The 72089-nt window shown below is 37.4% G+C and overlaps 4 protein-coding genes across 5 annotated transcripts; all 4 read left to right on the top strand.

Moving 5' to 3' along the window:
- Window positions 1–19589: 19589 nt before the first annotated feature.
- Window positions 19590–28740, top strand: rmi2 (RecQ mediated genome instability 2). The gene is made up of 3 exons (XM_088936743.1): window positions 19590–19894; window positions 21542–21696; window positions 27247–28740. The coding sequence occupies exons 1-2, from the start codon at window positions 19594–19596 to the stop codon at window positions 21688–21690; spliced, it is 450 nt and encodes a 149-aa protein (XP_088792869.1). The 5' UTR covers window positions 19590–19593; the 3' UTR covers window positions 21691–21696; window positions 27247–28740.
- On the top strand, window positions 27357–48547 carry litaf (lipopolysaccharide-induced TNF factor). Of its 2 annotated transcripts, none has more exons than XM_088936742.1 (4): window positions 27357–27425; window positions 41007–41214; window positions 41825–41981; window positions 46822–48547. In XM_088936742.1, exons 2-4 carry the CDS (start codon window positions 41019–41021, stop codon window positions 46928–46930), a joined length of 462 nt encoding a protein of 153 aa, XP_088792868.1. In that variant the 5' UTR covers window positions 27357–27425; window positions 41007–41018; the 3' UTR covers window positions 46931–48547. The 2 variants fall into 2 exon arrangements, with proteins under 2 accessions (XP_088792868.1, XP_088792867.1); XM_088936741.1 differs by lacking the exon at window positions 27357–27425 and adding an exon at window positions 34925–35175.
- Window positions 48548–55107: 6560 nt separating this feature from the next.
- Window positions 55108–64172, top strand: grifin (galectin-related inter-fiber protein). Its single transcript, XM_088936877.1, has 4 exons — window positions 55108–55119; window positions 61302–61381; window positions 63394–63556; window positions 63885–64172. The coding sequence occupies exons 1-4, from the start codon at window positions 55108–55110 to the stop codon at window positions 64047–64049; spliced, it is 420 nt and encodes a 139-aa protein (XP_088793003.1). The 3' UTR covers window positions 64050–64172.
- A 4720-nt stretch (window positions 64173–68892) lies between these two features.
- LOC148818545 (QRFP-like peptide receptor) lies at window positions 68893–70236 on the top strand. The gene has a single exon (XM_088936876.1). The coding sequence runs from the start codon at window positions 68893–68895 to the stop codon at window positions 70234–70236; it is 1344 nt and encodes a 447-aa protein (XP_088793002.1).
- The last annotated feature ends 1853 nt before the right edge of the window (window positions 70237–72089 follow it).

Here is a 72089-nt window from a genome sequence, read left to right as displayed (position 1 = left end):
ACATACCGCTGTGACTGCCTTGTCCAGGACTGCGCTCTGAGTCAGCTCTCTACACAAGTCTTCAGACTTTGTCAAAACGTCATTTTCAGCTCAGAGAAAAGCATTCCTGCAAACTTGAACATCACACTGTGAGTGCTCTAGCCAGAGGTGCACTCTGAGCCAGCTCTCTGCACCAGTCTTCAGACTTTTCAAAACGTCATTTTCAGGTAAAAAAAACGCGTTTCTGCAATTTTGAACATCCCCCTATGACTGCTCAGTCCAGAAGTGCGATCTCAGCCAGCTCTCTACACCAGAGCTAAAACTATGTCAAAACATCATTTTCACCTCAGAGAAACGCGTTTCTGCAATCTTGGACATACCACTGTGACTACTCTGTCCAGGACTGCGCTCTGAGTCAGCTCTCTACACAAGTCTTCAGACTTTGTCAAAACGTCATTTTCAGCTCAGAGAAAAGCATTCCTGCAAACTTGAACACCACACTGTGACTGCTCTAGCCAGAGGTGCACTCTGAGCCAGCTCTCTACACCAGTCTTCAGACTTTGTCAAAAAGTCATTTTCAGCTCAGAGAAACGCGTTTCTGCGACCTTGGACATCACACTGTGACTGCTCTGTCAAGGAGTGCGCACTGAGTCAGCTCGCTACACAAGTCTTCAGACTTTGTCAAAACGTCGTTATCAGCTCAGAGAAACACGTTCCTGCAACCTTGGACTTCCCCCTGTGACTGCTCTGTCCAGAAATGCACTCTGAGCCAGCTCTCTGCACAAGCCCTAAGACTTTCTCAAAACGTCATTTTCATCTCAGAGAAACACGTTTCTACAATTCTTGGCATCCCCCTTTGACTACTCTGTCCAGAAGTGCGCTCTGAGCCAGCTCTCTACACCAGACCTTAGACTTTGTCAAAACGTCATTTTCAGCTCAGAGAAAAGCGTTCCATCAACTTTGGACATCCCACTGTGACTGCTCTGTCCAGAAGCTTGATCTCAGCCAGCTCTCTACACCAGACCTTAGACTTTGTCAAAACTTCATTTTCAGCTCAGAGAAACGCGTTTCTGCAACCTTGGACATAACACTGCGACAGCTCTGTCCAGAAGTACGATCTCATCCAGCTCTCTACACCGGACCTTAGACTTTGTCAAAACGTTATTTTCAGCACAGAAAAACGCGTTCCTGCAATCTTGGACATCACAGTGTGACTGCTCTGTCCAGAAGTGCGCTGTGAGCCAGCACTCTACACCATTCCCCAGACTTTGTCATAACGTTATTTTCAGCACAGAGAAACACGTTCCTGCAATCTTGGACATCACAGTGTGACTGCTCTGTCCAGAAGTGCGCTGTGAGCCAGCTCTCTACACCAGACCTTAGACTTGGTCAAAACGTCATTTTCAGCTCAGAGAAACGCGTTTCTGCGACCTTGGACATCACACTGTGACTGCTCTGTCCAGAAGTACGATCTCATCCAGCTCTCTACACCAGACCTTAGACTTTGTCAAAACGTTATTTTCAGCACAGAAAAAAGCGTTCCTGCAATCTTGGACATCACACTGTGACTGCTGTGTCCAGAAGTGCGCTGTGAGCCAGCTCTCTACACCAGATATTAGACTTTGTCAAAACGTCATTTTCAGCTCAGAGAAACGCGTTTCTGCAAACTTAGGCATCCCCTTGTGAATGCTCAGTCCAGAAGTGCGATCTCAGCCAGCTCTCTACACCAGACCTTAGACTTTGTCAAAACGTCATTTTCAGCTCAGAGAATCGCGTTTCTGCAATCTTGGGCATCAAACTGTGACTGCTCTAGCCAGAGGTATGCTCTGAGCCAGCACTCTGCACCATTCCTCAGACTTTGTCAAAACGTCATTTTCAGCTCAGAGAGACGTGTTTCTGCAATCTTAGGCATCCCCTTGTGACTGCTCTGTCCAGAATTTCGATCTGAGCCAGCTCTCTACACCAGACCTCAGACTTTGTCAAAACATTATTTTCAGCACAGAGAAACGCGTTCCTGCAATCTTTAACATCACACTGTGACTGCTCTGTCCAGAAGTGCGCTGTGAGCCAGCTCTCTACACCAGACATTAGACTTTATCAAAATGTCATTTTCAGCTCAGAGAAACGCGTATCTACAATCTAAGGCATCCCCTTGTGACTGCTCAGTCCAGAAGTGCGATCTCAGCCAGCACTCTACACCATTCCTCAGACTTTGTCAAAACGTTATTTTCAGCACAGAGAAAAGCGTTTCTGCAATCTTGGACATAACACTGTTACTGTTATGTCCAGAAGTGCGCTATGAGCCAGCTCTCTACACCAGTCTTCAGACTTTGTCAAAACATCATTTTCAGCCCAGAAAAACGCTTTTCTGCGACCTTGGACATCAGACTGTGACTGCTCAATCCAGAAGTGCGCTCTGAGTCAGCTCTCTACACATGTCTTCATACTTTGTCAAAACGTCGTTTTGAGCTCAGAGAAACGCGTTCCTGCAACCTTGGACTTCCCCCTGTGACTGCTCTGTCCAGAAATGCACTCTGAGCCAGTTCTCTGCACAAGACCTTAGACTTTCTCAAAACGTCATTTTCATCTCAGAGAAACACGTTTCTACAATTCTTGGCATCCCCCTTTCACTGCTCTGTCCAGAAATGCGCTCTGAGCCAGCTCTCTACACCAGAACTTAGACTTTGTCAAAACGTCATTTTCAGCTCAGAGAAAAGCGTTCCTTCAACTTTGGACATCCCACAGTGACTGCTCTGTCCAGAAGCTTGATCTCAGCCAGCTCTCTACACCAGACCTTAGACTTTGTCAAAACGTCATTTTCAACTCAGAGAAACGCGTTTCTGCAAACTTAGGCATCCCCCTGTGAGACTGCTCAGTCCAGAAGTGCGATCTCAGCCAGCTCTCTACACCAGACCTTAGACTTTGTCAAAACGTCATTTTCAGCTCAGAGAAACGCGTTTCTGCAACCTTGGACATAACACTGTGACTGCTCTGTCCAGATGTGCACTCTGAGCCAGCACTCTGCACCATTCCTCAGACTTTGTCATAACATTATTTTCAGCACACAGAAACGCGTTCCTGCAATCTTGGACATCAATGTGTGACTGCTCTGTCCAGAAGTGCGCTGTGAGCCAGCTCTCTACACCAGACCTTAGATGTTGTCAAAACGTCATTTTCACCTCAGAGAAACACATTTCTGCAATTTTGGGCATCCCCCTGTGACTGCACAGTCCAGAAGTGCGATCTCAGCTGGCTCTCTACACCAGACCTTAGACTTTGTCAAAACGTCATTTTCAGCTCAGAAAAACGCGTTTCTGCGACCTTGGACATCACACTGTGACTGCTCTGTCCAGAAGTGCGCTCTGACTCAGCTCTCTACACATGTCTTCATACTTTGTCAAAACGTCGTTTTCAGCTCTGAGAAACGCTTTCCTGCAACCTTCGACTTCCCACTGTGGCTGCTCTAGCCAGAAGTGTACTCTCAGCCAGCTCTCTGCACCAGTCTTCAGACTTGTCAAAACGTCATTTTCAGCTCAAAGAAATGCGTTTCTGCTATCTTGGACATCCTCCTCTGACCACTCTGTCCAGAAGAGCACTGTGAGCCAGCTCTCTACACCAGACCTTAGACTTTGTCAAAACGTCATTTTCAGCTCAAAAAAACGCGTTTCTGTGACCTTGGACATCACACTGTGACTGCTCTGTCCAGAAGTGCGATCTCGGCCAGCTCTCTACACCAGACCTTAGACTTTGTCAAAACGTCATTTTCAGTTCAGAGAAACGCGTTTCTGCAATCTTGGGAATCAAACTGTGACTGCTCTAGCCAGAGGTACGCTCTGAGCCAGCACTCTGCACCATTCCTTAGACTTTGTCAAAACGTTATTTTCAGCACAGAGAAACGCGTTCCTGCAATCTTGGACATCACACTGTGACTGCTGTGTCCAGAAGTGCGCTGTGAGCCAGCTCTCTACACATGTCTTCAGACTTTGTCAAAACGTCGTTTTCAGCTCAGAGAAACGCTTTCCTGCAACCTTGGACTTCCCACTGTGACTGCTCTAGCCAGAAGTGCACTCTCAGCCAGCTCTCTGCACCAGTCTTCAGACTTTGTCAAAACGTCGTTTTCAGGTCAAAAAAACGCGTTTCTGCAGTTTTGGACATCCCCCTGTGACTGCTCTGTCCAGAATTGCGATCTGTGCCAGCTCTCTACACCAGACCTCAGACTTTGTCAAAACGTCATTATCAGCTCAGATAAACGCGTTTCTGCGACCTTGGACATCAAACTGTGACTGCTCTGTCCAGAAATGCACTCTGAGCCAGCTCTCTGCACAACACCTTAGACTTTCTCAAAACGTCATTTTCAGCTCAGAGAAACACGTTTCTACAATTCTTGGCATCCCCCTGTGACTGCTCTGTCCAGAATTGCGATCTGTGCCAGCTCTCTACACCAGACCTCAGACTTTGTCAAAACGTCATTATCAGCTCAGATAAACGCGTTTCTGCGACCTTGGACATCAAACTGTGACTGCTCTGTCCAGAAGTGCGCTCTGAGCCAGCTCTCTACACAAGTCTTCAGACTTTGTCAAAACGTCATTTTCAGCACAGAGAAACGCGTTCCTGCAACTTTGGACATACCAGTGTGACTGCTCTAGCCGTTGGTGCACTCTGAGCCAGCTATCTGCTCCAGTCTTCAAACTTTTGTCAAAACGTCATTTTCAGGTCAGAGAAACGCGTTTCTGCAATCTTGGACATACCACTGTGACTGCTCTGGCTATAGGTGCACTCTGAGCCAGCTCTCTGCACCAGTCTTCAGACTTTACAAAACGTTGTTTTCAGGTAAAAAAAAAATGCGTTTCTGCAATTTTGAACATCCCCCTGTGACTGCTCAGTCCAGAAGTGCGATCTCAGCCAGCTCTCTACACCAGAGCTTAAACTTTGTAAAAACGTCATTTTCACCTCAGAGAAACGCGTTTCTGCAATCTTGGACATACGACTGTGACTGGTCTGTCCAGGACTGTGCTCTGAGTCAGCTCTCTACACAAGTCTTCAGACTTTGTCAATACGTCATTTTCAGCTCAGAGAAAAGCAGTCCTGCAAACTTGAACATCACACTGTGACTGCTCTAGCCAGAGGTGCACTCTGAGCCAGCTCTCTACACCAGTCTTCAGACTTTGTCAAAACGTCATTTTCAGCTCAGAGAAACGTGTTTCTGCGACCTTAGACATCACACTGTGACTGCTCTGTCCAGGAGTGCGCTCTGAGTCAGCTCTCTACACAAGTCTTCAGACTTTGTCAAAACGTCGTTTTCAGCTCAGAGAAACGCATTCCTGCAACCTTGGAATTCCCCCTGTGACTGCTCTGTCCAGAAATGCACCCTGAGCCAGCTCTCTACACCATTCCTCAGACCTTGTCAAAACATCAATTTCAGCTCAGAAAGACGCGTTTCTGCGACCTTGGGAATCCAACTATGTAGTCATTGTCCAGAAGTGCGCTCTGAGCCAACACTCTACACCAGACCTCAGACTTTGTCAAAACGTCCTTTTCTGCACAGAGAAATGCGTTTCAGCAACCTTAGACATCACACTGTGACTGCTCTGTCCAGAAGTGCGCTGTGAGCCAACACTCTACACCAGACCTCAGACTTTGTCAAAACGTCCTTTTCTGCACAGAGAAATGCATTTCTGCGACCTTAGACATCACACTGTCTGCTCTGTCCAGAAGTGCGCTCTGAGCCAGCTCTCTACACCAGACCTTACAGTTTGTCAAAACGTCATTTTCATCTCAGAGAAACGCATTTCTGCATCTTGGGCATCCCACTGTGAGTGCTCTTGCCAGAGGTGCACTCTGAGCCAGCACTCTACACCAGTCTTCAGACTTTGTCAAAACGTCATTTTTAACTCAGAGAAACGCGTTTCTTCGACCTTGGACATCACACTAGCCAGAGGTGCACTCTGAACCAGCTCTTTACAGTAGTCTTCAGACTTTGTCTAAACATCATTTTCAGCTCAGATAAATGCATTTCTGCGACCTTGGACATCACACTGTGACTGCTCTGTCCAGAAGTGCGCTCTGAGCCAGCAGTCTGCACCATTCCTCAGACTTTGTCAAAACGTCATTTTCAGCACAGAGAAACGCCTTCCTGCAATCTTGGGCATCACCCTTTGTCTGCTCTGTCCAGAAGTGCGCTCTGAGCCAGCTCTCTACACCAGACCTTAGACTTTGTCAAGACGTAATTTTCAGCTTTGAGAAACGCATTTCTGCAACCTTGGGGATCCCACTGTGACTGCTCTGTCCAGAAATGTGTTCTGAGCCAGCAGTCTGCACCATTCCTCAGACTTTGTCAAAACGTCATTTTCAGCACAGAGAAACGACTTCCTGCAATCTTGGGCATCACCCTTTGTCTGCTCTGTCCAGAAGTGCGTTCTGAGCCAGCTCTCTACACCAGACCTTAGACTTTGTCAAAATGTCGTTTTTCAGGTCAAAGAAATGGGTTTCTGCAATCTTTGACATCCCACTATGACGTCCTTGTCCAGAAGTGGGGTGTGAGCCAGCTCTCTACACCAGACCTTAGACTTTGTCAAAACGTCAGTTTCAGTTCCGAAAAACTCGTTTCTGCAGTCTTGGGCATCCTCCTGTGACTGCTATGTCCAGAAGTGCGATCTGAGCCAGCTCTCTACACCAGACCTTAGATTTTGTCAAAAAGTCATTTTCAGCTCAGAGTAACGCTTTTCTGCGACCTTGGACATCCCCCTGTGACTGATCTGTCCAGAAGTGCGCTGTGAGCCCGCTCTCTACACCAGACCTTAGATTTTGTCAAAACGTCATTTTCAGCTCAGAGAAACGCGTTTCTGCAATCTTTTGGATCCCACTGTAACTGCTCTGTCTAGAAGTGCGCTCTGAGCCTGCTCTCTGCACCATTCCTCAGACCTTGTCAGAATGTAAATTTCAGCTCAGAGGAATGCGTTTCTGCAATCTTGGACATCACACTGTCTGCTCTGTCCAGAAGTCCGCTCTGAGCCAGCTCTCTACACCAGACCTTAGACTTTGTCAAAACGTCATTTTCAGCTCAGAGAAACGCGTTTCTGTAACCATGGGCATCCCAGTGTGACTGCTCTGGCCAGAACTATGTTCTGAGCCAGCTCTCAGCAGAACTCTTAAGCCTTTGTCAAATAGTTGTTTTTAGGTCAGAGAAACGCGTTTCTGCATTCTTGGGCATCCCACTGTTATTGCTCTGGCCAGAAGTGCATTCTGAGCCAGCTCTCTGCACCAGTCTTCAGACTGGTAACAGTAACAGTTGTTACCAGAACTTTATACACTGTCATCTATTATCAGAGACGTTCAGAATGCTACAAAACGTCATTTTCAGCTTAAATAAATGCGTTTGAGCAACCTCTTCCATCCAACTGTAACTAGTTTGGTCAGAACTTCATTAAGAGTTAGCCAAGATCAACAATGTTCAGAATATTACAAAAAAAAAAATTCTCAATTAAATGCTCCTGAGCACCATTTTACATCCAGCTGTAACTACTTTTACCAGAACTTCATGCAGAGTCAGCTATTATCAACAATGTTCAAACTGCTACAAAAAGTCATTTTCTGCTCAAATAAATGCCATTTTGCAACATTGTCCATCCAGCTGTGACTACTGTGGTCAGAAATTCGTACTGAGTCCGATATTAGCAACAATGTTCAGAATGCTACAAAAAGTCATTTTCAGCTCAAATAAACGCATTTCTGCAACCGTTTCCATCAAACTGTAACTACTGTGGCCAGAACTGCATACTGAGTCAAATATTAGCAACAAAGTTCAGAAGGTGAAAGAACGTCATTTTCAGCTCAAATAAACGCGTTTCTGCAACCGTTTCCATCAAACTGTAACTACTGTGGCCAGAACTACATACTGAGTCAAATATTAGCAACAAAGTTCAGAAGGTGAAAGAACGTCATTTTCAGCTAAAAAAACGCGTTTTTGCAACCTTTTCCCTAAAGCTGTAACTTCTGTGGCCAGAACTACATACTGAGTCAAATATTAGCAACAAAGTTCAGAAGGTGAAAGAACGTCATTTTCAGCAAAAAAAAACACGTTTTTGCAACCTTTTCCCTAAAGCTGTAACTTCTGTGGCCAGAACTGCATACTGAGACAAATATTTTCAGCTCAAATAAACACGTTTGTGCACAGTTCTAAATCCAACTGTAACAGTTGTTACCAGATCTTCATACAGAGTCAACTATTATCAATGATGTTCAGAAAGCTCCAAAACTTCATTTTCAGCTCAAATAAACTTGTTTTTGCAACCTTTTACATCCAGCTGTAACTACTGTGGCAAGAATTGCATATTGAGTCAGATATTAGCAACAATGTTCAGAAGGCTAAATTATGTCATTTTCAGCTCAAATAAACGTGTTTGTGCAACCGTTCCATTCCAACTGTAACTACTGTGGACAGAAAATCATACTGATTCAGCTATTAACAACAATGTTCGGAATGCTCCAAAACGTCATTTTCAGCTCAAATAAACGCGTTTGTTCAACCGTTTCCATCCAGATGTACCTACTGTGGCAAGAACTGCATACTGAGTCAAATATAAGCAACAATGTTCAGAATGCTACAAAACGTCATTTTCAGCTCAAATACACGTGTTTTTGCAACCTTTTCCACCCAGCTGTAACTACTGTGGCCAGAACTGCATACTGAGTCAAATGTTAGCAACAATGTTCAGAAGATGACAAAATGTCATTTTCAGCTCAAATAAACGCGTTTGTGCACAGTTCTAAATCCAACTGTAACAGTTGTTACCAGACCTTCATACACTGTCATCTATTATCAAAGATGTTCATAATGCTACAACATGTCATTTTTACCTCTAATCTACGCTCCTGTGCACAGTTTTCCATTCAATTGTAACTAGTGTTACCAGAGTCAGCTATTATCAACAATGTTCAGAATGCTACAAAACATCATTTTCAGCTCAAATAAACGCTCCTGTGCACCATTGTACATCCAACTGTAACAGTTGTTACCAGAACTTCATACAAAGTCAGCAATTATCAATGATGTTGAGAATACTACAAAACATAATTTTCAGATATAATTAATGCTTTTGTGCACTGCTTAACATCCTACTGTAACTAGTGTTACCAAAACTTCATACAGTGTGAAATGGAAATCTAATAAGTAAATTGATTCTTAAAATGTAAAGAGCTTTAGGAAAATATATAACAAGGATGTAACTGCTGTGCTACGTGCAGATTTTTTAGAAGACAGTTTGTAAACACAGTACGTACTGTCTAGATAACTAAATTAGCCGAGGGTAACTGCTAAGCTTTGCAAAATATACACTGGTGCTTCTTCTTTCGTTTTTATAATGTAATCTGTTTTGTCCTAAGGAAAGGAGAAGTATTAGAAGGGACAATGTGCTGTACTTTCCCTTGCATTACAACATTTTTATAAAAAGCCTGTACTGCCTGTAACAAGTTGAGTCTCTGACGCACTCTGCAGAGTGACAGCAGGGCTCCCAATATTGCAATATTGAAATAAAGACCTTACTCAGGTGAGAGCTCTCTCTCGTGGCTTCCTTGAGTGTCATCTATTATTAAAGATGTTCAGAATGCTCCAAAACGACATTTTCAGCTCAAATACACGCCGTTGTGCACAGTTTTACATACAAATGTAACTATTGTTACCAGAACTTCATACAGGGTCAGATATTAGGAACAATGTTTAGAAGGTGACAAAACGTAATTTTCAGCTCAAGAAAACGCTCCTGTTCATGGTTTTACATCCAACTGTAACTAGTTTTCCAAAACCTCATATAGAGTCAGCTATTATCAACAATGTTCAGAATGCAAGAAAATATGATTTTCAACTAAAATAATCGCTCCTGTGCACGGTTTTACATCCAATTGTAACTAGAGTTACCAGAACTTCATACACAGTCAGCTTTTATCAACTATGTTGAGAATGATACAAAAAATAAACGCCATTTTGCAACCTTTTCCATCCAGCTGTAACTACTGTAACCAGGACTGCATACCGAGTCAAATATGAGCAACAATGTTAAGAAGGCTTCAAAACGTTATTTTCAGCTCAAATAAACGCTCCTGTGCACCATTGTACATCCAACTGTAACAGTTGTAACCAGAACTTAATACAGTGTCATCTATTATCAATGATGTTGAGAATACTACAAAACGTCATTTTCCAATGTAATAAATGCTTTTGTGCACTGCTTAACATCCAAGATTTACCAGAACTTCATACAGAGATAGGTATTAGCAACAATGTTCAGAATGCTACATTGCAACCTTTTCCATCCAGCTGTAACTACTGTGGCCAGAACTGCATACTGAGTCAAATATTAGCAACAATGTTCTGAAGGTGAAAAAACATCATTTTTAGCTCAGATAAACGCGATAAACTTTTGTGCACCATTTTACATACAAATGTAACAAGTGTCATTTTCAGCTCAAATAAACGTTCCTGTGTACCGTTCTACATCCAACTGCAACAGTTGTTACCAGAACTTCAGACAGAGTCATCTATTATCAATGATGTTGAGAATACTACAAAACTTCATTTTCATTATTATTATTAAAAAAAGCTCCTGTGCACGGTTTTACATCCAATTGTAACTAATGTTACAAGAACTTCATACAGAGCCACCTATTATCAACAATGTTGAGAATGCTACAAAACGCCGATTTCAGCTCAAATAATCGCTCCTGTTCAGCGTTTTACATCCAACTGTAACAGGCATAACCATAACTTCATACAGAGTCAGCTTTTGTCAACGATGTCATTGAAACGTCATTTCAGCTCAAGTAAACGTTTTTCTGCACTGTTTTACATCCAAATTTAACTAGTGTTACCAGAATTCATACAGAGTTAGATTTTATTAACAATGTTGAGAATGCTACAAAACATCATTCTCAGCTCAAGTAAATGCTTTTCTGCACCATACAAATGTAACTAGTATTACTAGAACTTCATACAGAGTCAGCTATTAGCAACAATGTTCAGAAGGTGACAAAACAATTTTAAGTTCAAATAAACGCATACTGCATACGCATACCAGAACTGCATACTGAGTCAGCTATTATCAACAATGTTCAGTATGACATCAAATAGAGGTCTTCTAACTCTGCTTAAAATTCAGTTGAAACTGGTGAGATTTATTCTTAAATACCAGTAGATATAGAAACCAAAACTCAACAGAAATGTTTAACCATCTTCTAGTCTGTATCTGTTGCCAGTTTTTTTTTCAGTCTATGCCCAGGTGAAGGTACACTATTAATATGTTCAAAATGTTCATAATTGCATTTTAAAATTGATTATTTTGATTTAGAGCTTTGGGGAGAAGGAATACAAACATACAGTCAAAGTACAGATTTTGTGTCTACTGTGCTTGCAGCTTGTTGTGTAATGGAAACTGGTAGCAACTTTAAAATACTTGTCATCATTAATTATTCAGACACACACAAATCAGTGCCAAAATTCCAATTAAAAAGGGTTCATCCAAAGTGGCAAGGCATGATATGCTGTGATAAGTGACCTGGTCTTTTTCTTTTCTTTTTAGAAACTATTCATCTTGGAACATAAAAACTCTGGAAAACCTTGGAATACTTTCATTGTACCTATCAAGTGACTTCTGGGGCTCAATTTAAAACAGTGGGTTCTCAACAATGTTTAGTAAAATAGTAAATATTTATGAATTCATGTTGGGCACAGGTCTTTATCCAAAGTGACTTTCTGGTAAAATAATTCTGTACAAAGACAGAGATTACTTTAAAAACTTGTATTAGGCAACCTTTAATAGTGTGGGTTACAGCTATTTTGATATCAGGAATTGTTTGTTCTAGGCATAGTGGAACTTTAGATTCCTTCTCGGGCACATCTGTGTCTAAGCAAAATGTCCTGGAACAAAAAATTACCCATTGGTTTTCCTCTCCTCATAATGCTTCATATCTTATTCACAACCCTAATGAGTACCATGTTTGGTACACACAAAGGCAAGACCCTATGTTCTTGCAAGTCTTGGACAGCTCAACATGACTCTACTGATTGATGCTTCTTGCCCAAGGGAAAAAGGTGATTACTACTTGGCAGAGAATACAAGCATGTCAGTCAGTCTATAGCAGTATGTTCTGGTATATAATCATACAGTCTACATATTCTCTCAGCCTCTTCGTATGTACAGTATTTATATAGTGCTCCCAGTGTTCTAGACTGATAGTTATGTTTCAATTCAGACAACTCTTATCCCAGCAGTTAATAAGAAAATTAAGAACAGGCTTACTTAGGGATGTGCAGCAGCAGGGTACTTCCTAAAGAGTGGTGGACAAGCAAGAACAAACTTGTCAAAAACACAAAACCCGACAAACCTGTGTCACAATCACATATCCTTTCAATGAAAAGCTAAAATAAGTTAAATAATTAACTACAAGAAAATAGACAAGATGCAGTGAAACTACTCCTCTCATTTATAAGTTGTAATTTTTTGTGTTTTCTTTGTAACAGCCAGATCTACAGAAATTTCTCAAATGTTTTATTCCACAGCAGAGAAAGAAAACAAACACAAAAATGCTGAGTGATTTATTTAAACAGATTAATTCCATTAAAGCTAAAAGAGGGACCGGTAAGTACTAACAGCAGTGCAAAATAAATTTCTTATGGGGCAATTTCATGACAATTTGTTTCAAGCTAGTATACAATTAAAAAGAAGATCCCTAATAATTCACCAAGTGCATACACTGTTCTGTGTTTCCCAAGGAGAAAATTAATAGTATTAATTTCCATGATTCATTTATATTAAAGACATGAAAAAATAGAATCTAGTTTTTCTTTACTGGTTTAATGTAATAGTGTTTACTGGTTGTTCTGTAGTTAAGCAGAATAGTGTGAAAGAGTAAGTGATGTTACTGCATATTACTATGCACCAAGTATGCTGTGAGGTAAGTGGGGAAACAAATTTGTAATCACTTTAAGGAGGGCTCTCATCTAAGGCACTCCCAAAGGTACCATACTGCCATTATGTGATCAGTATAAGGTTAATATAATGTAATTAAAAATGATTAAAAAGATGGGTTCTAAGGGATAGATTTAATGAAAATACAGTATATGCCATGATACAATATTCCACAACAAGAAAGTAAATCTGTAGCAGTAAAAGTCTTCAATCTGATTTTCTCAATCTCACCATGCAGTTTGGTTTTGAGGCCACTGTCACCGGCCAAGTGACCAGGCTTGGCTCAAAATAAAAGAAACTTCCACAAGCAGTCTTCAAAGGCAAACAAAACTGGATTTATTGCCAAAAAATAGGGATAACAAAAAAAAACACTCATAGGAATACTCCAACGGGGAGTGGTTTTAGGGGAACAACAAAAATGTTAAGTATCATTCACACTTCATTCTTATCACATACACTCTCTCAAACATACCAGAAGGGTAGAGGGAAGTATTGGAGTATTTCACATTCAGAAAGAAAAAATAACAAGCACTCTGTCAAATACCCCTCCCCTTAAGAGCGAACCACAGTTTCAGACATCTTTTCTTCTATTTCAAAATCATATCTTGACAGATGGTCTTCATTAACATGCTCCCTTCCAGCCCTGTGCTTTACCTGGAAGCAATATGGCTGTAGAGCTAAGTACCATCTCATTATGCGAGCATTTTTATCTTTCATGCTATTTATCCAAATTAGAGGATGATGATCCGTAACCAAGCTAAACTGCCTGCCCAGCAAATAGTATCTGAGACTTTCTAAAACCCATTTTACTGCTAGGCACTCTTTTTCAATTGTACTATACCTTGTTTCTCTGGGAAACAATTTCCGGCTAATATAAAGAATTGGATGCTCCTCCCCTTCTTTCCCCTGATTAAGAACTGCTCCTAAACCTAATTCTGATGCATCCGTTTGTACAATAAAAGGTTTAGAAAAATCAGGACTACTTAGGACTGGTTCAGAACATAAAACCCTTTTTAAATTGTCAAATGCTACTTGACATTCATCTGTCCAATCTACCTGTTTTTTTTCTTCGATTTCTTAATTCTGTTAGAGGTGCTGCAATTTCTGAGAAATGTGGTATAAACCTGCGATAGTAACCAGCTAATCCACAAAAGATCTGACTTTTTTTCTTGGTAATAGGCACTGGCATTTCAGATACTGCTTTTACCTTTGAAATATCTGGCTTCACTTGGCCGTTTCCCACTATATATCCCAAGTACCTTGTCTCTGAAGTTCCTAACACACATTTCTGTGGATTGATGGTGAGACCTGCCCTAGCTATTTCCTCCAGCACCAATTCTAAGTTTTAGGTGGCTCTCCCAATCGGGGCTATAAATTACTACATCATCCAGATAGGCAGCAGCATAACCTAGATGACGTTGCAACAAATGATCCATCAAACGTTGGAATGTTGCTCGTGCCACATGTAACCCAAATGGCATCATTCTGAATTGGTAAAGGCCACGAGAGGTACAAAAGGCAGTTTTATATTTTGACCCCTCTTCTAAGGGAATTTGCCAATAGCCTTTAGTTAAATCCAAAGTAGATATAAATTTAGCTCCACCCAGTAAATTTAGTAATTCATCTATTCTTGGTATGGGGTATGTATCAAATTTTGAAATTTGATTTATTTCCCTGAAATCAACACAAAACCTGATTTCTCCATTCTTTTAGGTACTATAACTACTGAGGAGCACCAAGGACTAGTAGAAGGCTCAATTACTCCTAACGCTAGCATTTGCTCAATTTCCTTATCTACTATGGGTTGTATTTTTCAGGAATTGACTTACGTTTTGTCCTAATAGGGGAATGCTGTTCAGTATCTATCACATGCTGAATTACATCTGTTTTTCCCGGCAGATTGGTAAAAACGTGTAAATTTCATCAGCATTTGATCTAGATCAGTATGTTGCTTAGTCACAAGATTATTACCTCTTGGAATATCACAATTTAACCCTACATTTCCCAGTCGAGCATAAGCTTCTTCTGCCATATCCCTCTTTAATTCAGGCAAAATGGTCAAAGTCAGGTTTTGCTTTCTTTCCAACCAAGGTTTTAAAAGATTGATATAAAAGATTTTTTTCTTTGTTGCCGAAAGAGCAATTTCATAATCTACAGGCCCTACTTGTCTTACTACCTGATATGGGCCTTGCCATCTTGCCAGTAGCTTATTCTCTGAAGTAGGTAGCAACAGCAATACCTTTTCTCCTACCTTGAGCTGTCTTTCTCTTGCATGTCTATTGTACCATTTACTTTGATTGACTTGAGCCTGTTTCAGGTTTTCCTTAGCCAGCTTTGTATAACTAGCAATCTTTTCTTTCATATTGATGATATAGTCAATTACAGTATGTTGGTGGAGTCTGCAGTACCACCTTCCCAATTCTCCTTAATCAGATCTAATGGACCACGAGGCTGTCGACCATATAACATCTCAAATGGAGAAAATCCTGTAGATTCCTGAGGTACCTCTCGATAGGCAAATTGCAGGTAGGGCAACATCTTGTCCCACTGTTCAGGCTCTGTGTGGACATATTTTTTTAGCATACGCTTCAAAGTCTGATTCATTCTTTCCACCAGTCCATCTGTCTGAGGATGATAAGGGCTAGTCCTGATTGCTGAAATATCAAGCAGTTCATACAGTTCCTTTAACAAGGATGATGTGAAATTGGTACCTTGATCAGTTAAAATTTCCCTGGGTATACCCACCCGACTTCTCAAAGGAACAGCTTCTGGATATCTGGTCATATAATCAACAATGACTAATATATATTTATTACCCCTGGAACTGGGAGACAAAGGACCCACAATATCCATTGCAACTCTCTCAAAAGGGGTGTCTACCACAGGAATGGGAATTAAGTTATGTCAGTTTCTTGCTAATTTTGGTGCCACTAACTGACATTCTTTACAGGTCCTACAATGTTCAGCTACATCCTCGTGGATGTTTGGCCAAAAAAATCATTGTAATATTCTTGCCAAAGTCTTCTCTCCCCATGTGTCCTGCTAATGGAATTTCATGAGCTATTTTCAATATATTCTCTCTGAACACCTTTGGAACAACCAACTGCTTAATTTCTTTCGCCATTTTCGGATGTTTACAATATCCAGTGTTCTCATGGCCATTGGCATTGTTGTAACAGAAAGAATAAGGTTCTGGATCCCGAGATGAAGTTAAACAGATGAGTTTATTGCATGCAAGGAACAATAAAGCCGAAGTCTTGTTTCCCGCAAGAAACAACAAAACCAAAGTATTGTTCGATGTGCCGGTACAAACTTTTAGGTTATATAGTCCTTCCTTGCTGCTTCGGACATCATTCGGTGTTATGGTAAGGGGGGGGTCATGGCATTTGGCCAGTTAAGAGACCCTTGCCAAATGGTCAGTTTAAGATTACGCCCCCAGGGGGTTCCTAGCTCACATCTGGAATCCTTATCAGTTAACCCCCTTTCCTGCCATAAACCCCTGTTGCTTAGAAGTCTAATTTTCAGGCAGAACTGACTTAAGTTAACCCTTTTTACATCTTGTCTCTTACTTCAGCATGATTCAGCCAACCATTCAAATGTAGTCAGGTATGACTCAATATTATCCTCTGGCATCAGCCTCACCAGTTTCGGATCTCTCCACACAGGTGCAGGGCTAGGTTCTGCTTCCTTCAGAGCTTTCAGAATCTCATCCCACTCTGACACCATATGTCACCGGCCAAGTGACCAGGCTTGGCTCAAAAGAAAAGAAACTCCCACAAGCAGTCTTCAAATGCAAACAAAACTGGATTTATTGCCAAAAAAAATAGGGCTAACCAAAAAAAAAAAAAACCCTCACCACACCTTTCCTCCAAGGCACCCTCCTCCATACTGAGCTCTCCCAGTCCCTTTTATAGCCCCTCCTATCCCAGGGCCCTTCTCTCTTAAAGGGACTTGCTCATATCTGGTGGACAATTTTTAAACAAAGTACTTAATACAAATCAAGAGTAACCTGTAAAGTTTAACAAAGTCATGCAACAGCTTTTATATCTTTAAACCAAACAAATAATCATACATGAGTTATTTATAGATGGCCTAAATAATCTTTCCCTTTAAGATCAGCACTGCTAGTACTGCTGATGTGGCAGTGTGGGGAACTACAAACAGAAAGGTGACTGGTGGCCATGTTGTCCAACACAACACAATACTCCAACGGGGAACAACAAAAAGGGTAAGTATCATTCACACTTCATTGGTATCACATACACTCTCTCAAACATACCAGAAGGGTAGAGGGAAGTATTGGAGTATTTCACATTCAGAAAGAAAAAATAACAACCACTCTGTCACAGCCACATTAGACAACTCTGTTTTCTGTGCTGTTTTAAAGGCTCTACTGTTGACAACATTACTCTGACCACAATAAATGATGGGGCTTTCCCAGTTGGATATGACTTGACACAGTTCGACCTCTGTCTTGGTGTCAGTATTGTGAGGGACGACCTTGCAGTCTTGACTGGAAAAATTGATGATGAAAATGGCCAAATGATCATTATGGCCAAACTAAATGAGGTTCAATCAAGATAATATACATATAAATATGTATGCCTGTAATATACATATATAATATGTAATATACATATAAATATGCCAGCTCCTGTACAGCTCATTTCACCCCAACCACACTAAAAACTCTCTTCCTTTTTCACAGTTCCTTAGGTTACGACAATTATGCAGCGACGACATCGACTTCAAGAACCAAGCCCTCGAAATGTACTCATTTTTCATCAACAGAGGATACCCCAGCAGTGTGATTGACAGGGCCATTGCCCGAGCCAAAAACACCCCCCGGACCATCAACCCGATCAGGAACTCCCGCCGTAACAACCGCATTCCTTTGGTGCTTCCTTACCACCCTAACACACTTCCTATCCCCAGGACCATTAACCACAACTTTTCCATCTTACAGGATGATCCCTCCATTGGGGCCCTCTTTTCTGATCGCCCTATCATCTCATATCGCCGACCACCTAGTCTGCGTAACCTCCTTGTTCACAGCTCCCTTGACCGCCCTCAACAACCATCCACACCAGGCACTTTCCCTTGCAACAGAGCTCACTGTATCACCTGCAAGTACACAGCCACCACCACACTCATTCAAGGCCCCTCAGGACAATTCTGGATCACCCAGACAGCATCTTGTACCTCCAGCAACCTTATTTACTGTATCTCTTGCAGTAAATGCCCAGCCATCTACATTGGAGAAACAGGAAGGAGACTCGGAGACCACTTCAGAGAACATGTTAGGGCTGTGAAGATTAAAGATCTCTGCAAGTCCATAATTTCTCATTTCACCTCTGATGGCCATGACCACTCTAATCTCGCCGTCTCTGTTCTCAAAGATGGTTTTCCGAACTCATACATCAGAAAGACTACAGAAACCAAAATTATTCTGCAGCTAGGATCACACCTTCCCCCTTGTCTTAACGACAGACTACATTTCTTCTAAATTTTCTCCATTCATTGGAGGTTTCATTTCACACCTCTCTACACCTGTTCAGACTTCACACCTCTTGATTGGCCTCTCTTTCTGTCCCCTGCTCTTGTCTCTCGCTCCTCCTCTCTCCCAGCCTTTGTTCTCCCGCTACATTACCTTTGCTTACTGCGTTGTCTTTCTCACACCTGAAGAAGGCTCCATGGCCGAATCATTGTGTTTTCTTTCTTCTTTTTTTTCAGCATGGAATAAACCTATTACTTGTTCTAATGTGTATATATACTTCTTATTTTCCATGTGTTGTTTGGTGAAGGAAATTACACAGATACATTTTTTTATGAACATATGCTTTGCTCTTTTAAGGGTATTTTACATTTTTTTCAAGTTTGACCTCATTTTAGTTTAATTGTTATGTGGAATTATTTCATTCCCAAATAATTTACATATGCGCATTAATATTTCCACTTTCTGTTAATATATGTTTTTAAAAATCTAGTAATCAATTTATTAATATGATATTGAAAATAAAGGAGTAAAGCAATACTAAATATTACTGTAGAACTAATACTGTTCAACTTTTATCGCTAATAACTACAATGAAGTGATTGAACTATAACTGTTTGTGTTGTTAATAACAAAAATCATTTGATTTATTTGATGTATATGTCATATTGATTTTGATTAATTGTTTGTAATTGAATACATTGAGAACAATCTACAAATTGAAGTTTGAGAACACTTGAGAACAGTGATGCTAATTTTGTAACTACTAATTTCCCTGTTAATAGCTGAAATTAAAATATATTTTTAAGCAAATATCTCAGATGAAGGTGTGATTTGTTTGAATAATTCTGAGCACCAGTGTAATGCCAATACAACAACCATATTACTACTTCCTCCCATGTTAACTTTGTGAAGGGACTCGATTTTAAGTTTAATTATTATTTATTGCTTTAGTTTGAAGGAAAGTAAATGATTATCACACAGTTGTAAGACGTTACTGCTCTCTTAATTGAAAAGTTTAGAACAGTTGTCCTTGGAATTGAGATTGCCTGACTCGGATTGCCAGGGTGAAGATGTCCTCCAGGCCAGTAGGGGTCAGCAATAAATTCGGTTAAGACTTTGTAGTCTATCATAGTTTAACTATATCGGTATGATAACAACATGGAACAATGTCGGAGGATAGACGCTGGAGCAGTTCAGAGTCCTCCGGTTAAAGTTCTATCCAGGCAACTCCGGGAAGCGCGCATGGTCCCGGGTCGAAGCGGCAGGACTCTGTTTGCCGTGAAGAGACAAGGGGTTGGGACTGCTACCCCACTGCTTATCTCCGTGGTGTGGATGCAAGGAACAGTGCTGGCGGTGCAGCAGACTGGGTGTATTTCTGTAACGCTGCTGGACGAGACGGGGACCTTCACTGTCACTGGAGTGGACAGCGTTCCCAAAGGAAGACCTTGTCCTGTCCAAGGTACGGCAGTATCAAGTAAACACAGTACTTCACATTGCACATTGAAATATAATTGGTTTTAACTATAATTTAAAAAAGTTTCTGATCATGATTTGTTTAAGAAAAAAACGTTCTTTAGCAGATCCTCTGAAAAGCACAACCGAAGGCATTGTACTCGGACCTTAAATCTATTGTATTTACCTTTGTTCTTGACGGTAAATACAAAAAATACTAACTCAAAAAATGAACAAGTCTTGAGTCCATTATCTTTCTCACTGGTAGCTTCTCTGAATTTAATCCAAAGAGGAAAAACAAGATACATGCCCTGTCTTAAAGGTGCATTCTGACAAGTAAAAACCTTTTTAGTTTCAACAGCGAAGACAACTACAAGGGATCTGATCCAGTTAATGATCCTAATTTGGTTCAGCTAATGACATTTTTCTGTATCAACAGTGACACGAGAATCAGAGATTAGATGTGGGAACTCCTTCGATGTGTATTTAAATCTCAAAATGAGAAACAAATGTTTACACAAAGGCTGGTGTAAAAGGCTGATGGAATAGGAGAACTACAGTATTAGTTATGCAATGAAAAATAATTACAACAGAGGTTTGTGAAGTATGGTATTTAATAAATGTTTTCCCATTAGACAACCATCTCGAAATGTGTTAGCTACAATCTTTAGTTCTAAATCCTATTTTTACAGAAAATTCACTTTTTTTAACATTTAATAGTTCTCATTTAATGTTGATTATAAGAAAAAATGCAGCATTTTAGGTTCAGAACTGCATAATTTTGATTCTTAATTGGTTGATTGATTGTAATAACAGTTTTGTCCCAGCCTTTAACTAACAATGATAGGCTGATGTTTCAACACAAGATACAAGTACAGTAGGCTCTATGAATTTAAAATTATGGGAAAACCCCAAAGTACAGATTGCAGTTAATTTAAAAGGGCTACAATGCTGAAAGATACTTCTCACTTGGAGTGTTTGAGTGACATGGGTTTTATTGTGTAAACTGGGACTACTAGGCAGACTGCACTCCATCAGTTTTCTCAAAGGCTATGATAATGCAAGTCGTTAATTCATATAAGTACGTCATAGTAGTCAGAACAAACATTCAGCACAGAGAAGCGAAAAACAGTATGGTCTGCTTTCCCTCCAGCAAGTCCATGAGACACAGTGATGGTTGGAAAGGAGATCTTCTGCAGACATTTTTTAAAGGGCTCAAATGCAGGTGACCAAGCAGTAAAGGATGCAGGTTTTCACAGGACAAAGTGGAAGGAGCATCTCCAGTTGAGTATCTGAGGTTCATGTTCTGTGGTGAACGTCTTGGGTTCATTACCCTAGGCCTAGCTTAACATGGCAGTTTGGAAGGCTTTTTCAGTGCCAGACAGACAGACAGAGTTACCAATGTAGGTATTGAGGTACAGAGGAAATATGGCAGGTTTATATATTAGGTGACAACTTTGTATAACACCCCAAAATGAATGCTACACTTTCTTTTATACCATTTTTATACCAGATGTTTTCAAGGAACATCTGAGGGGATAGCCATACAGAAACCTGGAAACTTAGAACTTTGATCATATCTCTTGCAGCTTGAACCATGTGTTGCTTTATCTTTAAAGCCAATGTGTCCTCACCTCGTTGGTCTTCTTTCCAGGTAAGTATGTGATGGTGATGGGAACTATACAGTCCTGCAGCCCAGAGCCTGTCCTTCATGCTGTGAAGATGGCAGACTTGTCTGAGAACCCTGTGCATAGGAAAATGTGGAGAGCTGAAGTGGAGGACCTGCAGCAGAATCTTCCATAAACACAGGTCTGTTACCTGCTTCAAATGACACTCTGATCTGAAGAAACTATGAATTTCACCAATACACAAGTGGAGCTAGTACCTTTTTGTTTTAATGGGATGTTCTTAATCCCATTAAATATCTACAGATGAGAGTACTGTAATTGATTATTCAGATGAGTAAAAAAAAATACTTTTCAGGACCACTTGACCTTCAATGTTTTTGTTACTTCTTATGTGAGTTTACTGAAAACTAAGGCTTTTTACCTTAAGTTATTAACTAAACCATTTTGGTCTTCAGCATTTCTGGGCAGATTCTTAAATGTTTTTAATTTTCTTTCAGTAATGTACTGTTTATGTTTATTGACCATAAATGAAAAGCACAGCACTAATCTAAATGAAAAATTAAAATGGTATATACATTGTCCTGCAATAAATAAGTACTGTAAATTGAATACATGGAAGTTAAAAAGAAATGTATATGTTGTGCCATAAGCTATGTTTTATAATCATTTATATTAATGGAAATACACATCAAAACAAGTTTTCTAACAATTCATTCACGTTTTAGACATTAAGTTAAATTACACTTTTTGAAAGATAAAGAGCAGAGCACAAAGCTGTTGCTGCTACTGTCACTCTGGTATATGCAATCATCTGAAAAGCAATAATCTCTGTTATATCCCTTGTATTCTGCCATTTTACTTTAGTGTTCTCTATTTCCCGTTGAGGGCTCTGGTAATTCTACAAGGATCCCTCAGATTTGTGACCACTGACAGATGAGATTTCTCTTGTTTGCAATACAGCATTAGGTTCCATATCAAGGTAGCTTGGATGCTCCAATTAATGTAGATTTGTGATGTGATCCATACATAATTGTAATTTTGTAACCACTCTTAAGTTGGCAAAAAAGTTTAAATGTGATGTTTTCAGTATCATGGTCTGTGATAGCAGATGTTTTGTTTGTCTATATCATTGCTGGAGCTGCTTGATGAGTGGAATTCCTGGACCTACTGTATGTTCCATGCAATCATCTTCCTAAACCAATTGTTCTAAAACACCTGAACTTTCAGTCTATTCACTGCAGCATTTGGTAAAATCAGCTTCTAAATAGATTGGGTTAGTTAACAATTTTTAAAAAAGGTTGAGTTGTGCTAGATGCTTGCAGTAACATTAAATTTAAAGCACTGTTATTTGTGTAACGGGACCCGAGATCTGTGACTCCAAGCCTAGTTCTAAGGGACAAGAAGACATAGGCTTCAAACGCAGTGATTGTAGCCTGTCCACATGACTGTACCAGGACATGAGGGGATGCCACGCAGACACAGTCCACTATTGTACAGAATGGTTTAATAATCAAGACACTGGATTTATTTCAGAAAGTCTAAATGAACCATAGTCTATCATTGTACGTGTGAACAAAGAGGAAATGAATTGAGCTGGATACTATTAATATTACAGATCACTGAAGTCCCTTTTATTTACACTACAGAGCAGCACACTGAGCTCTACTGTCTGCACATAAAGTAGATGTGTGCTGGTAATAATCTATGGAAGTGCTGTGTAGAATATCTGTACATGAAACCAGACCTCAGTGAAGTTGTATTAAAGAGAAGACTGAAGGTACAGTCTACACACAGTAAAGCACAAAAATGAGCTGGACCACATCTAGCACAGAATAGGAAATAAAATAGCAACAGCAAAGAGAGAAAATGGGCATGCTTGTGTCACAGCAGTTTGTCATTTTGAGTACTCTTTCAGGTAAGAGCAGCGTCTGTTTACAGCACAAACAGCAGCAGCTGGGAGCCTCTAGTACTGTACATTTGTAAGAATACAGTCCAGTAGTTTAAGTAATAATCACAGCACACATTGAGAAGAGACCTACTTCCTTCCTTTTATTTTCCCAGATGGGAAATTTGATTTGTAAACAAATAAAAGGTATAACAAAATAGACTTAACTCCACATAAATCTGTTAACTAATAAAATATATCCTTGTATAAATGAGAAAGAACATGTAAGAAAAAAATAAAATGCAAAAATTGTAAATATTCCGTTTATTTTTATATAGCGCCTTTCACAACAAGGTTGCCCCAGGGTGCTTAGCAATACAATTGACAATACATTTTGTCAATACAGAACAGAAGACAACGGAGGAGAGGAACCAAAAACTCCTTAGTAAGGAGAGAAAAAACCTCTAGGGGTCCAAGGTCAATTGGTTGCCCAACCCCTTTGGGCATGCTAACATTATATAATTTGAAAAAGGAAATGATGAGGGTATTAATCCATCCAGCCATCATGTCTTCTGTGTGCAGATCTCTGTAGACCAGTAAATTCCTTCTAATCGATAGCTATATCCACAATGTCCTTCGTGGATCCATGGCAATGATGCAGCATCCAACTCAGATGGTACCCAGCCCGGGCACTATCCAGACATGTGGGGAGGAGAATAGGATAGTTTGGTCAGAACAGATGTATCTACCTGGTGGGCCAACATAGAGGCACACAATGGTATGTACAGCAGCACCAGCAGCCATGGTTGCAGCAGGCTGTAATGTAAGGTGTGAGTAGACTAGGCTGAAGTAATAGGTCTTCAGTCTGGATTTGAATACTGAGATTGACTCGACATCCTGAATATGGGGTGGGAGACTGTTCCCCATAAGCTAGGGGACCTGTAACTAAAGGCTTTACTGCCAACTGTTATTTTATTAATTCCTGGAATATGAAGAAGATCTGCATTCTGAGATCAAAGCAGGCGACTTGGATGGTAAACATTAATAAGTTCCATTAGATAGACATGTGCCTGACCTCTGAGAGCCTTGTAAGTAAGTAGAAGGATTTTGAAGTCTGCCCTATACCTGACAGGAAGCCAATGAAGAGAGCTAAGTATGGGGGTTATATGGTCGTACTTTCTGCTCCTAGTAACAGTTCTAGCTGCTGCTTTGTGAATTTGCTGTAAGGTGTTGAAAGAGTGATGGGTGCTTCCTGATAGTAGGGCATTGCGGTAGTCTAACCTGCTTTATACAAGAGTGTGTTTTACTTTCTGTGTCTTGAGTGGAGAGAAACTGCCTTAGTTTTGCAATATTTCTTAGCTGTAGGAAGCATGTTTTCAATATTGTTTTAACATGAGAGTTAAATGAGTGCCTTGTGTCTAATATGACACCTAGGTTACGTGATGGGTCTTTGAGGCAAATTTTTAAATCCTCTTGAGTTAAGTGCTGAAGTTATAGTAGTCCTATCAGTATTGTTGCCTCCGAACAACAGAACAGAGTTGAGTAACCAAAGGTTTTCACACATCCAAGTCTTTAGTTAATTAATGCAATTAACTAAAGTGATAATAGAAGAGTTGTCATTTGGTGTAAACGAAATGTATATTTGAGTGTCATCAGCATATGAATGAAAGTTAATATTATGTTTTTGTATTATCCTACCTAGCGGCAGCATGTAGAGAGAGAACAATATTGGTTCCAGCACTGATCCCTGTGGTACCCCAAATTGAACTGGTGACATTGATGAAGCAGTACAATTATTAGATATTTGAACCGTTATAATGAAAATGGTTACTTAAATATGATGTAAACCACTTAAGGATGGTTCCAGATAAGCCAACCTCAAACTCAAGCCTGTGTAACAAAACAGAGTGGTCAACCGTGTCAAAGGCAGTACTAAGATCTAAAATCACAAGCACTGCTGCATTCCCTGCGTCAGTAGCTAACAGAATATCATTTACGACTCTTGTTAATGTGGTTTCAGTGCTGTGGCCTGGGCGGAAACCAGACTGGAATTTCTGAAGTACATTATTTGAGTCCAGATATGATTGAAGTTAGGCCACAACTATTTTCTCAAGAATTTTAGATAGAAATGGGACGTTTGAGACAGGCCTGTAGTTGTTAAGAACTTGTGGATCCAAATTTGACTTCTTAAGGAGTGCTACCTTAAATTGATCCGGTACAACGCCTGATATAAGGGACATATTCATCATACTAATTATAGGTCCTGCCAGTATTTCAAGGGAATCTTTGACTATTTGAGTGGGGATGGGATCTAGCGGACAGGTGGTTGTCTTAATTAGTTTTTTGAGTTCTTGTTCATTAACTAATTGAAAAACACTAAAGAGGTGCACATATTGTTTCTGTACCAGACTTCTTTGTGGCTTTTGATTGATTGTGTTTGAAGTCTGATGGTGTTAATTTTATTGTTAAAGAAGTTCATGAAATCGTCACTACTAAAGTTAGATTGTACTTTAGAATTGGCCCTATTTGTAAGATTAGCTATTCTCTTAAATAGGTAGCGAGGGTTATTTTTATTGGTATACATTGTTCAAAGTAAGTTGCTTAATAGCCATGTTAATAAAAGGTACATTTCTTCTATTGCATTCTGTTACCCTTGAATCTGGGTAGTCTAAATCAATGCCCTGATGGAAGGAGTTCCAATCCCCTTTGGAAGGGGTGGTCATGACAGTCAGTGATTATATTGGCCTTCCACACTATGTGTTTGACTGTCAGTCACTCATACAACTTTAAATCAAACTAGCATGTACAGTCAGTAAAGAGACTGTACTCCTGTTCTGAATGTGGAAAGATTAATACTGTTCTTTAATCTTAAAAGTACACCAGGACCTTTTACACTGGGGAGACATCACACTCAGTTTGCGACTGAGAAATTGAAGATCTCCAAATCTCTGTTGGAGAAACATTTCAAGTAATCAAATGAGAAATGTTTGAGTAATTTAATGACTAATATGTAAATATATTTTAAAAAAGAAACATGTATTACATATATTTGTGATTTCAGATACTGCCATACTGATATCAAGAGAATATTTTAAATGATAACACTGATGATCTTAATCTCAAAACACCTGAGATTGAGAGTGATTATTTTAAAAGTAAATTTCACATACTACTGAAGAAAGATATAAGATGTGAAGAAGGGGTTAACTGATTCCTTTCTGCACAAGGACTGGACTTCTTGTGACACAAGACATTCCAGGCTTAGAGTTATGGCAGGAAAGGGGGATAACTGATAAGGATTCCAGATGCCAGCTAGAAACCCCCCTTCCCAAGGAAGGAAACCTAACTCTGACCATTTGGCCAAACTCTGTGAACTGTCAGAACACCATGACCTCCCCCCATTACCATGGTAACGAGCTACGTCAGAAGCGGCAGAAAAGGGCTATATAAACTGGAAGTTTTGTACCGGTACTCGGAACAATACTTCAGTTTTGTTGTTCCTTGCATGCAATAAAAACTCGCTGTTTAACTTCATCTCGGGATCCAGAACATATTTGTCTGTTACAACACTACTTTATTAATTTTGGCAGCTGAGACAAGATTTGTTTCTAATATTCAATACTTCCAGCAAGTGTTTTCAATGCAAATTATATATTTTTAACTTTAAAGATCATTGATGTAATTATAGATAATTAAGCTACGTTCCACAGTCTTTGCAAAGCCTGAGATTCAGATTTGTTTCTTTCCTTGCCAAGTATTTTCCCAAAAAAGACTCAGCAACCAAAATGTCATTTCTTCTTTCTACTTTTCAGTGTGGAATTAACTTTAATACTTGTTCCTATGCAGACAGTTCAAGGTGATGCCGCTCCCTCAATTGAACCTGTTGATGAGATGCTGCACTCGACATCACACGACCAGCAGCTTCGCACTGTGAGAATGCAACAAAATGGACAGAATCTATACCGACTGATGGAGTCTGTATGACATCACCTAGCTGGATGTGGTTCACTCTATAACTGTGGAGCGTGAGTTTTTATGAAAAGACTAGTTATCTGACTGTCAAAGTTTACATGCTGCATTTTCTGTAAATGGACGTATTAAGCAAAATAAAGCTAAGTGGCACCTTTCTCGCACATTTGCGTCCGTCTGCCAATATGTCAGATCCTGTCAAGACTTTTCAAACCCAATTTGCCACTGTTATGGAGATTCTTCTCAGGGTAGCAGTTTGCAAAATTTCAGAAATTGTCAAGGGCTGCTTTGCAGATTTCCAAATCAAAATTGCTGAAAGCCAGAAAGAAAACAAGGTCCTGAAGAAGCAATTATAGTTCTGTGAGAAATCACGGGAGGAGAAACAGAGGCTGTTAAGTTATAATTGAAGTGGAGTTTATGACATTTTAGGTAACTACCAAAATAAGATGTGGTATTTTCATCTTGACTACCAAGATATATCAATCTGTATTTTACTATTGTAATTCTAAGAAAGGGCTGTAAGTAGGCTCCTGAACAAAGGCAGATCTGTTGCTTGACTGTACTGTATATTAAAGGTTTGTTAAAGTACTTATACTAAATCTATATCTTTACAAAGAACCGTGTGTGAGCCAGGTTTGTGTGCTGTCTATCCATCTGACATTTTAGTAAATGCTGAGTAATTTTCAGCACACACTAATCAAGGTAATCTGTAGTATTGTGAACAGCATTCATTTCCAAAGTCTACACTTGTGCTTCATGAATTGGAGAACCACAAATGAGAACAGAATAAGGATAGAAAATAGATACATCTATCCTGGTACCATGGCACTGACTTTTTTATGTTATTCCCTAAAAAAACTTAAAGTAGAAAAGCAGATAATAGTGAATAGCACTCCAGTGACAAAAAGTGAAAAAGATCAAAGATAAAAGTTTACAGTCAAGCATATAATTAGGTGTAGAGCTAAAATAACATTTTTACATTTTTTTCTCTTGCCCTGTCTTTCTTTTAGGAGATTTTCTCTAGGACACTAAGCCTCAATTGATTTGCATTTCAAAGCAGTGCACTGTATTAGAAGCTGTTTAAGCAAATTAAAGAGGAGGATGCTGGGTTTAATAAACTTTAATTTTCAAAACTTTGAAATGTAGGAAGAATGTGATTTTACTGTGTTAATCACCTTTTTTCCTAAAAAAGGGGCAATAAATATTTATGCTTACCCGAAATGGGGAAATTGTTGTTAACTTGTTGTGTTCAGATTGTTCAAGCATGGCTAAACATGTAAAATAAAACCCCAAACCAAAAGCTGACAATTTATACTTTTTGCTTCATTTTAACCTTTTGATCTGAAATAAAAATGTAATACATTTCAAAAATTACAAATTTCACTTTACTGTCCCAATACTTTGCTTTCATGAGGGAAAAAAATCCTGCAAGAATTAAATTTAATGAGGGGTGTGGTCAATGAAAATGTGTGATTAAATTAATAAGGGCTCTGTTGAATTATTAATGAGGAGTTCTTGCCAATGACTTTACATTAGCCAATCAAAGTGTTTGATTGGTCAGCTTTTAAGAGCCCCACCAATGTGTTACACTGGTGAAAAGTGTAGATATTCTATTCTGATTGGTTGAAATACATGTACATGCCTCCCAAACATGACACTAGGGGGAGTGTCTTCATGATTGAGATTAATTTTAGTCCAATCAGAAATGGCAATCTCCAAACTCTTCTGTGGGTGAGATGGTTAATTATAAGGAACTTTAATGATATTTATACATAAACATTTGACTCATTAGAATTCATTAGCATAACTTTCAATTTGAATAACTAATTAAAATGTAAATGCTACCCTTTCTTCTGTTTCCTTGAAAATCAAAACTTGCTGTTTGAAACAAATGATTTAATACATTTGTACTGCAATTTATTTTTATTCAGTACAGAGTAAACATTACATTTGTTTAAAAGAAAACAATGAAAAATACAGTTCTAGTGAAAACAATGTTGCAAATAATGTTTTGCAACATAGTGTCTCAGTCACAGCCTTTGAAGAGGTGGATGATGTTATAATGACTTCTAGCCATTTTGAGTTGGCATCCACTATGACCAACACCATCTGTCCTATCACCACTGGTCCAGGGGCAGCCATGACCACAGTTTTGCAGGCATCTCTCAGGGGTGCATGCCTTGTACCAGCTTGTGGCATTTTGTACACACCTTTACCACCTGCACTACTTGATTGTTCAGACAAGGACACTTCATATAACTTCTTGCCAGTTTTCATGTGCATCATACCTAGATTATATTTTTTTCACTACTTTTGCCTGAATGTCGAAGTTATGGCCATCATGCACTCTAACAGAATCATCAAGTTTGAGCTCTGTAAAAGAGCTTGCTCCTCTGTCATAGTAGCATTTTTGTTTACCTTTTCCCTTTCTTTATGTTTGTACATTTCTTTATCCTTCAATTCCACCATCAAGTAGTTCTAGTAATCTGGTTCTTAGTTTTCTGTTAAACAGCATTTCTGCTGGTGACCAACTGTGTTTGAGTGGTGCTGCTCTGTAATTTAGTAATGCAACGTATAGGTCAGTTTTGGAATCCTTTGCCTTTTTTATCAGCAGCTTCACAATCTTGACACTGTTCTCTACAAGACCATTGGACTGAGGATAACATGGACTGGAGGTTACATGTCTGAATTCATATCTGAACTGTGGCCCATTGTCGGTCATCAGGAATGCCATGTCATCAGGAATGCCATGTCGTGCAATGAAAGATTTGATCAAGTTATCACTTGTTCGGCTGTAGTGTCTTAACAATGCTATCTCTGGGTAGTGAGAGTAGTAGTCCAGTGCTAACACGTAGTTCTTGCCGTCTGTTGCAAAGAGATCAAAACCTATTTTACTCTAAAGACCCACTGGAGTGCACTTTTCCACCCACACTGGCTGTTTTCTTTGCCCACACCTGTACTTCTGACAACCCGATAGCTTTCTCTATGTCTGCTTCATATTGGGCCAGAATAACACAGCTTTTGCCTGTCTTTTTTCCATCCCTAAGTGGCCCTCATGTACTTTTAACAGCATGTTTTTTTTCTAATACTTTTGGAATCGCAGTTCTTGACCCTTTGAAGAGTACCCCATCCAGAACAGATAATTCATCTCTGTACTGTACATATGGTGAAGTGACAGCATGAGCAGACCAGCCTTGTGTAATGGCATGTATTACTTTTTGCAGTACTTCATTCTCTGCTGTTGCTCTTGCTATTACAGTACACATTTAAACGGACATGGGGCACTGTTTCCTGATCAAATTAACATGTATAATTTCATCCTGTTCTATGTTTTCTGTTTGTACTGTCTCGTTAAATGCTCTCGATAATGTGTCTGCTACTGTCAATTCCTTACCTGGTCTGTACTCTAGATTTAATTCATATTTCTGTTTGCTCATTGACTGGTGTGTGTTGCTAAATTAGGTATAAATTTGCCTACATAATTCACCATGCCTAGAAATCTCTGTATACCTTTGTCTGTAGGTGTTGGCATGTTCTTTATTGCTGTTACTTTACTCTGATCTGTCTGCAAGCTCTTGTGTGTGAGTTTTTCACCTAAGAAGGTTATTTCCGTTCTTCTAAATTGGCATTTGTCTCTGTTTAATTTCAAACCATTTTTCCAGGTGACCATTTTTTCTCTAACGCTTGTTTCAGTCTGGCATCATGTTCCTCGATTGTTTCTCCCCACACCAGAACGTCATCAATGTACACTTTCGTTCTGGGTACGCAATCGAAAATTTGCTGCACCATCCTGTGAAAAACCTTGGGTGCGGAGCATAATCCAAATGGCAACCTTTTAAAACAGTACCTCCCGAAAGGCGTGTTGAATGTGCACAGCCGTGCACTGACCCTATCAAGAGCGACCTGCCAGAATCGTGCAGATGCGTCTGTTTTAGAGAAATACTTAGCGCGTGCTGTATCCCCTAAGATTTCTCCCCTTGTGGGCAACTGAAAGTGTTCCCTTTTAACATATTTGTTCAGCTCTTTAGGACCTATACACAACCTTAACGAGCCGTCTTTTATCTCTTGCGAGTGCACTCATTCAGTTGGCTCTTCTACCTTGTCAATGATATCTAAGGTTTCTAACCTTTTAAGCTCATCTTAAACATAGCCTGTCTCTCAATGCAAGCAGTACTTTTCTTGGTGCATGTATTACCGGCTTGTTTGGCTTTTCTAACTCAATTCTGTGCTGTAGCCTTAGCTTTCTGATGCCATTAAATACATGAATGTATGTATCCTCAACATTCACTACATTTGTGTCAGTTACATCATCCACCATATGCACACGTTTTACCAAACATATTACACGTTTTCAAGATTTGTTACCTTTTACAATCACAAATGGCACCATGTGTGTTTCTCCCTCAATGTTTAGCCTTAACATACAAGTACCAACAGTGGGAATTGCTTCACCGCTGTAAGCCCCGAGTTTCACCTTTTTTTTTGTATTTACGATAGGTTTTACCTCTAGCCGTGACAGTTCAGTGTTTGGTATGATATTGACTTGAGCGCCCGTGTCCAGTTTGAATGTGATGTCAGTCCCATTGACCTTGTAAATAGCAGTCCAATCTTCCTCTTTCCCTGTAGCGTGAACTGTTCCTACGAACAAGTCCCCTGCCACGTTGCTGGAGTTGCTTTCTGCATCGACACTGCATATCTTCCTAGGACTCCAGCAGACTCTTGTGAAGTGATTTTTTCCCCCTGCAGTTCCTGTAGTTCTTCCTGAAGGCTGGGCACTGGCGTTTCTGTCCTTTCTGCTCTCCTTTTCTGTTTTATTTCTCTTTTTGTAGATCTTGTACACCATTTCATGGGGCAGGTTCCCATCCATGGAGTTCATTCTGGTCTGGGTCACTTCTCTGGCCTGGCACACCTGAATTGCCTTGTTAAGGGTCAGCTCTGTCTCGCCGAGCAGTTTCTCTCTTAGCCCCATGTCTCTCACTCCTATAACAATTCTGTCGTGTATCAATGAGTCAGCTAGAGTCCCAAAGTTACAGGTCTGGCTTTTTAGTTTCAAGTCCATGATAAACTCCTCTATCGCCTCAGTTTCGCTTTGTACTCTGCTGTTGAAAACATATCTCTCGAATGTCTCATTCTTTTTGGGAGTACAAAAGGACTGAAACTTCTCTAAGACCAGTTGTATTACCACACAAGTTTCACTCCTGGTACCATGTGTTATCGTCCGTCGCGATAAATATACTGTAAGTCCAACACAACCAAGTTGTTGAAAACTTACTTCTTTTATTGTGTGTTCCACCAGACATACTGTACATTATCTGTCTCCTACCAGTTGTTTTCCCGCACTCTCTTACACGTGATACAATTCAAGCACTGGATGCTATTGCACTTTTACAATATACCACAAATCCCCGGACGTTTCTCGATAAGAGTAGGGAGTTATCCCGGTGTCCGGCCAAATTTTCCCCCCTCGGCCTTACGTGGCCTCCAAATTGTCTCCATGTATTGCACTTGGCCTGTGAATGGACTGGTGCCCCGTCCAGTGTGTACCCTGCCTTGCGCTCGTTTTTTGCTGGATAGGCTCCGGCTTCTCGTGACACTGTATGCACTGTATGGTAAAAAGCGGTTTGGCAAATGGCATGACATTGTATTTATTTTTTAATAATTAACTCTTTCATTTATATAGTGCTTTTCATCCCAAAGGGCATTAACATTTCCAATAAACACCTACACATTGTGATCATCGATTATAATGTCAAAATTACATCAGTGAATATGTGTATGTCATTCATTTTTACATTCAATGTTGCATTATGTTGTCAGACCTTTGGCTTGTGAGGCATGAGATTTAGAACAGTAAGCATTTATATCTTGACATAATATCTTGACTTTCCTGAATTAATTTAAATTTAAAGATCGTGTTCTAAGTAGAAGATGTGTATTTAAGCTTATCAAAAGATGCTGGTGTAGGTTTTCTTCAGGAAATTTTACTGTACCATTTTTTAAATATGACCCTCTGAACATGGCATGAGAGAATGCATTGGCAAATAGTGATTGCACTTTCTGCTTTATTGCTGTGGCCCTCCCTCCTGATTACAAAATTGTCTCACAATTCTGACACTGAGGTGTGAGAGACAATGTGACAGACTGTCAAAATCCTGAAGTACAAGAAATTTTACTGTACCGTTTTTTAAATATGACCCTGTAAATATGGCATGTGAGGATTTATAGTCAACAAAATAGGGCACCTTCTGCTGATTTGCTTTGTCCCTCCTTCCTCATTACCAAAACATATTAATATTCCACCACTAAGGTAAAAAGACATTTTTCATTCAGAAAGTAAGACAATGACAAATCACAATGAATTGCAGTTAGCCTGTCCTGATCTTGGTTTTCTATATACTTTAGCATGCCATGTTCAGAATGTCACAATGCAGAAATGCAACAGTGAAGTGTCATAATTACAAATGTACATGAGTGATTTTGTGCCTCTTACCTTAGTGTCAGTATTTATAATCAGGAGGGAGGGCCATAGCAATACAGCAGAAAGTGCGATCACCGTTTGCCATGTCTTCTCACATGATGTGTTCAGGGAGTCGTATTTTAAAAACGGTACAGTAAAATTTCTTGTACTTCAGGATTTTGACAGTCTGTCACATTGTCTCTCACACCTCAGTGTCAGAATTGTGAGACAATTTTGTAATCAGGAGGGAGGGCCACAGCAATAAAGCAGAAAGTGCAATCACTATTTGCCAATGCATTCTCTCATGCCATGTTCAGAGGATCATATTTTAAAAATGGTACAGAAAAATTTCCTGAAGTTCAAGATTTTGACAGTCTGTCCCATTGTCTCTCACATCTCGGTGTCAGAATTGTGAGATGATCTTATAATCAAGAGGCAGGGCCATAGCAATAAGAAGAAAGTGCGATCACCCTTTGCTCATCCTCAGTTAACCATATATTCTCATATGCCATGTTCTAAATGTTCCATTTAATACTTCTATATTAAAATGTCTTGTAAAATGCAAGAATTTGAGACTTTTAATGATCAGAAGGCAAGGTCGTGGCAAATATGCAGAAAGTGCCAGTGAATTCACGTTTTGCCTTTGTCTTATTTACTCGTTTTCTAACATGCCAGTTTGTGCTATTGTGAGTTTTGATAGTCGTGATAGTAAAACCTATTTTTTTAAAACGGGTTACACTAAATTTAATTAATAGGATTTCCCATTTAACTCTATTTACTGTTTTGATTTCAAATATAGAAATAGTGTGATGAAACCTGATGTGTTATGTGGCTAGAACAAGAATGGAAACACACTGTTCTTAAACAACTATGAATGCTGTTTAATAAGTACTGTACGTACTGACATGCTCCACCACACAAGCAACGGATTTTACTAATATATATTTAAATACATTTTACTCACGAGATAAAAACATTTTGGAAGATACTGATGAAATTTATTAGTTACGGTAATAATAATAATTACTCAAGCCACATCTTAGCGAGGGGGTTTAGAAAGAGGCTGGTGTAAGTAAACAGAATGTATTTCAATCACGTGACTTACTGCAATAGTTAAGTGGGACACAGGAAGTATTTATTTTCCTCTTTAGAAATTGTTGATATCATTAAGGCTATCCGAAGGCACTGTTTTTTAACTTTTCCCCAGCTTTGATTAGTGTTGTAATTCGACAAAAGAAACAAACGTTCGAAGTTAAAAACAAAACTGTGTAGCTTTTCTTTGGGTATTCTTTTCCTGAAGTTCCTGTTACCGTGTCATTTTCTGGATAACGTCGAGTTTACACAAGAGGGTTTGTACCGTTTTTTACTTTTTAATATTCGTTATTCGTTTTCTTAGAAAAATAAGGTTAACACAATAAAGGCTTCATTATAAAGGAAGTGTTGTGTAACGCGGATCTTTAGGGAAATGAAGTTAAATTGACGCATTATATTTTTAGAATAAGTTTCTTACGGTTATATTTCCATTATTAAATACATGCGATGTGACTAAAACGTTGTTTTTCTTAATTTGTATAACTTACATTTTTGTTATTCTTTTTCTTTTAAGATGAGGACCGGGGAAGTTTTTTGCGTTGTTCTTTGTCAAGCCTGTTGATTACATTTATACGAAAATATTGTAGAAGGTCACACCTTTTTATTGTTTTCCAGATTGAGATACTTAATTGTGTTTATTTTAAAATTCTCAAGGTAACATAACTGTAATGATGCTCTAAACTAGGGCCTATGCGAAGTTGACGGTATTGCTAAAAACGTTAGTTTGTACACAAAGGTGACAAGACAGGTTGCAACCAAAAGGACGCCATTTGGCCCATCTTGTTCATGTTAGTTTAGAATAAGCAAATTTAAAATGTAGTCAAGAACTTTCTTAGAAGAGCCGGATACAGAGTTTGGACCTGAAACATCTGGTGGGAAGTGTGTTACAGACACACACAACTCTTTGTGTAAAGATGCATTTCCTCTTCACCATTCTAAATGATTCCTTTTTAATTTCCACTCTGTTTCCTTGTTTCAGTATGGAGTGTGAAATAGTCCTCTGGATTAACCCTGTCTGTGAATCTTTGGATTTATTATATGTTATACTTCGCATATTATTCTTCTTCTCAGTCTTCTTTGCTCTAAACTGAAGAGAATCAGCTCTCTTAACCTGTATCATATATGACTGTTCCCAAAAACCAAGAAAAATTGTTGTTGGTCGTCTTAGTTCACTTTGTTCTTGATCAGACTTAATCTTATTGTGGTATAGTGACCAAAGCTAAACACAATATTTGAATTTAGGGCTTTCTGGTGCTTTGTAAAGCTTTCGGTGATTTCCCCTGGATTTAAATTCCAAACCTATTGCTACAGTATGTACTCAGACATTCTTTTGGCTATTTTGGTTTCCCTGCATTATCTAGTCAAAAAAAATCTTCAGAAACGCCCACATGCCTCTCATCTTTTCCGACAGTACTTGTTAGTGTTAGATTTAATAAATTTCAGCCCTTAAGAAGGGATCTTGAAATCTTTCTGGAATATTGGGTCACATGCTGTAGTGTTATCTGCAGACATTGTTAATTGATCAACAAATTCTTAAAAGATAAAAACTTGCCTTTCCAAACCAGTGCTGTCAGTCTTTCAAAATTGCTTTGGAAATATTCTTCTAATTAGGCATTATTGTTTACTTAACTTTACCATTAACATTAGAGACTTGATTGGTTTATGGCAAAAGTGCACAACTCCAAGTCTCCCAGACCAGAGTCCAGCAGGATTTCTTATACAATCAATACCTTGAGACATCTAAAAAAAGTCTTGAATTTGTTCTATTTAGTTAATAATTAGGTCAAATTGGTTATTAAGTGCAGAAGTAAAATGAAAACACACAGACACTATGGCCATTCAGGACTGCAGCTGTGTACAACTGGTCTATAGTTTCCGTCTTCTCTGCGCCAATCTATTGCCTGTGGGTTAAATCTTAATTTTTCCTCATTTATTCCTGGAATTGGATGAGACACTAGTAGAATGTCTGATTATTTTCTGCTCTTTCATTTACAAGCTAAATGCTTAAATTTGTCTTGCAGAATTGTCAGCCTGCTCCTTCCTTTTTCATTTTTGCCTACATGCACCATGGCATCTGGATCAACCCCAGCTCTGGCCAGGAGCACATTCACTCAGGCAGGTGTAGAACCTGGGTAGCTCATGTGCACACTACACTGTCTGTATGTCCAGTAACTTGAGTTCCTCTCTTTCATTTCCCCCATTCTGGGGGAAGTGGGTTTCTGGATGCTCTACAGCCCATTAATCATCCCATTTTTCTCTTGGAGGTCAGGACCCAGATTATTTCCAGCAAGGCCTGAAAGGAGTTGAAGAGGGCAATTCTGTCTTGCTCTCTGGTCTGAAGCCTCCTATCCCACTGCTCATTTCATGCACACAGTCTCCTTGTAAGGTATAACATGTAGTTACTGCAAATATACTAATTCTGTGTGGCAGCAGACGTAAGAAAGCTAGGTCTCAAAGCTATGAGTTATGGTGCTCAAATACCTAGCAGTCTTCACAGATAAAGTAAGACTATCTCTCTGGACTTCATGTTTTCTGATCTTCAACCAGAAAACCAGTCATTCAGTAAACCACACACTACAATGACTTCATTTTGATATTTCTTTTTGTCTGTTAAATACCCTTAAATTATTAAATGCATTTGCTAGTTCAGGCCATAGGGAAAAAGTAGATTAAGCATGACGTTAATCTACTGTGTCTTTGTTTTTAGTAACACTAAATTTCAACAAATTTAGAGAACACAATAAAAAATTACATTTAAAAACAGTATGTGATGAATCCAAGAAATGAAAACTGGATACCAAAGTGTGTCATGTGAAAGATAAGAGGAAATGTGAAAGATAAGAAGAGCCTATGCTACAGGGAAAAGCTTTTACATGTACAACAGAAACAAACCCTTATGTTCATATAACACCATATAACCACAGTTAACGTGGTTACATCTGACTGCTTTGTGCCGTGTTTTGCTCAAAACTGGATAAAAAATTCCTCCTTAGCTCCTACAGCTTTGATAAGAATAAGCTCCAAAAGCAATGCTTATAGACTTTTTTTCATAATCATAAAACCAAAAGGTTAAACACTAATAAATAAACTCTCCTAACGTCAGCCAGTTGCTTTTCACTTTATTGACTTGTTTCCTTAAGGTTTCTCTTTACTGTAAACACTCTATAGTGGATTGTTGTTTTGAAAGAATAATACATATACTTAAGTACCTATCTTTATTTTTCATGCACATTTATATATTTTAATAGCACATCTTAGTTGTGAAGTTTCTATCATGACTTCCAACATGCAGAGATCTGTTCCTGCTGTTCATAAAAGTCTTTTTGAAGATCATGTTGGGAAACACTGATTTTCAGCCACTAGAAAACAGTTATTGCTAGTAGAGGCCAATATAGGCTTCTATTGCTTGTAAATAAACACTACCTAGTTGACCACTAATTTAATAATTGGTGAATGTTGCATTCTCTCATAGGTGTCATTAAGTATGTTTATGATGTAAAGGGCTTGATAGTGCTAGTAGGAGCTTTTGGAAAATGGTTTAACTCCTCTGTATTCTTTGTGCCATCATGAGTTTTAATGTTTTCAGGACCAATAATAATAATTTGTTACAGTTTAGTGCTTTTCTGGACACTCCACTCACCACCAATGTGCAGCATCCACCTGAATGATGTGACGGCAGTATGTTTACCACACACCAGCTATTAGTGGGGAGGAGAACAGAGTGCTGAAGCCAATTCATAGATGGAGATTATTAGGAGGTCATGATTGGAAAAGGCCAATGGGAAATTTGTCCAGCATGACAGGATAACACTCCTACTCTATTTGAGAAACACCTAGGATTTTTAATGCCAAAACACAGAGAGTCAGGACCTCGGTCTTACGTCTATTTTAAGTCAATGCTTGCTATGGATGTTTTTGCTTGGTTGTCATTCTCTTCTGTTTCCATGCCTAAAATACTGTTTTATTTTGCAAGTGTTTAAGGTGGTCTTTTTCCACATTTACAGTATGTGCTGTCCATTGTATAGTATATTCTATATAAACTATAGAGTAGCTATAAATCTGAAATCTTTGGATTAGTCCGAGTACCTTGGCAGTTTTTGAAAAAGAATATGAAACGAATGGAAGAGTGTTTGATGAGGTGTTATAATTACCAAAACAAAAGTGTTTGTGGAACAAAAATCCTTAAATTACCAGATTGAGTATGGTGAATTGGTTTTGGTTTGAACCTGATAAGAGACTAGACAGAGATCTCCATTTGTACATTCAAATACAAATGAATTTGTATTCAAATTAAATTTGAATTTAAAATCTTTAAAATCTGCTACCAGAATTTAAGCTCAAAACAGAAACCATTTATCGTTTATAGTAAAGGTTTATTAGGTACTGTACACAAGAAATTGTAAATTGTAATAAAAACTTGTGAGTTTTGATATTTTTTGGATATACTTTTTGAGAAAAGGCTCAGAGAGAGACTTGAGTTTAAGAATTGTTCATTTTTTTAAACCAGTAAGTGGCTTAGTTATGCAGCAGCAATAGTTAGGGACTTAGAAGAAGTCTAGAAAATGTCACAAAAAGCAGCTAGGCTTTTGTTTTGGTGGTTGTTTTGTTTTCCGTCACAGTGTAAACAGTTGTTTTGTACCTTTTGGCAGTTTGTGTGTCTGTTCCTGGCTATTTTAAAGATTGGCAAATCCATCTGGGACATCACAATATATAAACTTGCTCAATATTTGCTTTCTCTTTTTATACTCTGCAAATTATAAATAAATAATTAAAATCTAGGCAATATTATTTGCAGGTTTTTGTGTCTGTATTTTGAGAAAATCTTAAATTACAAATAAAAGCTGCTTGTGTTGACTTTGAAGTTACATCTGTTCTTAGTCATCTGTTTTAAAAACAGGAAATCCTTTGACTTTAAATTCACTTTCATGTGCAGTATATCTCAGACCCATTTAAAACAAAGCCACATAACAAAAGAATGCTTAAAACCGGAAGTACTGAGTTTAGAAATTTCACTACCTCCAGTAGTTACAGTACTTCAGAAAACAACAGAAAAGAGTTTCTTATGATAATCTAAAACAACCATACTAGAATTATTAAATCATGATTTCAGAATTTTTGGATGGATGAGAAGAATGGGTGTTGGCTGTTAGAACATTTTAAAATAAACAATTCCTGTTTTACAATTCTGCTTTTTTTTAAAGGCAGTTGATGCCTCTCATCCTACCAGGGATGGTGGAAGTGAAAGGGGTGTAGATACCAGAAATAAAAAATTGAAAGATTGTCTGAATCAAAGCCTGTGATGTCACAGCTCAGGCTGTCTCTGTTGGTATTACTTGATTTATACTTTACTTTTTATCTTTCAGTTAAACACCTTGGGTATGAAAACCATGGCTTTCACTATGATTTGCATCAGGTCAATGACAATAGCTGAAATGTATTTCTTGAGCACAAATATTTACTTTTTTATTACAGCTGATGATACAGCTGCTTCTTCACATGGGAAACCTAAAGTATATGGTTATGTGATGATGTTTAATCAGTCAGAAGTTATTTTTACATTGAAGGACATTTTTAGTCAGTCATATTTCTGGCTCTAATAGCGAATCTATGCTGGGCTAACAGCAGGAGTGAGAACTGTAATATATTTCAGACTATTACCGCACCTTACTTATTTAGTCAAAAATAATTGTTTCAACATAAAATATTCTCATAAAAATCTCATGTGCATGTAATTCAAAAAGTGAAGGTGCCTATTCAGAGTGTAAATTGAGCCCTATGAGTTCAGACACTGCAAGATCAACCCTGAACTATCATTAGCACTACAAAATCCAGAGCAAAATACTGTTAATTGGCAACTTATGTTGCAGATGTTGAGGGCTCAAACCACAAGTTCTCAAGTTCTGTGATAGTCTGCTAATAACATAATTCTGTATGAATGTCTGTTTATATCCTTAATTATCACTTTTAATGGCTTAAATTTTAATGAATCAAATTTTATCATTTAAAGCTTTTATTGTATACCGTTTTTCATGGTACATTCATTGTCCTCTCATGAATTTTATTTATGTAAGTATTATTTTTTTACCAGATAAAGACCAAAATGGCCAGTGCTCCTCCAATTGAAGCAGTCATGCCCTTGACAGCTCCTCTTCCTCCATCATATGAAGAAGCCATGAATCATCCATACCCTCACTGTTCACAGAATCCTACATACCCTCCCCCAGGGTATGGGCCAAAGGATACTCCAGTGTATCCTGTCCAGCCTCAAAGTCCACCTGTAACATGTCATCCAGTTGGTAAAGCACTCCTTATTCATCTACTGTCTTAATAAATAACTGCGTTGACCTTCTATAATTAGTGTGTTGTACAGAGTAACACCCAGCTGTGCCTTTGAATCCCTGTAACACACTGTGTATCTAGTAAAGCATGTCATCAGTTACTGCATGCTTAGATTTTTCTTGACTTTGGTTAAAATCAACAAAAAAACAAGATATGGTTGAACAAAAATTTTGTGAACATACAATAAAGAAAAGGCAATATTGTGCATACCAAAAACATTCCATTGCAGTCACTCTTCATGAATTAAAACCAGCCAAGTTCTTTGGCTTACCATTCTCCACAAACATTTGGTCACAGATCACAACATTGAAACAAAGCTATATTATTTAATAATCTTGCAAGGGCTTTAACCCTTGTAAACAACATATGGTGTGATAATGATGGGAGGGATATGAAAATTCTAGTAGCTAGCCATGCACTTCTCATATACTAAAAATATCATAAAGTACTTCATAGTGAAGTTACAGTCATTTCAGTTGGTTAGTTGGATTACTGATTATGAATGACATTATAAAGAAACTAGCAAAAGAAATACATCAGAATATATTCTGTGTTCTTGTTCCACAGTGTCTGTCCAGTCTGTCTATGTGCAGCCAGGACTGGTGTTCTCAGATCATCCAGTGGTGATGAACTGCCCTGCCTGCCGTCAGATGATTACGACCCAGCTGGAGTACAATTCAGGGGCATTGGCTTGGCTGTCATGTGCAGGTCTTGCTATCTTTGGGTATGATTAAAAAATCGCCACATATAAATTGATTTAAAAAATTAGATACTGTATTAGACTTCCACAGATTTTAAAATACCAATGAAGCTTGTATGAGTTGGGACTATAACAGTTAATACAATTTAGGCACAATCAGGGATGTAAAAAGTACTCAGATGTGTTACTTCAGTAAAAGTAGTGTTACTTGCGTTACCAAAAATACATAATTTGGTAAATGTTTCCATTCATGAAAATTACTCAAGTACAGAAGTATCATCAGAAATATCATCTCTTATACTCAAGTTTTTAGTAAAAAAGTAGCTGTCCTTTCTGATGTTACCATGACTTCATTATTTACCTACTTTCACTAATTTTCCCTAGCCTTTTATAATTTACAAAACTGATGTTGCCAAACCAACAAGTGAGACAGTATGTTAAGACAATTTCAATACATAACCTATAGAAAAGTGAGAAAATCATTCCATCTACCTTGAAATAGGTCTCATAGCATTTGTCACATCTTAGGTTTGTGTCTATGAGTCCATTCCCAATTAATTGTTGACAGTTTCTACAGTCTGACAGGAGGTCCGAGGAGTGTTGCATTTTTCCTAAAATGTTCCTTTCTTTTCAAGACACTTAACATAAAAAATTACTCATTACACCATTTATTAAAATGATTTAGAATGGGCCCATGGTTTTCTGGGTATTTGAACAAGCTGACCAGGGCTGTGTTATCAACAATCTTACTGACATGTCTGTGTGTTTGCTCTTACACTTAGTAGTATACAAAATGTACAGTAGGGGGGACAAAACTCAGCCCTGTGGTGATCCATTGGAAGTGTAGTGAATGTCATAATTGTTGAGACCTGTATGTTAAGAGATCTAGGACTCATTTTATCAAGTTATGGTTTAAATTGAAGTTCTTTGAGAGTTTCTGTGTAAACCGATTTTTGGGAGATGGTGGTTGTTAGCCTGGTAGTGTTCGGAATGGGAATTGTAGATTTCTTCCACAGAAAGGGGATGATTTGTAAAATAAGGACATCTGAAAATGCAAGTTAAAAATGTCACATAAAATTGTAGGAACTCTTCCGCACTCATTGTCTAGACTGTGCTGTGCCTTAAATTAATTATCTTTAACTCTCTAAACACCTCTGCTTGTAGGTTTTAATTCAGAATGGGTATAAAACACATTTGAATTAATATCATTTCTCAAAATATAGCTAGCTGTTAAAATTAAACCAGTTAGCTCAAGAAGAGATCGTACATACCACCATGTTTCTTTAAATTTGTTGTTGAGTTGATGTAGGCTGAGACTTCCACCACTCGCACTTATTGCAATAATAAAAAGTGCGTATGACGAACATAAATTCACCAACTTAATATAATAATATAAAATAAATACCATCATTGCTATATATTATGTAAATATATATATTATTATTATTATTACTGTATTTTATAATTGTATGTGTTTTAGATGTGCATGGTTTTTGCATTTTTCTATGCTCCGACTTGACGTCCTCTAAACGCAAAGTGCCCAAACAAATTTCACAGAAATGTCCAGAAGCAATGTTAGATAAGTTAAAAATGTTATTCTATACAGTATAGGATTTCCCTGTAAATTATATGTAGAGTATTTTACTTTATATAGTACTGTTGTACTATATAGTAATAATTAATTAATAATAATTAATAATTGCTAACACTTATATAGTGCTTTTCTGGACACTCCACTCAAAGTGCTTTACAGGTAATGGGGACTCCCCTCCACCACCACTGTGCAGCCCCACCTGGATGATGCAGCGGCAGCCATACTGTGCCAGAACACTCACCACACATCAGCTATCAGCTATCATGAGAGCAATGTAATGAAGCCAATTCATAGATGGGGATTATTAGGAGGCCTTGATTGGTAAGGGTCAATGGGAAATTTGGCCAGGACGCCAGGGTTATACCAGGGGATTTTTAATGATCACAGAGAGTCAGGACCTCGGTTTTACCTCGGTGCCTGTTTACAGTATAGTGTCCCCGTCACTATACTGGGGCATTAGGACCCACAGGGGCCGCAGGGTGAGCGCCCCTTACTGGCCCCACTAACACCTCTTCCAGCAGCTGTCTCTCATCCTAGCGTTAATCCCGCATCAGCAGGGTCCGCTTGTCAGCACACCCGTCTCCATCTGGTGGTTTGAACCAAATCTTTGAGCTGATGTTGCCATTAAATGCGACCGAGAATACTGGAGTACTGGCCTGCCATCGGAGTGGGGAGAGGAGAACAAAGTAATGTAGCCAATTCATAGAGGGGGATTATTAGGAGGCATGGGAAATTTGGCCAGGACGCCGGGGTTACACCCCTACTCTTTTCGAGAAACACCCTGGGATTTTTAATGACCACAGAGAGTCAGGACCTCGGTTTTACGTCTCATCCGAAAGATGGCGCTTGTTTACAGTATAGTGTCCTCATCACTATACTGGGGCATTAGGACCCACATGGACCGCAGGGTGAGCGCCCCCTACTGGCCTCACTAACACCTCTACCAGCAGCAACCTTAGTTTTTCCCAGGAGGTCTCCCATCCAGGTACTGACCAGGCTCACACCTGCTTAGCTTTAATGGGCTGCTAGTTGTGAGTTGCAGAGTGATATGGCTACTGGCACAATATACAATACACTATATATTATATATAGAATATAGTAATGCCAGTACAAGCTCAACTATTTTAAAGTTGCTTTCTTCTTCGCGTGCACTATACGTAATACACCACGTTAAAATCATTTCAAGTTAAATGTTTGAATGTAATGTTTAAAATGTTGTCCATCGCTCAAAACACACACAATTGTTAATGATCAGATTCTGAGAGTTTATAAAATGTTTCAAATATAGGTTAAAGGTTTATTTAAGTTCTCAACTGGTCATTACAGCATTCTGTTTATACTGGAAAATGTGAATGTAAACTTGAAATTGCGTTGTCATGTCTTGGTCTCCATTACTGTTAAAATACTTTGATTCTTATGGAGAAATGTGTCGCACATGAGCCTCAGATGAATATTTACTGTATGTCCTCCTGATTCTCATTAATCCTGTTTCCTGTATTTTGGACATAATAACATCCATGTTTTAGGGTACACATTAAGGACAATATACTGTACGTTGCCCCCTCTATTACTTTTTTCGGTATTTTTTGTTAAAATTAATTTCCGTTTTATAAACATCGCATTTACATACAGAACCAAATGTAATAATACTGGCATTTTTTCATTTGTTGTTTTATATTATTTTCAGCACAGTAAGAAGATCTCACATTTATTCGTGGATTTGTAGAGGTCACCAAATAAAAACACACTCATTTTGGTTTGCGGTATTGGAGCAGTTATTTTTTAAAACACCACGGTCAGTGGTTGGGCTTCAGAATAGTACATCATAGAAGTACGCAGGTGCATTGCGTGTGCGTAAGGTTCTGCTTTACCCAATTAGAATCCTAGCGAGTATGAGGAAAGAAGATGCTTTTGGGAAATGTAGTGAAGTAAAAGTAAACCACTTGAGTAAAAGTCAAGAGTAGTTCTACTTCGTTAGTTCACACTATATACAGTATGTTCTATGTGGCTCTACATGAACTATATACTGTATAAGTATGCAACACAGGTACAGGCAAACAAGTTTTAGAGTTGAAGTATTTAAATAGAAAAAATATGGACTTAAAGACTCTTAGAGGTGCCTGACCATTTTCTAGATTTACCCTGTCTGAACTGGATGCAGAAGTAACCCAAACAGGTGAAATATGACTTTGATCACAAGACTTACATACTGTAAGAGATTTTTAAGGGATAGTAGTAGTATTTTTCTGGTTTCTGTTAAACTTTAATAACAAAAAATGCTTTCAGCTTCATGCAATTTGTTAAATCAGACTAGTGCAAAAGTAATTAGGGTTTTGTCAGAATTATTCGGAATTATGAATTGGGTCCTTATGTGACTTGAGACAAGATAGCAAGTTTGTCTCTACTGCATGTGTTTAAAGCATACATATTTTGTACAACTTTATACAGAGGTTAACTAACCAGCATTAAATAATACATGACTACACGAAAACAATATATCCTTTTTGGTATGAAATCTTAAACAGGTTTCATTTTGAATTGTCAGTTCTCTGAATATATTTAATTTTTTATCTTTAGTTTTTGCTAACGTTTATTGTAACTTATCTAACCCTTAGAGGTAATCATCTTGAGCTGCCAAATTTTAAATGATTTTTTTAAAATTGTGTAACCATCATTTTATAACTTTAGAAAATGAGACACTGTAGCAAGGGTCTGAATACTTTTGCAAAGCACTGTATGTTTTAGGTGTAAAATACAAGAAAAACATTGACCAACTTAAGAAGTTCTCAGTTCTAAGAGCAGTGTAAAACATTTCAGCTGAGCAATATAGTTTAAGGTTTTTGTGTTGTTGTATGGTATTGAAAATGCTTTGGAATTACAAAACTTCCACTCAGTCACAAACCTGGTATTCCATTTCCTGATTTCCTGTGTTTAACAAGTCTTTTAAAATATATAAATAATTGGATCAAGTATTTATTTTTAATGACATCATGGAAAATATATTAAAATATTATATAAATAAATGGGTAGAAAAGCCAATAAATACATTTTACCTAATGTTAATTTCTACAGCACACAGACCATGTTTGAACAATACAGTACCAACTATTTTAAAGTTTTAAAGTGGATGACTGGGCATGTAGACAGAGGAATAACATTGCACTAACCTGCTCTTTGATTTTTGTTCCAAAAGAAGTTTGTTATTAAGACACATGTCTCTTTTTAAATAAAAATAACAAAACAATTAATATGTTACTCTCTTTCTCGTAGTTGCATTTATGGATGCTGCTTGATCCCTTTCTGTGTGGACAGCTTGAAGGATGTGACCCATTATTGCCCCAACTGCAAGAATGTTCTTGGAGTCTACAAACGTTTATAATACTCTCCAGGACTCTTTTATACAATGATGAAACAGCTTACTAAAAAGAAGGACATTGTGTGTATAATTTCCTCACATTCCCATTTTTAAAATCCATGTTTCTGTACCTTCTGTGCATATTGTAACCATATACATATTTATTTTAAGTGGATATCTCTTTCTTTTTTCTTTTTTAAAGTAAATCCATATCTGAATTGCAACAGGTGGAGAAGTATACAAGTTAATTCTAGATGGTGGGCATATAAAAGGCATCTTTATATGTAAGGTACCTTTATATGTAAAACAATACCAATGTGTCTGCCAATTTTGGTGAATTAAAGAGCAACCTTTTTTCTTTGTGAATACTTTTGTATTGCTTACATGCATGTAGGTATATTGATAAAACCAGACTGAAGCTTAAAATGTGAAGTAGTCAGGCTGGTATCATCAAATGGTGATAATAAAAAGAAATATGCTACAACATTGAGCAACACTGCACAGCTACCTTTGGTTTTCTTGTTGATAATTTATCCTCTAAGAACCAAATGTAATTTATGATTCTGTGTTTTCAAATATTTTTGTCACATTGGCCACAGCGATCACTTTTTTTATTGTGCTGCTTTGCAATTCTTTTCATTGTAATTCAATTTGAAGGCGAGGGTGTGGTGCAAAATTATAAAATTATGTTTAAAACAAAAAAGAGGGACTGCATCCCTTTACATTTTTTTCTTCGGTCTTATCTTTCAGAGATTTTATGTGGCAGAATCTCTCTTTGCAGTGATTAACTTTAACTTTAATGGTTTGTAAGGTACGGGCTCTGAATTCCTGTCTATAGAGTCATGGGATCAAATCTCTGGTGGGAGGTAACTTATTGCTCTTGAGCAAGATACTTTATTTTGTTTGTTTCAGTAAATAATATATGATGTATAATGAGGTCTCCAGATGGACACGAGCATCCCAGCCTATCCAGCACTTCTGATACCTTGTTGTCTAAGCTGTATTTTCTCGAGTATCTATTACTTCCTTGAGTCCCATAAGCATGTAAGCCAGCTCAACCCATTGTAATTGAGAGCTCCCTTTTCCCATACTGGAGCCTAGACACTGCTTGAAAGCATTTTCCTCCTAGCTCCTCTTATAAACTTTCCCAGTAGATCAGGGGAGACGCCAATTCTACACCAATCCTATCTGCTGTTTCCCTCATGAGGAATCTCATCCCCTCTAGATAGAAATTATTCAGTTAGAACAGATATGTCTCAGTTTAATCTGGTTTTATCTTATTAACAGGTGGCTTTCTTCCAAAGCCACTTCTCACTACCTCACAGTGATACACTTCATCTACTGTATCACTGATGCACTCGGGCCCATTAACAGCAGAGATCACATAGAAAAGTGAGAAACTGCTTCACCATTTAAGAACACATCCAAAATATAGGACATAGCATGCTTATTTTTATTATGCAAAACATTAGTGATGCGTAATAATGAGTGCCTCAATACGCGCGTACCTTTGGAAAAAAGTAAAAGTGCTCTCAAAAATGTTTTGTAGAAATGGCTGTGTGATCTTCAGAACATGTTGTATAATGCTTCTAGTCAGTTATTATAACTCTCAAGGATTAAAGTAAAAAAAGGCCTGGAAAATGTCTCCTAATAACTTTTTGCTTTACCTGTGAAAATACACAAAAAGACCAGTAATGTTGAAAGATAGCCACAAGGTGGAGCGATTGCCAAAACTACACTATATGCTGTAAGACTGTCAACTGTATGTAGCATTTGGCAACGTGTTTTTTACTCACAGCTTGACTGATTTTTCATTTTTGGGGTTTTAAATGTAAAAAAAATACTGATACATACTGTATAATAGTTATGTCCTAAACAAAAACATCTTTCAGTTAGATTTGTTCCTATGTAATCAAATATACGTAAATACATTGTCAGACTCTCTGTGTAGTAAAGGAACAAGTAAAGGTTTATTCCATGCTGAAAAGACAAGAAAGGAAGCACAACATTTTGGTTGTGGAGCCTTCTCTGGGTGTCATTATGCATGGTATAAATCTTTACTTGCTCCTTTGCAGTCTACGCATGCTGACGCAGCTACCTACTTGAACTAACTCTGTGTAGTATTACATTTTTAAATTGTTTATAATGCAGTTTCATTAAGTCAGGGGAGAGGTGAGGAGGAGTTATTGTTGCATAGGCTCAAACTAGCGACTGTTTGAAGAACATGGACAATCATTTTGATAGGATTTTACATTTTTTTCACATTCTTTAAAAAGACACGTCATTGAAATTAATAGTTCAGTAAGTATGAAAACAGATATTACCATGTTACAGTGTTATGCTCATTATTTTCCTCCTTTGGCAATTTAAACACTTTCAATGGCAGAATAGAAAATGTGCTTAATTTTTTTTCACATTACGTGATGCTTTGTCATTTTCTCCTGTGTATAGCCTCAGGCAGGAAAGTGCAGTTTCCCAGACACAATGTAATCAGACAGGATATGACCATCAGCTTTCACAGCACAAAAGGAGCTACACACAAAATAATTTTCTGCTCTTTTCTTTCATCTTCTTTGTGAGACACCTGGCAAAGATCTTACCAAAAAGAACACGATGGACATTTAAACCTGATATAGGTGCTGTGTGTTTTTATCGAACATACCATTTTTGAGTTTTTGATGACAGTTTTAAAAGTGCATCAAAATGTAATTAAATTCCAGATTTTTTATATGTACGCCTTTCACATTTAGGGACAGAAAATTATTCAGGTAAAAAGGATGTCTTGAAATCAAGGGATTTAACTGTTCAAGTTCTTCAATTTGATTTCACCTGCAGAACATTATTGAGGTAAAAAACAGTTAACAACCTGCAAAAGCAAACTGAAACATTAAGTATTCAGTTTTAGATAGAATGTTCAGGGTAACCTTGAAAATGTGAAACATTGAATGAAATATATATATATATTAGTTGTTTTTCTGTTATTCTCTTCTATCTTGGAAGTTTAAAGGTTCAAGAAATTAAAAAAATGTCTATCCCCTTACCTAAGTTTTTGAGCATTAAATCAATATGATAAGCGATCGATAACAAAACTGAACACCTTTAAGTAACTTTGAACCTTTGAACATTTAGAACATTTTTATCTTTTACAGGGTATGAATATGACTCCTCTCGATCAGATCATACACACACGTGGCTTTCAGTTTCATTTTTATATAGATGACAGGTCTACATTAAAGCCTCTTTTCCTTCTGATCTCAGACCTCCCTCACTTATCACTTCTCTGCGTGGCATTAAGCTCTGTCTGACATCTAATTCTTTCAAGCTTAATAGTGCCAAAACAGAAATTTTACTGGTGGGCAGTAGATGTCTGCTGGAGAGTTTCACAGTAATTCCCCATGCAGGTGTCACCTATCCTTCAGATTTTGGAAGTTTTTTATCCTCTCCTGTCATTTGAGTCCCATGTAAAAAATCTGATTACGACCTGTTTTTTTCCATCTTAGAAATTTTGCCTGCAATTTCTATCTGAATGTTTGATTCATGTATTAATAACATCAAGGCTTGAATATTGCAATTCCTTGTTCTATGGGCACCCTAACACTTTCCGCAGCAGTATGTCCAAAACACTGCAGCTAGGTTCTAAACTCACACTTTAGACCCTGGCAGCACATTACTCCTACTCTTAAATTTCTCTATTGGTAGCCTGTAAAGTCACATATTCAAAACAAGTTCTTACTGACTCACAAGGCTCTAAATAATTTAACTCCATCATACATCTCTGAACTCCTTCATGTTCACACTCCTTCAAACAAGGTTGGTCCATTGTTTACTGTACCTGGGACTCACTTACATATTGTAAACATTGTATTACTAAAAATAGTCATACAAATTACTATTTTTGATCGTTTCCACAGATTCTCCTCGGGTGAAAGGCTGTGATTACAAGATATTGGCAGCCACTCAAGACTCTCAGCAAGTTTCAAGTTTTCAAAATCTGTTTATCGTTTCTCTTTTTTCCATTAAATTCGATTTTTCTATTATTTTGGTGCTAAGCATCTCTACTTATCATTATTTAGTAGCTTCTCTGTTGATTTGAGCTATTTCTTGTGATCTGCTGTTATACCTGCAGCAAAGCAACCTTACCATGAAGCTGCTTAAGAAATATTTACTGTGGGCAGCAAGGTGGTGCAGGGTTAGCATTGCTGCCTCACAGCAGTGGGGCTCTGGGTTCAGTTCCTGGAGTACTCTCTGTATGGGGTTTATATGTTCTCCATGTGTTGGTGTGGGTTTCTTCCAAGTGCTCTTGGTTCCTCCCACAGTCCAAATACATCCTACGAAGGTTCATTGCCTTCTATAGATATTAGTCTTGGTGTACATATGTGTTTATGTCTGTGTTTGTACAGTATATTCCCTATTCCGATGCACTGGTGTCCGTTTCAGGTTCTAAATTGTCTAGTGTTGGTTGCCAGGATAGACTCCGGCTTCCCAGCAACTGTGTATTAGATAAAGTGGTAAGAAAATGAATGGAAGGACATTACAATGGTTTCATAAAATCCTCCTATTAGTATTTAATCCATATTATGCAACATTTGAACCACTTAATTTCTTTAATAATAATAATAATAAACTTTATTTTATATAGCGCCTTTAAAGGTGGCTTCTCAAAGCGTTTTACAGGATGACAATAACAATAAATAAGAAGAATACAACAATAAATAAGAAGAATACACAAGATATAACACAATTACAATATATAGAGGAGACCGTGGATGGTGGTACTAAGAAGAGCAGAGGGGTGAAGAATAGAACCAGTTAAGTAAAGGCTTTTCTGAGAGGGTTTTGAGTCTGGATTTGAAGGAGTTTAGAGAAGGTGACTCTCTGATATCCTTGGACAGAGAGTTCCAGACCCATACAATGTAGACGGGCTTGGGGGACAGTAAGGAGAGCAGAATTAGAAGAGCGAAGGTTGCGAGGTAGGTAGTAGGGCGATAGTAGTTCAGACAGGTACTGAGGTGCCAAGCCATGCAGAGTCTTATAGGTGAGCATGAGTATTTTAAAGTCTACATGGAATTTGACCAGAAGCCAGTGCAAGGACTCCAGGATAGGAGTAATGTGAACACTTGCACTAGACCTGGTCAGGATTCTGGCTGCTGAATTTTGGACATACTGCGGTTTGTTCAGAGTAGATTTAGATAAATGGCGAGTTGAGCATTACAGTAGTCAATTCGAGAGAATACAAATGTGTTGATCAGCTTTTCAGCCACAGTTAATGATAGCATAGGGCATAGTCTTGCGATATTTCTAAGGTGAAAAAAAGATGTTTTGACAGTATGCTGCACATGTGGGTCGAATGTTAAACCAGAATCGAATATTATCCCAAGGTTTTTCAATTTTGATTGAAGCGCAAGTACAGAGCCATCTACAGATAGGGTTACAGGACTGGCTTTACGAAGTTGATGGGGGGGGTGCCAATAAGCATAATATACTACTAACACTTTCATAGATGAAAATAGTTTTTTATAACTGATGACTCTGAACATATTACAGCAATTTTTTTTGCCAGATAAGATTGCCAATGACAACCTGGAGATGGACATATTGTATACAGCAGGGCATGTACTGGAAAAATTAGAATTGAGTACATTGCTCAGTGATAAAAGAGAAGAACCTACCAGACTTTCACTGTCAGACCTCCAGTATGGTGATCCAGAACCTTAACCACTATTTCAAATTGCTGCCTGGTAGTGGACTTCGTCATTTGCAGTCTGTTTCTCAACTTTGTTTATATAAAGTAATTATAAAACTAATAACAATCAAATATTAGCATCATTTTACACAGTTAAAAGTTTATATATGTGAAAAAATAGCAGCTGTGGAAGATAATAAAAATGCAGAGAATTTGCAATGCCCTGCAGATAAATATTTGAGAGATTAATGCACTTTGATCTGTGTTATATTAGAATTTAAACAGGAAATTCCAAAACAAAGACATATTCAGCAAGGTGGAAAATACAAACAGACAGCACCACAACATCATTAATCCAGGGGATTAAAATTAGGCAATTCTGCAAAACAATGTGATGTGCACTAAACAAAAAAACTCACTTGTCAACATGTTTTTGATTCAGCCTTTTGTGTAAGCATTTTTCTACCTTTCAAATATATGATTTTTGAACTGTACAGTTCTCAGCCCTAATTTGTTTACTTCAATACATTAAGAACAACAGATTTCTCCAATGTCTTATTTATTAAGTTTCCTCATCAGCATACACAAAGGGCTAAGGTCTTCTAATACAGTAGGTTGTACTCTATGATACCTTTACACTTAAAAGCATAAGACTGAAAAATATAAATATTATATATATATATTTATATATATTATCATAAAATTATTTGTGGTGTATAACATTCTATACAGACAACAAAGCCTAGCAAGTACTTTGTTTCTATTACAAAGAGGGTTAAAATGAGGTTTTAGTGGGTGACTTTAGATATGCTGTTGTACTGGCATTTAATTTAAGAACAAGGGTTTCATAAGATCCTCCTATTAGTATTTAGTCAGTGTTTTGCATCATTTGAACCACTTAATTTCTTTGTTAATAGTATCATATAACAAGGAATGTTGTTAATGTTGTGCAATGTAACATCTAATGTCTATATTATATTATATTAAATATCTATAGCTCACTAGTCACGTGTGTAATGTTATCCATATTTTAAATAGTGAGCAGGTTTAATGACTAGAACAGGTGTAGCAGATTCTCCAACTCGGGTAGCATGATCTGGGGGACCTGTGTACATAAAACCTTATCCTTCTTGGGAAAATAAAGGTTGGAAAAGTAATTAATCAATTAAGGTCAGTCCAGCCCTGATGTTTCAAGCCATCTTTTCCTGCTTTGGTCCCTGACCCCAGCTAGCCAATCTACCAATCAATTTTGAAATAACTCTATTAAAACTGTCTGGTCCTGTTTGACCTGGGCCAGGGACCTATAGGAATAGGATAAGAAAATACCAAGCTTGAGTCACACAATTTTATTTTAAAAAACCTTAGGTGCTCTGTGTTTACTGCTAAAGTTGAGATACAGTTATCAACATGAATTGATTAGGAATTAGTACAATTTGGTCATCTGAGTCAGTATTAGTGTTTTATTCTCCAATGAATACAATTTTGCACTTAGCAGAACCAATGGAACATAGTATTTGTGGAGATGTTGTGATGAAATATATGCAAACTGTTGCAAGGTGAAATCCAACCAGCAGTGAAGATGTGATGCTGTTGAAGTCAACCTTAATGTTCAACAATACATTGAAAAAAAATATTGAGCCAATAGTTTTTTCATTCCTGCCAGTCAATCTGGAATCTGGAATCTGGAAGTACAGTGAATCTAGGGTTACAGTGAAACAACTTCAAGAAAACAGTAAAGGTGGGCATCTTTTTTGCACTCCTGGAGTCCAAGACAACATCTGTGGGATCAATTCACCAATGACATCAACAGGAGACAACTGTAATTGGACAACATTCACCAGCTGGCTGTAGCTGTACAAGACATGCAGTGGAACATCTTACAGCAGTATGGCCAGAGCTCGATTAAATTCAAGTTAATCTTAATTATTTTATTAACATTGAAATGTTTTCATTCTGACAGTGTCACTTTTCATACTGTAAATTGAAAATGATTCTTTAATTTGTATTTTTATTAATGTTTTCTGTGGTTTTAAATCTATGTTTAAATACATTAGATGGGGGTGTTGTATTGCTTTTGTGCATCTAGAAGTATAAAGCAGATACAAAGGGGCAGTCTGCAAACTGCAAAGGGGACAATGAATTTGAAATTATTCCTTATAGTGTGTTCTGTATGAGCAGCACACTGCCTTTATGAAGTGTAGTGCTGTACTTTTAAAAACATTCCACAAGTATGCCTCTGAATTAATTTCATTAATTTTGAAAGAAACATAAGAGTCTTGTTTCTGCCTAATCAGAGTCTTCCAAAAAAATAATTGAATAACAAAGCCCCTCGGCCAACTTTCAGGCTTTCACAAACACTATGTGGCCTAATGTGAAGTCAGAAAATGTTGACATTCCTTATTTCCGACCACAGGGTCACGTGGTTATTGTCTGCTCTTTAAATTTCAGATAGAGCTGAAAACAATACTGACTGGATTCTACAACCAAATCAGGGAGCCCTTGCTGACTGCAGACAAAAATGACTTTACGGGTAAGAAATTCACATTTATTCCATAATAACTATTGTTTTTCCCATCAAAAATTCTTAAAAACCAGTGCCTGTGAGACTTCAATACAATATTGTATTGTATTCAGAGGCACACCTCTTTGGCAGTATTTTTTTATGTTAAAAGAGAAATGAAGAAGTGTTGATTTAGTATTTTTTCCTAATAATGATCTCCAGAGAGTCACATTTGAGCTCAAATTATTTAAATCATTGCTGCTATAGTTACTTACAATACAGCATTCTTTAGGCAGATTCTCCAGCTAACTCACTTTGTATCATTATTAAAAGATAAACATAAAAAAACAGTTACTGAAAGCATATTAAGCAATTCCTAGCTGTTTTGTTTTGTCCTTCCATTTTCCCTTTTTTCTTTCCAGACAAAAAAGATTGTTCTATGATTTTCTACAATAGTGAAAGACTTTTTTACAGTGCATGACAAAGTTATGTCCTGAAAAGATTCCAGTCATTTCTAGTTATTGATAACAAGATATTTAATGTTAATTTATGTAAGCTTATCTAGTTACAACATTTTGCATATGAAAATCACTGATTATGAATTAAAATAGATGAATAAGTCTGTTAAGCCAGGAGGCTAGCAAAGGTGTAGTGCTTATTATGAAAGTAGCAAGTGTCTTACATAAGAATTTCATTGTATTGCGTTTAAGTGCCACTTGTGAATTCTGTCAGGCTGATTGATGTTTTTTTCATAATTTTATAAGTGAACAGGCAAGGACACTTGATGTATTTTCAATTCACTACATTGTGAAAGCTTTCTCCTTGGTGATCAGCCATGGTTTTAAATGATGAACAGCAGCTTTTAAATGAGTGGAAAGTTAAGCTCTTTGTTTCATTAACATTACACGGTGGCCCAGAAGTGCAAAACACAAAAACAAAAATGAGTGCACAAACAAAAACTGACAACACATAAAAGAGTGCACAAACAGAAAAGAGTACACAAACAAAAAATACAACACAAACAAAAAAGTGCACAAACAAAAGTGACACATCCCAAAAAAAACTGGGTGCCCCTTCTAGGTTTTCATGAAGAAGAAATCCTACTTATTTCCTGTAATGTGGGCAAAATGAATGGTTTTTACCAAGCTGCTCTCCACAAAACGAACAGAACATCCTACTGTTGTGGTGTTTTTTAAGATTTTAGAAAATTCACAAAAACATCTAATCAATTACTCAATACATGCACTCCACTCAGCTGCCTTCTCACCTAACAACAGATGTCATGTCTGTGGTGAGAACTTATTTTCATTTTGAACACATTTTTATGTGTGCATTCTTTTTAGTTTTTGCCCCCATTATTGTTTGCATTGTGTCATTTTCTGTTTGTGCATTCATTTTTGTTTTTGTTTTTTGCACCATAATATTAACATTATTTCACACTTTTCTTTAATCAACAGACCATGTCCATCCTTTCCATTTATTAAGCAGATTAATCTCACATTTTAGAGCTATGACAGCTTTTCAAGTGGGATATACGTTTGTTTTACACCCAAAAACATTCAGGCAGGAAGAAAGAGAATAAAAACATTCTAACAGAAATATTAATTTGATAAATGACAAAACTTAAAATAAAACATAAGAATGACTCCTGCAGATGGCATCTTATTACCATACTGTCAGGGACAATGCGTGAAGTGTGGGCCAAACTTGGTACAAAGGAACAAAAAGAAAACAAAATCAAAAAGAAACAAAGGACAGCACACTACAACACCTGCCCTATGAGCACAAGGCATATACAGGTACCTGTAAATCAGAGGTATTGTTTTATTTGTCTTGTAGTGTCATTCTATGGCATGCATTTTGAAAAGTTTTCTTCTTAAGATTGTACTGATCTTCTAGACAAAATAAATTAATACTGTAGATGTGTTCAGCATTACTTAGTATCACAGACATTCAGAGTCAATTTCTGCCTGAAATGATGTCCCCTCAAGGATTTTGTAATATCACTGAAATGTAAAGGCCTACTTTATGGCTTAAATTCAAACTAACCCCTTGGGTACTAAGTGTAAACAATCAGATTTTTGTATGCTACTCACCAGACGGAAATATCCAGGAAAAAAAACATATATGTTTTAAGTTGTGTGTAGTCTTTGCCCTTTGTATCCGCTACAGTAGCTTGGATAAAAATTAAAGCTAAATTTTTTGAAGACAGGACCTGCAATGATATAGCTTGCAGACCCTGAAAATGTATTTAAAAAATATATTAAAAAGTTATATTAGCTATTGCAATTATAAAATAAATAATGATTGCATATTTTTCCATATTTTTATATTTTTCTTTTTTTTACACTGCCTTGAGTTTCTGCTTACTGTAGCTCCAGGGGTGAAATATTGACCATCAATAAGAACTGGTTGCTATTTAAATTACAGCATATAGAAAGATTCATATCAGTGTATGGACAACCTGTTACATTTGCAATCAAGCTATCGATAGGTTTGCTGACACTTGGGGTTTAATGTTCCTGACAATAAGCATGACACAAGTGTATGACAATTTGTGCTATTGAATGATCACATACAACAAGTGAGTATGTATCTTGTAATTACGAGATAATTCCGGTTCATAACATCAGATGTAACTTTGCAAATAGTTTTAAAAATAACCTGTTTAATTAAAATAAATGATTAACTTCATGTTGTGGTGCACTCTAGACCCGGGCACCCCGCTGTGTTTCTAAAAAAATACCTTCCCCTGAGCAAATTAGATTATTGCAATGTGAGGATGAGGGCTAATTTCTATTAGGTTATTAAGGTTATATTGTGATGTATGGACATTACTTTTATGAATTCAATTAACCCAACTAATATTTTAATTATTTACACCCCAAATTCAATTTTCTCATTTAATTCTGTGGAGGGAAAGGTAAATTGTGCAGTCATACGTCATCAGTTTCAAGCATGTTCTTACAAGTCATTATTTGTCATTTTCTATCCATCATATTCTGATACAATTAAGAAAAAAATAAAAAAGAACATGCTACCTTTTCATGCACAAAATATTTGAATAAAACAAAAAAACAGTTTTTCAGTGAAAATTAAATAGTTATAACAAAATGTATACATTCGAAATGTGCCTGGATTTCTCTCACTCACTATCAGGTGAACCTCTTCTGAATCCCAGATGCAAACAATAACACTGGGAGCATTATTTGAATCTGATGACATTATCAGCAGCTTGAAAGGTTATCTAGTAAAGAAATGTCACACCCAAAGAAGGCTCCACAGCCAAGATGTTGTGTTTCTTTTCGTCTCTTTACTTGCTCCTTTTTGGAGCCCATGCATGCTGACACAGCTACCTACTTGAACTACCATAAAAACATGTACTTTTTCATGGATTTCTTTTATTATGAGTTGAATTTTTTTCTCAATTATTATGCACTAAAATGTAACTCTTTTGGGCAAGAAAACTAACTTTATAAATGTATATTATAAAAAGTTGTCTGCAGCCCTGATTCTGTAGAGACACTTGATACAAGCTCTACTGGCTTTTATCCTTGCTGTCTGCTGAATAACATAATTGGACTAATCAATAACTAAAAAGCATGAGTTTCCACATACTTTCCATATCTTTGCTCACTGACTCACTGACCATTTAAGAGCACCTCCAACTGAAAGACTGTGGCTCTCCAGGATCAAGGGTTATAGACCCCAGTTCTAAAGGCTCAGGTTTGTGATAAGAAAATGTCACCAACTATAATACAAGACAGTAAGTTTTTTGCAGGCATAGCATTAAGTCACTTAGAGTGATAGCCAATATCCAGCACAGGTGTGCCACATTTTATCTGTGGATTTTTAAGTTAAAGTATAGGAATTTTAGTGAATTGAAAAGAATTTTGAATATATCATGCCAGAGACAGGCAAATATGATGTTAAATGATTAACTGCATTAAACAGTCATAGTTGGATCATTTAATCTGTTGCTGTACTGTATACTGTATGCCTCTCTGAAGGTGTAGAGATGCTCCATTTTGTAAAAAAAAGTATTAGTTGGATGCTCCATTCTTCCAACAGCTCAGCAAGTTGTAGTTGTAATATGGAAATATATTATCATAGTAAATTATTCTCCTCACACCTCCATGAATTTGTTTCCCCCAATACAAAAATGCAAAAGCTGTTCATCACAATAATGTACATTGGGACTATGCTGCAATATTCTGTTCTATTTTTTTCTATGCTGCACTTCTATTTTTACTGTATTACTTTTTCTTCTTATTATTCTGACATAGAAGCTTTTTCTTTTCATTTCTTTTCAGAAATGACTCAACAGTTAATTAGGAATGTAATTATGTATAGGTGGGAGTGTTAATATCCTTAATCTTTGTGGGTCCTTAAATTACACCCTGAGAATGTATATAAATCTCCTCATAAGGTTCTGCATAAAGCATTTCTTCAGAACATATATCCTCTGCTGACATACAGTATGAGGGTATAGTCAGCATTCAGAAGATCGATTGGAACTGGTGATATTGTAGAGTTATGCTGCTGTGGTTCTTGAGGAAAACCGCAAACATAATAAATGGGAGAAATTGTCATTGTGCATCAGTCTGCTGGTGATTGAAAACTGATGTTAATTCTTATTTTTGTATTATACAAATGATGTTCACTGCTCCTGACATGTTCCTGGGCTTCAGCCAATGTGCTGAACAAGTATTTCAACTAAAACTAATTACATACAGTATGCTAATGTGATCCAGAACTGATGGAGTCTAAATCACATTTATGGATGTTGATGTTCGTTATGCCTTCCAGCATGTGGGCAGCAACATCCTGCTGCTGTTTCCATAACATAATGTTTTTACAGGACAGGGTTGTTAGCCTTGAGCCCAACCTCCAACATGGAGGACCTGGCGCCTGACATGGGACACGAATCCATTACCCTGAGATTATAAGTTTCATGCTTTACCAACAGAGCTAGTCGGGGCCTAAATCACCTTTCTGTTTGCAATAAATACATTTATTTGGTCTTGTTTGTTAAATTTGTTACAGCTAACCAAAGTTACATTTCTCTGAGGATGTAATTGTCATTTAATGTTAAATTAATGAGATCCAGTGTTCCCCTTAAAGTATTATAGGTACAGTACCATGATACCACCAATGTCTTTGTATCAGCCAACCCTGTCCAATTTACTGTCTGCAATCAAATTGTCAAAGTTATCTGTGACTTTGCTACCCAGTTACTGAATCTCTTTTCCCATTTTCTAACCACTTCATCCCATACAGGGTTGCGGGGGAGCTGGAAACTATCCCAGCACATAACAGGCATAAAGTGCAATACACGCTGGATGGGACACCAGTTCATTGCACACAGACACAATCACACGCTCACACCAGGGTCAGTTTTTCCCTAAGCCAATTAGCCTATCAGTATGTTTTTGGAATGTAGGAAGAAACTCAAGCACCCAGAGGAAACTCATGCATAGGGAGAACATACAAACTCCCAATAGCACCCAGATCCATAGTTGAACCAAGGGCCCCAGCACTGCCAGGCTGCCATGTTAACCACATTACATCACACTACATATTTCATCAACATTGGAACTAACATTCTCAATGAAGTTTATTATTTTTGCAGGAGGAGATGAGAATTTACAATAAATTGTTTCTGTTTCTGCCCTTGTACTTAAGATAAGACCACTTTATTAGCCATATACAATTTTTTGCATTAGGAATTTGTCTTTTTGCACTTGTTTCTAACAACACTAGTCCATTATTATCCTGTCACTTGAGCCTTTTTTTTTCCTGTGCCCAATATAATCTTCAGAACACAATAATAAAGGTCCATCATTTTCAATGATGTATTCAAATGTATTTGAAAGGCATAAAATTTGGCTATTAAAAGATTTATAAGCATAATCTAAAATAATTCTAAAACACTTTAATGGAAACTGAAAGTCAAGAATGAATAAGGAAACTTATTTCAAACTTAGCTCTAAGAGTATTTGTCCTAATCTTTACTGCTGTTAATTAATAATATATGTTTCATTTGTAAAGACATAGATATGGCATTAAGTTCACAACTGTTTTTATGGAGACAGCTTTTTATACATAGATGCAGGTTTTCAACTGCACTCGTTGAAAAAATGTTTGAAGTAAAGAGGCCAACTTCCTTCCAAGTTATATACTGTAGCTGTTTGTGTCTGTTGCTATTTTAGTTTGAAGCTGCTTGTCCTGAGGGTCTGTGTCCAGGATGGAGCTTCATTCTGAAAGGAGATCCTCCTTCTCAGGCAAGCAAGTGAGTAGAATTCAGCTAATATTTAGATGCACAGGGCCAAAAAAAATTGTGAACTCCCTAGGTAGTTTGGTATTCTCATATATTTTAGACATAAAACATACAGTACTAGATCTTCATGAAAGTCTGTATAAAAGATTAGGGGAAAAAATTACCTGATTAAAGTTATAACACAATGACACAAGATAGATCTGGGTTATTTAATTAACAAAATTAATTAAAAAATAAATATCAACATGGTTTAGGTTAAGACTAAATTAAAAAAGGTTAAATTTCTTTTTTAACCATTCTTTTGTAGATCTACTTGTACCTGTATGTTTTTTATCATTGTCTTGCTGCATGACCCACTTTCAGCTCAGCTTCAGATGCCAAATGGATGGCCCGATATTCTCATCCTGAGTTTGCCAAACTCATGGTTCTATCAATAATAGCAAGATGTCCAGATCCTGAGACACCAAAGATGCTACCTACTATTAATAAGATGCTCCCTACTAATATTCTAGATGAAGTTTCTACTTGGCTACCCTCCTGTGAAAACCACTCCTGTTCATCCTTGTTTTTCCACACTGACAGTAGCCACAGCATGAGAGGCCTGCAAATCCTTAGATGTTATTACTGCGGGTTTAACTTTCTTTTTGATTTTCTGAGCACCTGATCGGTTGGTAGGGTGTCCTGACTTAGCTGGTTAAACTGTGTTCCTCTGCAGTACACTTCAACCTCAATGAATCAAGCAAACTAATTGCTATGCATTAGAAATGCTGGATTCCATTCGCTCCTCACCTCACTCTGCCTCCTTCACCTTCAAGTCTGTTGGGATAGCCTTATATTGTCTTCTCAACTTTCAGGTCTTTTGGGATAGCCTCACACTGCCTCTTTCACTTTCATTAGTCTTTGCAGTAATTCATTTTTATTTTCAAAACAAAGCTTAAAAAAGATTGTTGTTGACTTGTTCCTTCAGAACCTCTCTAGCTGTCTTTCAGCAGTGTTTTCAGCAGTGTCTCACAGACCTCATGTGCGCAGTATCACAAGCCCTCCTGGTAACTATACACCTGCCGCAAAGTGAGCACACATTTAAATAAGGAAGTAACTCAGCTGTCAATTATTTGGATTGTATCAATGACAGCTGCCTCGCTCAGTGCTTTTCAAAAAAGAGCATTGGATTATGCTCATGCAATAAACCTTTAAGATTTATTAATGCTTAAAATTGTTCAGTACTTTACACATGTGCTGGATAATCTTAAAGAACACTCTAAAAATGGGAAGCTAGTACAACAAAGGATAGGAGATAGAGGCTAAGTAGTTCTAGTAAGCCCTCAGACTTGTACCTCTGGACAATGTTTATGTACCCCATTAAGTAAGTAGATTCATGGACAGAGCATATAATACCATTGGTATACAAATTTATTACAAGATAAATCATAAATCTTCCATTTTAAGTATTAAAAGTTTAAAATGTGCAATCGAGACTTTTTTGTACATGCATGTATAATTTGGCAAAAGAAATAAATCTCTTACTGTGTATGTAAATGTAAATGAACAAAATGTCTGGAAATGTAATAATCTGCTTTGTCTGGCCCATCACCATGGTATCTGTGGATATTATGGACCTCAGTTAAAATCAGGATGACCTTTCTGCAGTTGCATGAAAAGCATGATTAATTAATTTCCACCTTTTAAAGGACAAAAAACACAATAGTGCTAATGGGATTTTCTACATACAGTATTCAGCCATCATTCTTTTCAATTTGCATAATTAACATTTAGATACTACAATACATGTTGTGTAAATTAGTTTAAAATTGTCATGAATAAATTTAGCAAACAAACTTGTTCATGGGTCTATGGGTGCTTTAATTTCTTTAACAAATTCCATTCTGCCTAAATAAAAAAAATAAACACCTAATCCTCAGAAAAGATAAATTCATTATTGTTAAAATTAATGTTTTATTAATATTTCTGCATTAGATACAAAGAGAGAAACTCACTGCATTGCCTTTTCTCATTTGTTCACTCAGATTTGAGATTAACTTTGTCTGTGAACGAGATGACAAAATAGCATTTCACTTTAACCCTCGCTTTACGGAATCAGACATCGTTTGCAATTCTTTTGTGTCCAATCACTGGGGTCAAGAGGAGCGATGTACTACCTTCCCTTTTCGGGCAGAGGAGCCCTTTCAGGTATTTCACAGTTCCTATGAGCTCTATAACTTCAGAAACATGTCAATCATACGACAACAGTGATTGAGGTCATAGTTCCTCAAGTAGGCTTTAATGGAATATTTACAGTATATTTAACAAGTACTTTCAAATTATCTTCATATTTTAAAATGTATTTTCATTATTTTTTAAACAATTAATATACAGTAGTTTTCCAAAACATTCCATGTCTTTGATTTAGATAACAGGAAACATAATTAAATGTATTGTTTGTCATTGGCTGGTTACTCAATATTATGTTTAATTACAAAAGGTGATGCTATATACTATATCTCAATCTTTTTAACAGATTGAAATTTATTCCGATCATGAAAACTTCCATGTCTTCTTTGATGAATCCAAGATAATGCAGTACAAGCATCGAATTGAGGACCTGAAGACAATAACAAAAGTACAAGTGGTAAATGACATAAACATCTCTTCAGTGGAGATCACTAAGAAAACCTTTTATTAGACTAAAAATCTATTAAGGGGCTTGTGTCTGCTGGCAAAACCTACTTAGAAACATTTGCTCTTTCTATAAGAAATGTAAAGCTAAAAACAAGTTCTTTACTCATTGTCTGAGAATTTTGTTAGAATCTTTAATCATTATGGCAATCATTTCTGATTCAACTTTTTTAACAAAGTGTTAATGTTAATATCTATTTTAATCACATGCATTTGAACCTAAAGACTGTGTGCCTGGACACCATATTTAAGAGAAAATATATGGTCTTTAAATAAACAACAGATTAAATTAATTAAATAGTTAAATACATTCCTTGTGTGTAGTCTTGTGTTATTCATGTCATGTCATTACTGTTAAAGAAATTCATCATTATTTCAAGGCCTGACAGAATATATTGTATCGTGTTAAATGACCACGGCTTCATGCCTTCCCATTGTAATAGTAAGTTCCACAATTAGCAAGTTTTAGCACATTCAGAAATAATAAATTACAATAAAATGAAGAACTTTTGAGATTAATGATACATGGTCTCAATGAAGAAATTTGCATATTACTGTATGTCAAGATATAAAACAATCAAAACAAAAAAATCATTTTACTGACTATATGATGGATGTAGATATTAATGGTTTCATGAACGTTGAGTGTTGAGTTAGCATTCATGCATTTCTAGCAGTTATGTACTATAGATGGAGAGCAGAACTGATATTCATTATTGGAAAGTGCAGTGTATGAACAATTCAGTTGTGCTCGCAATGCAGAAGTATCTCTGTGGATGTGGCATTTCTAAAGCAAAATGTTTTAGAAAAAGTTAAGTAATGGTTGCTTATGACATGGTTCTCTGTATCTCTGTGGTATCCCACTAATTAGATCACCCTAATTTGAATATACACCACTCTGTACCCCTTGTTTTATCAATATTCAATCTAAATGCTCAAATTTCCCTGAATGCCTAGTCTGAGGAATTTTACCAAAGTCTATGAAAACTTAAATGCACAGTATCAAATGCCCTTTATATTTGAATTATTGTTGTTACTTGTTTAAAATAATCTAAAATTGGTTAGGCAATAGGTGATCCTCAGTTTAGGTCTTATAATTGTTTATAGCAGTTCTGTTCTTACATAACCTTACATGTAATAGAAGTGAGACATACTGATACAAAACTGCAGTTTTCTCAACCTCTTTATGGATGGGTGCTACAGTAGTAATTCTTTAATCCCTGGGTACTACCTCTGTCTTCAGCAGCTGTTGTAAGTGTTGTGTCAATAGCTTCTGAATAGTATCTTTTATTTCCTTAGGTGTTAGCCTAAACTTGTCTTAGCCACAAGGAAATGTAGAAATACTGTCACACACTCCACCAGTTTTTATTTTGTTTGGCAACTAATTGACAAAGCTTGATGAAGTAAGTTATTCTCTCAAACTTATGCAGCAAGACAAGTGAATTAAACTTAAAAAAAAATTGGAAAAATATGTTTCTTTTTTGATTAATTAAAAAAATGAAAAGCTACAGCTCTTCATTTGCTGTATTGTGGTACTGTATAACGGTTAGCTGTAACTAACCATAATGGTTAACTGTATAAAGTAACGGTTAAATGTATAAGGGAATCTGTGCAGCACATATCTAACATGATAGCTGCCAGTTTCAGTGAACAAATAACTGCAGTGCAGTTTGCTGAGAGACTCACAATTATTTTGATCTATGTATTTAGGTGTCTAACAGTAAATCATATGGAAACTGGATCTGTATGCTTTCCTCATCAATGTTTCCAGAAAAATCTTGTCCTGTGTATGTTTTTGAAGTCTTTTCTCCTATAGGTCTTAAATTGCTTGAAGCCCTGTTAGATGTTTCTTTTTTCCTTAAAAACATGATGATTTGTTTTTATTAAATGGTGAATTTGTATTTCTGATGCATCCATTTGCCTCATTTGGATTTTGTCTATAGCACTGTATGGGAGAATGAGGTTTATTTTTAAAATTCATGCAAGATGGCATCATAATTACTAACAGCACAATGCATGCCATGAGGAGGCCTGGAGGTGTGCTCTAAAGAAAATCTAAAAAAAAAAAATCACGGTCTGAAAAGAAATGCTGAATTTAAATAAATAGTGTAAATAGTGCAGACAAGAGAAATCCAGTCCAAGTAATGACAGATTTATCATTCTTTCAAGATGTGCTTTATATGGTTTCTAACAGAATATAAATGACATAAGGACCTACTGTACCTGCAAAGTTCCTATACACTTGCTCTTGTTAGGACAGCCCATGGGCCAGGTGGACAGAATAGAATGCATGAACTACTGTTATAATACAGATGGCATTCATTGACTATTTTGAGATTATACAGATTATGCAGAAGATCCATTTGAAGAATAAAGCGGTCATATTATTCATTCATTTATTCATTCATTAATGAACTTTACTGGATTAAAGCCTGACATCTGTTGCTGCCTGTAATGCTTTGCTTTGCTAATTTATTCTAGTATGGTTAACATTATTCATTTGTGTCTAAGTAGGGATATACAGCTCATCTGCCACATCTGTAAGAAGTGCCATTCCCAAAAGAGTGCACTGTGTGTATTTGACAGGAATCACAGTACATAATAACTGTCCAAAGGTTGCTTTGCAGCATCCCCCAAGATCAAATTACTGTACATGACTGCTTGGTTTTGTTATATGAAATGATGTGGATGGTAAAAAATGTCTGCTACAGTGGTTGAAGATACATCTGGTGGAGAGATTAGTTTTCTCATTACAATCTATACACTGTGAATTTTCTCTATATATTGTAAGTTGTTTCTCCCTTTTAAATGGGAATACTTTTATTACAATATGTCATTATTTTGGTTTATTATTCTAAAGGTTTTCATGGGAACTTTGTAGGACTGCCTGTCAAAGTTATTTTTTAATGAGGCACTGTTTTGACTGGTAATAAATGAGTTACAAAACCATTTACTGTAACTTCTGCTATAGATTAAAAATACTTGTGTTCATTCAAATCTGATTGGCAGATTTCCTGACATTAAAAAAGTATTGGAATTGCAAACACTTGGTACATCCTGTAGTTTCAAATGAATAGCACAGCCCTTAAGCTGTTTTGATTTCAAATTTTACACTTCTAAGATCAATTGCTTTTATGCCTCATCATCTTCGAAAAAAACATCACTGGCCTTTTGTTTTAGTTTCATTGAAAGATAAGGTCATTAAAATGTTAAATATACTCAACCTGTTATCTGATTCGGACAACTTTCAAAGCAATTTTCATATGACATTTAACGGTATAAAGCTGAAATTATGTTGCTGTATTTTCTAAATGAAATGCTGAAAAAGAAATTCACATACTCATTAAGAATGATAAGAATACAATTCAAAGAAAAGGCTGCAGGTTTTAAGCGCTCGATAGGAGGAAATGAAAACGTACAGAATCAAGTTAGACTTAGAAACAAGAGCCTTTCTTATTAACAATGTTATTGGGAGATTAAAATTTCTTGAGTATTAAAATCGTATTTGAGGGTATCACTACTCTCAAACCCAATCAACACTGAAAGAAGGGGCAGCTTCTCTGGTAATCACACCAGCGCTTTTGCGCAATGACATGGTCGGCTGTCCATCCAGTGTCGATGAAAGCCTCAATGCGGGATTAAAGAAACATTCTCTCTACACTAAAACACGGCACACCAGCAGGCAAACAGTTCTTCGGAAGCTGCAGCCCATTTCATATAAAAAATGGGAAACATGTTTTTAAGGATCTTTGTTGAACTGTTCGTGCTCTGTTAATGCAAACTTTTTTCCTATTTCTTGGATTTTTTCTGATTGCTACCATCCATGATATAACCGCATACAGGCAAGTCATTTTGTTTTTAAATAATTTCGGTTTTCAATATAGAACAATGGAAGGCACCTTTTATCCGAGAATATAATTCCATACACTATATATGTTTTCGTTTTTTTTTATTTTTAAAACTATGAACCTAGGGAACTGTATGAATCTATAAGATTTAAAATTTTATAAGGAAATATTTTTTTCAAATTATTTTGCACCAAGGTAACACTCGGATTTGTAAATAAAATGTATCTGTTAAAGTAGCTTTCAAGAAAGCAGTAGCTTTCTTGAATAAAATACGCATTTAATAGCTGAACGTTTGCTGACACTCTACTCCTCAAAACGTTGGAAGTTCCAGGTTTAACTACTTCAGTTGTATAATAACGTCAGACAGATTTGAACATCTTCCTATTAAGCTATTTCAGTAAATATGATTTGAGTAAATATCAAAATCTTTAATAAACTAAATTGTCAAGGTCTGTCTTAGTTATTAATTACATTAAGGCTAAAGCTTATGCTATTAACATTTTACTGTGATAAAACGACCGAAGCAGACATTTAGTATTTTTTAAGAATTTCTTATTAATAGCTTTAAAAAAATATTTAATTTTTAAAACTACAGTGAATTGTATTACAATATATATAATAGGTTGGAAGCCTAATAATAGGCTGGAAATGATATATTTACAAAACATAAAAAGTTATCTTAGTCACATGAAAGTTTCTGTTCAAAGAAGCAAATCAGTTTTATTTGTTATATTTTTAATATACAAATTAGTACTGTATATTTATTATCAGTAATAGTGAATGATCAGTAATAGTAATAGTGAATGAGGGATTGTACTCATAAGGACAGCAAGAAATACAATTAGGCATCTGTTACCATTTCCACATCAAACATTGAAAATTAATTGCTTTAATGATGCAGATGCAGATGACTGAATTAACCATGCCTGCTGTTTTACTTTAGCTATAAAAAAACGCTTTAAAAAGAGTTGGACATTCTTATATCGTTGCTGTAGAAGAAAAATGAATTACTCTTTACATCTCTTTGACTCACAACTAAATCCTTTTTATTTATTACTGGCTAACAACCAATCGGCAGGATCAGGTAATTTGAGCAGTGATTTCTTCCTGTACGCAAATACTGAGCTTAAAAACACTCTGCTCCTGACAATCAAAGAGCCCACCACTATTGCTCTTATTGTGATGTACATCATGTCATTTGTGATTGGATTCACAGGGAATATCATGTCCATTAAAGTGCTGACTGGCAAAAGAAGCAAAAGGCTGTCTGGTGTTAGTGCCACAAGAAGTTTACTGATAAACCTGGCTGTCTGTGACTTAATGGTAGTCTGCATTTGCATGCCCATAACCCTAGGTAACAAGATCTACACAGCATGGGTGTATGGTGACTTTCTTTGCAGGGCTGTGCCTTTCACTCAGGCTGTCTCTGTTTCAGCCAGTGTGCTCAGTCTGACTGTAATCAGTGTCAACAGGTACTACAGTGTCTACAATCCTTTGAATGCCAGGTCATTCTTTACCTGGAGGAAAATCTTCTGGACAATTGTTATTGTATGGGTCCTGTCCTCTGGGATTTGTATGCCTCTGATCTTCATGAATCACCGAGACGAGATACAGCTCATTGAAGACTTGCCTTTTGTTTTCCCTATTTGCAGAGAGATCTGGCCTCTGGCAAAGCTGAAACAAGCGTACAATGTCCTGCTCTTCTGTGTTCTGTACTGCCTCCCTGTGACATTAAATTTGATTATTAGTTTCTTGACAGGGCACAAGCTCTGGTGTACTTCCAGAAATTTCAAGGAATTTGACACCCAAAACCAAACGGTGCATTTCACAAGACTGAAAATGCGCAAGAAAATTGCCAAGATGGTGGTGGCTTTGGTTCTTTTGTTTGCTGTGTCTTGGCTCCCTCTCTACCTGGCAGATATCTGGATAGACAGGGAGGAATCCCCACCAGCCTGGGTTCTGCAGCTGAGGCCCTTTGCACAATGGCTGGGGCTCAACAACTCCAGTTTGAATCCAATCTGTTACTGCTTTGTTGGAGACCTGTACCAATCGGTCACAGAAATCAAAAACAGGTACCATCGGAGACTAATTTCATTCTTCAGATTTTCGCCTTTAGAGGAATCTACCTCCTCTACTTTCCCCAAACATTTTTCCATTAGGAGATCTAAACAAACCTTGCACAAGGAAACAGTCTCTAAAACCTCTGTACCAGAAGGCGATTTTTCTAACTGCTGCTCTCACAACAGCGTGTGTGAGATCAGACTGAACTCCTGTCACCAAGTGGCTCTTCATACATTCTCATCAAGAAGAGACTCCAGGGACAAATCTAATCAAACAGTGTTATAGGTAATAACTGCAATCACTATAGAAAAAAAGACTTCTGTCATCAGTTGTCAAACATCTTGGAACGCTGACCTGTACACAGGCCACAGTTATCTTTCTATACTCCTTGCGGAGTATACAATATAATTAAATGAATAAGAAATTCATTCACAAATTATATTTGTGAAGTATTTTCAGTATTAAATCCAAGAAGATATACACATCTTGTACAAATTATGGTTTTCTGTGCTCTGTACTGAAAAAGTGAAAGTGTTACTATAGATACTATAATTTAGCAAATGACAATAACTGTTCACATTCTTGTGTTCTGTCTACTGTGTATTAATCCCTGGATATTCTGCCATGTAAAGAAAGGGGGAAATATGTTACTTGTATGTATTGTGTTTAGAATCTGCTTTAATAATTATGTTGTGTAGGTGAAGCTACAACTGCCTTCTCATTCATCTAAGCTTATAAACAAACAAGAATAATATGGCTGCCTGTGAAGACAAGGAAAGTTAACATTCATTGCCAATGATGAGACTAATGTGACATTTAACGTACTGGAAGACATTTAAATGTAATGGGTTATATTTTCTATTATTATCTATTTTCCATTTGTATTTTATTTATTTTTACAATGCATACACAAACTCTGTATATGTGTCCTGGCCCCATAAACATGGGATATTCTGAGATATTTTGCAAAGGTAGTCTCTGCCTATGAGTTATTTTTACAGGTATTTTAAAGGTGTAATAAAAAGCCATCATTCAGAACTTAAATCATAAAGCCTTGAGTAACTATCTAAAGTACAATACAACTCAATGTATTTTAAATACAATACAAAACAACTAAATAAAATACAACTTATTAAAAAAAACTGGAAGGATATTAAACTTCAAACAGTTTCCTCCTGCTTATTTGTCACCAATGCTCAGTAAACCTTCTGTAAACCTGTCTCAATCTCAGAACTGAATGTCTGAATGTTTCTTCAGTCCTTTCTGGTGATGGGTACAGCTGAGTCCGTTGTTAGCAGCACTTGATATGGCCCTTCCCAGCATGGTTGTAGGGTCTGTGAAAATCTACACCCACTCCCCGGGGATCAGGTCGTGTCCACGTAGGAGGTTCCCGGGTGTCCAGCACCTGCTGTCGTGCTCCAGCTACAGCATCTGTCAAAAGCCAGCAATATTGTGACAGGGAATCTGTTAATAAGCTCAATGAACCTGAAGGTTCATTGGTAGCTTCATGGGTCGTCCGGTGATGATTTTAAAGGGGCTCAGTCCCACCGTTCGATTGGGACCAGCCTAAAGGCTGCACAGAACTGGTGACAGGGCACCCAGGGTGTCCCCTCGGCTTGATACTTTGTCAGTCTATCTTTCAGGGTCCGGTTCATCCGCTCCACAGTGCCTGCGGATTGTGGGTGGTATGGGCAGTGCAGGTCCCACTGAACCCCTAGGGAGGCCGCCACTGCCTGGCACACCTTTCCTGTGAAGTGTGTGCCTTGATCCGAGTCCAAGCGGCAGAGTAACCCCCACCTAGGAATTATGTCAATCATCAGGTGCTTGGCTGTTACAGAGGCTGTAGCCCTTTTGACAGGGAATGCCTCCACCCACCTAGAAAACAAATCTATCATCACTACCTTCCCCTTACAGGTAGGCAGAGTACAGTAGTCGACCTGCCAGTGCATGAAGGGTCCCTCAGGAGCTGGTCGCCAGAGTGGAGACATCCGCACTTGTGCTGTAGTTGTGTTCTTCTGGCATGCCTCACACCGTGCAAACACAAATCTGATGCTACTGCAGTGAAGCCAGTCCCTATTCAATTTTGAGAGAATCTGTGCACCATCTGTCCCACCAAACACACCCCATCTGACACACCC

This window comes from Atractosteus spatula, chromosome 18 (assembly GCF_055471065.1).
Source record: "Atractosteus spatula isolate fAtrSpa1 chromosome 18, fAtrSpa1.hap1, whole genome shotgun sequence".
In the NCBI taxonomy this organism is placed as follows: domain Eukaryota; kingdom Metazoa; phylum Chordata; class Actinopteri; order Semionotiformes; family Lepisosteidae; genus Atractosteus; species Atractosteus spatula.
The sequence above is the reverse complement of the archived record's forward strand: the minus strand, read 5'-3'. Positions and strand labels throughout refer to the sequence as shown.

Bases quoted from the DNA above. Each gene is read 5' to 3' on its own strand.
- grifin (XM_088936877.1), top strand. The intron at 61,382-63,393 runs GTGAGTAGAATT...TTGTTCACTCAG, and splicing joins CCTCCTTCTCAGGCAAGCAA to ATTTGAGATTAACTTTGTCT. The intron at 63,557-63,884 runs GTATTTCACAGT...TCTTTTTAACAG, and splicing joins GGGCAGAGGAGCCCTTTCAG to ATTGAAATTTATTCCGATCA.
- litaf (XM_088936742.1), top strand. From the start codon at position 41,019: ATGGCCAGTGCTCCTCCAATTGAAGCAGTCATGCCCTTGACAGCTCCT. The intron at 41,215-41,824 runs GTAAAGCACTCC...CTTGTTCCACAG, and splicing joins TGTAACATGTCATCCAGTTG to TGTCTGTCCAGTCTGTCTAT. The intron at 41,982-46,821 runs GTATGATTAAAA...TCTTTCTCGTAG, and splicing joins GCAGGTCTTGCTATCTTTGG to TTGCATTTATGGATGCTGCT.
- LOC148818545 (XM_088936876.1), top strand. From the start codon at position 68,893: ATGAATTACTCTTTACATCTCTTTGACTCACAACTAAATCCTTTTTAT.
- rmi2 (XM_088936743.1), top strand. From the start codon at position 19,594: ATGGAACAATGTCGGAGGATAGACGCTGGAGCAGTTCAGAGTCCTCCG. The intron at 19,895-21,541 runs GTACGGCAGTAT...TCTTCTTTCCAG, and splicing joins AAGACCTTGTCCTGTCCAAG to GTAAGTATGTGATGGTGATG.